Source organism: Euphorbia lathyris, chromosome 2 (genome assembly GCF_963576675.1).
Source record: "Euphorbia lathyris chromosome 2, ddEupLath1.1, whole genome shotgun sequence".
Lineage (NCBI taxonomy): Eukaryota > Viridiplantae > Streptophyta > Magnoliopsida > Malpighiales > Euphorbiaceae > Euphorbia > Euphorbia lathyris.
Window position 1 is genome coordinate 72,783,465 of NC_088911.1, and position 72,089 is coordinate 72,855,553.

The following is a 72,089-nucleotide window of genomic DNA, read 5'->3' on the forward strand; positions in this document are numbered from 1 at the left end:
GAAGAACTTTGAATTGAGTTTAGGGATTTGAAACGATTTAGGTTTCACCATCTTTACCTTGTGTGTGTGGTTTAGGGTTGATTTTATTTTATTTTTTAAAATAAATGATATTTTACACATAAAAAAAGCAATGTGTCAAAAAAATATATTTAAAACTTGCGACGTGGAGTTAACCGAGTTTTTAATTGTCCATCTAATTTGGAGATCGAAGATGTTAGAGAGTTATATACACAAATGTTTTAGAAGATGAAGGGCCAAGTAGTAGAATAGCTTGCAAAACTGTTTAAAAGATAAATTCATGTTATCCGGCCGGAGTAGATAGTGATAATTTCGCAACATTTAAGAAGTCAGAATTAGATGCAAGCTTCACAAACTATCGATTGCGAAGTGAATTTATGAAAAAACGCAGAAAAAAAACAGATACTTACATTTTTCGCCCATTTCACCCCCAAAAGCGACAATAACAATATGATGACATGAGAAGAACGAAAGAAATAACGTAGAAAAACCATTTCTTTGATGGTAACAAGAAGAAAGAAACCAAGCAACGAACATGAAGATGAAAAACCATGGTTTCGTTTTCTAGGGTTGGGAAGTTGCAGACTCAAGAGATGAAGAGAGGAAAAAGAGAAATTCATTGTGATTTGGACTAAATGGTGCAGATTTCGTGCAATTTAAAGGAAGAAAGGAAGATCAAAAGTCTTGAAATCATTAATGCAGGAGCAACTTTTCGCATAACTAAGGAGATAGGTGGAGCGGCGGTTCGCGAGTGATGGAAGTGGGAAGGTTAAAGGTATTATGGGAAAATCATACAAAATCAGTCTAAATATGTAATAGGATGAGTAAATGAGTTAAATATGTAAATGGACCTCCCATTTAACTCAGCTTTGTAATTTTCCCTGTTATGTTATCGGAGTAGATAGTAATAATTTCGCAACATTTAAAAAGTCAGAATTAGATGCAAGTTGTTTAGAAGTCAAAAGTATCTGGATGATTACAAACTTCTTCTTTTCTTAAGTCAAGGATGGATGATAGTTGGTATACAATACAACTCGATTTTCTATCATTATTTATTAAGACAAAAATAATAGCTATAATAATATATTATTATTATTATTATTATTTAACATATATTTTTAAAAACATTATGAAACTTTACGTATAAACTACAATAAAATAATACATGTAAAAAGACAAAAATAAAATAAAATAATGAGGATGAATTGTTATGTAAATAGAAAAATTGTCTTCAACTTCACTAATTTATATAGAGTTAATGTATTTAATGATTTTTTTACTAATGAATTGTTTTTAAAACAAAATTCAATTTCTAAGATTTAATTTCATTAATATCAAAATCAAAATTTGGTTATTTTTTATTTAATAATATAATCATTGTTTATGTGTGTATCTAAACTTGTAATCCAACGTATGATTTTTTTATTTTTTTTTTTATCGAACCTTCCAGTGGAATCCCTGTAAGACAGAATAGTCAGTCAGATGACTAAGCCAGTAAGTGTTGGAAGGGTTCGAAGCATATCAATTGTTTGAGAGATAGAAATGTTAACGTACCATTTGGTGTGACTATACCTGTCTATTTATAAGGTTTGGACCGAACCATTTTTCTTCTTGAAATCCTATTTGCATAAGGATTCCTTCTTCTATTGGAAGTCTAGCTTTGGGACAAGTCTTCGTAGGGAAGAAGTCTTTGCCTTAGATACATAGTGGTTTCTTTTAATGGGAAACGTTCTATGGAAGTTCTTGATGGATTCAAATGCATAAGCTTCTACATGAGGTATTCGATCTGAGAGACCTCAAGTACCATGTATCCTGAATTGTTTTATACGATATCATATGCCTCCCCTTCTTTTTCGAACCCTTGTAGGGTTTCGATAAAAGGGAAAAATGAAGATGTATTTCAGCTTCAGTTATTTTCATTTTGTCGCTTGTATTGCTTGGGTGTAACTTTCCCTATTTACACGTGTGGCAAGGGTTTTCTCGAAAATTGTTTGCGCCTTTCCCTCTAGCACGTGTTGTACATGCTTGTTTTCACTGACTTCTTTTTTTGCGTCTGTCACGGGTTATGAAACGACGAATAGTTTCAATGATTATTGGCATTTATTATGTCTATTTTGGTCGTTTCTTCTTTGCCTTTTGATGTTCTCTTTCTCTTATAAAAGTGACTTAAGCTTGCTCACCATTGTTTCTGATGCTTTGTATTCCTAGAACTTTCCCATTTTCTTATGCATTTTGAATTTCAATTTGTCAGTTTTTCTCCAATAAGTTTATTTTTCCTGCTTTCTTCTTCCTTTACTACGCCGATAACCCCTTCAGATGACGGTTTAAAACTGTCATAGGGCTCGCTGCCGTCTGATGATGCCTCAAATGACAGTTCAAATCTGTCATATGAAATAACTTCACACGACAACGATCAAGTTGCTACCTGTCATATGACCAAGGTTTAGGTGTTTCAATTTATATACATAACGTATTTAGATTAGTAATGGGATTAGGGTTAATTGGTTAATTAAAAAATTAATCCTAAACTATTCTAATTACATAAATAAGTACCATAAGTAATTATTCTATGCAATTAATAATAGTTAGATTAAACTTAATTATCCCAATTTAAAAAAGGAAAAATTAGAAATTTGGGTCAAATGAGAGGTCCATTTACATATTTAGATCAATTACCTAATCCATTACCTATCTAGACTATTTATTTGTGACTTTCCCGAAATACTCTTCATATATATATATATCGCTTAAAAATTTCTTACTCTTTCTTCTTTCTCTCTTCCTTTTGACTTCGCGTTTTTTGCAATTTGTGAAGCCTGTGAATGTAATACTACTTAAGAACATGAAATTGATTTCGCATTTTTCGCAATCTGTGAAGCATGCAAAGGTAATACTAATTCGCAGAATGACTTTTTCTTCGCAGTTTTCACAATATGCGAAGTAAAAGTCATGTTCTTAAGCAGTATTATCTTCGCAGGCTTCGCAAATTATGAAAAATGCGAAGTGGTATATAACAATCAAATCATAACAATAAGAGTGCAACAATAATTTTAACATTAAAATCATAACATTATCAAAATTTACAACAAGATTGCAACAATAATTATAACATTATCAAAATTTACAACAAGATTGCAACAATAATTCAAACCCTGAACCCTAAACCCTAAACCTCAGGACTTTGCTAAGAAGTTCATAAGCAAAAGGAAGTTCAGAAGCAGAAGGAACTAGAACATTGGAGTCCTTCCAAGCTTTAACGAAGCAAGAAAAATCAGCGGCGCCATACATAATCAATGGCCTTTGGGATGATAATGGTGATTTTTCTTTTCTTTTCAAGAAAGAATCCAAGAAAAATCGGCAGGTTCACCATCTTCGTCACATCCCAATCATCCCTCACAGTGATTGATGCTTTTGTATTCAAGATAAATGGATCACCGTGATTGATGCTTTTGTATTCAACCTTCATAAAAATTAAGTAATTTTAGGAAAATAATGAATGAAAGACACTTGAAAATGATGATTTTTACTTTGCAAAATGAGTTTTCGTCACATTTTGTGAAGTTTGTGAAGTAAACTTCACATGGAAAAGGATTATTTTGCTTCGTAAAAAGCGATTCTGCAAAACATGCGAAGAGAAACACAAACTGGAAAAGGATGATTTTGCTTTGCAGGCTTCACAGAATCGCTTTCTGCGAAGCAAAATCATCCCTTTCCAAGTGATTTTCTGTTCGCAGACTTCGCAAAATATGACGAAAACTCATTTTGCCAAGTAATTTCTGGAAAAACATGAAGATGAAACAATAGAAACCTACCTTATTTCCACCTTTTGCCATTGAAATCGACAATAAACATATGATAAATGCAGAAGAACATCAAATAACCATGTTCACAGACTTCACAAAATATGACGAAAACTCATTTTGCCAAGTAATTTCTGGAAAAACATGAAGATGAAACAATAGAAACCTACCTTATTTCCACCTTTTGCCATTGAAATCTACAATAAACATATGATAAATGCAGAAGAACATCAAATAACCATGTCTTCGATTCGCACAAGAAGCAAGAAACCAAGAGACGAACATGAAACAGGAAGATGAAGAACCATCCTTCACAAAAACAGAGAGACAAAGAGAGGAAGAAGAGACATGATGAAGAAAATGGAGGTGATTCACAAAATATAAAGGAGGGGGAAAGATGAACCGATACACAGGAAGGGGGAGATGGAAGGTTGAAACCGATAGAAAAGAAGGGGGAAGATGAAAGGTTAGGGGCATTTTGGAAAAATCACAAATAAATAGTCTAGATAGGTAATGAGTTGAGTAATTGGTCTAAATATGTAAATGAGCATCCCATTTGACCCAGTTTTGTAACTTTCCCTTAAAAAATCACACTAATTAATAAATTAACATATTAATTCAATTCATTATTCACTGAATGTAATTCCATTAATTTGTAAATTTATTAATTACATCCCGCAAACTAATTAGTCAATTAAATACTCAACTCCTAAATCCATTAATTGATTATCTTGATACAGAGTAACAATTAACCAATTAATTTACCACTAATTAATTACCTTGACATTTTACTGTTAATTAATTAATTAATTTCATCTCTCCAATTTATCGTTCTATAAGTTCAAACTCAGATGTTCTATGTGCACGATCCCATGGGCCTGTCCTTAGTTAGCAGTGGGCTCACAATCCACAGAATGTAAGTGGGTTCTAGCAAACCATTATAGCCTCCAACTAAGATAGAGTATCATCAATCTAAAGATGCAGAGGCCCCGTATTTAACTCTTATAATCTTTTACCATTTGATATCGATATTATAAACTAGAGGCACGACGACAGTCATCCTCTTTACCGTTTATGATATTTCTTGACCTTAAGTAGATTGATGAATCAGATAAGTAAACTATTTACTATGGTATGACCATACACTTATCAATCTCACTTATCAAGTGGTCTATGATATCACCTCACTATTACATGAGTGGTGATTCCATCACTTATCTATCAATGCTAATATGTTCACTTGTTCACCCAATCATACCCGTATTTGGGATCCTATTACAGACCTTTTAGGCGTATGTCAAAGTGAACCGGATTCCACATTGATATTATAATGAAATTTGGTCTGGAGACAATAAGAAACATACTTAAGAAAACTTATGACACAACCACCATGTAGTTTTCTCAGGCAGATCAATCCAGTCACATGTATGCAACATGTACATATATTCACAACTGACTTAACAAGTGCCATGGCTAGTATGAATTACTATCATACAATCATCGAATATACAAGTCAATGGTCTTAATCATTCCCATGATAGAATAGACTTGAGATATGGTTTTATGATTATCAATTAATGGATTCTCTAATCATATTATAGCAAAAGATATAAATGAACCAGATTAATGCTTTTATTAATGTGACAAAAATATTGTATCTATACAAGAATAATCAAAGTACAATACAGTATACAAGAACCAATGCCTAAGAACTAGGGCACACCAACATAATTATATGACGAATTATCTAATATTAACTGCCATTGAATTTATATTCTCACGACATCATGTTTCAATAATCTGTCAAAATATTAAGCTAAAATGAAGCTATTATATTAATGTTATGACAATTTTAGTTTATATGTCTGTCGTTGGAACTTAATTTGTATGACAGTTGGTTACCAATTCTATAAGCCATTTTCCTAGTTTTTACATCTTTAATAAACTTGTATATTAACCAAAGTGCAATCCCAACGTAATCCAAATAATGTATAAATAATTATATATAATATTAAACTTGTACATACACCAAAATGTGCACAAATCGCACATATAAAACTATACATGTACACAATTCGACTTAAAACCAATAAAATTACCAATCTACCATAATGTGCATAATTTAAGCTAACATTTAACTCCGCCTAACAAAAACTCCATTATGCCTTCAATACCATTACTTGTTATGCTCATTTTCTGCGGACTTTCATAATTCGGGCAAGTCCATACCACCAAAGTTGATCTTTTGCCCAAAAATTCAAAGACTGTATTGCCGCAAGGTAAAAGACACAAAAGTAGCATCTAAGAATTTAATGACATGTATTTAATAATGTCATATTCAACGCTTGCAATTAGGAAAACAAAAACATCAACACGATATAGTGTATTACTTGCTCTCTTAATTTGGTGACGAACATTGCAAGGTTTGACTTGTACATAAATCTATGTAATTTTGGGTTGCAATTTAGATCATCAAATGAAGCATTTTTTTTGCAAAAAAAAAAAAAAAAAAACAGAAGAAAATGTTGGTTTTTTATCAGAGCAAAGTTATTGGATAGCAAGCAGCAAAGGTAGCAAGGCATTATTATGGGCAATGATACAAGTGGATAAAGTGAATGAACAAGGATTGTCAACAAAATGAATGAATCTGTTTATTGGGAGGAGGATTCTAAATATTTCAAAGATGCCACAATTTTTGACTTTCAATTTATAATCAACACCCAACCTGATCTCATCTACCTTATTAAACACATAAGCTAAGCTACTTCAACTTTCAAAATTCTTTGATTCCTCACCTCCAAAACCACTTCAAGTTTAATTGTTCCTTCACCATCAAACTCATATGTGATATAAGAATTAAAAACTTCCATAATCAAAGCGTACCATAATTCTATTTAGCCAATGATTTAAACATGTCTTTCTTAACTAAAAGCTCGAACTGATAGTTAAAGTCCAATCATAGATCTTATATCAATCTCCGACAGAAAACAACATCAGAAAGCAGCCAATATCAGAGACCTCTGGTACACAGCACAATCCTTCTTGAATTCTACAAGTCTAGAAACAATTCACAACCACTTAATATTCTTCAACCTCTACACCACCTCCTCATACAAATGCAATTTCAATTTAACAAGTCCTACACATATTCACACAAAATTATGAATTATCACCTTATTGCTTCTTTTTTTTTTAATTCTGAGGATTTTGGATATTACATCTACCAAAATAGATCTAAGGTTTTTGAGAGAGTGTCAATTTAGATTCTATGTACAAAATAACACTAATGTAGGTTTAATGTTTGCAAAATAGTACCAATTTAGGTCTCCATAATGAAACGAGACGCATCACTATTCATATTACTTTGTTAAGTTCTGGTTTCTCTTTTCACGTACAGTTGGAGAATTTAACGGAGTAATATGAATGATATGTCATATTCTTTTGTAAATGTTAAGTTTACATTAGTGTTATTTTGCATCGTAAAGACTAAATTGATACTCCCTAAAACCATTAAACCTGATAATGTAGAATCCTTGCCTTTCCATTCATTGATAATGTGATATATATACACAAGATATATGTGTGAACATGATAATTACAAATCAATTATATTCCTAAATTACAGCAGAAATATCCATATCTAATACACCCCCGTAGTCGAAACGGGAGGTGGTCGAACGTTGAGACTAGAGCGGAAGTCGTCGAAAAGAATTTGTGGTAGACCTTTGGTGAAAATATCTGCAATTTGATGACGAGAAGGAACATGAAGTACCCTAACCTCTCCTTTAGCAACCTTTTCTCGAACAAAATGTATATCCATCTCAATATGCTTGGTACGTTGGTGTTGTACAGGATTACCAGTGAGGTAAACTGCACTCACATTGTCACAATATACCAAGGTGGATTTACTAATAGGGCAATGAAGTTCAAGAAGAAGATTTCTAATCCAGCAAGTTTCAGATACGACATTAGCAACACCACGATACTCTGCTTCAGCACTAGAACGAGATAAAGTGGGTTGCCGCTTAGCAGACCAAGACAGAAGATTGTCACCAAGGAAAACACAATATCCTGAAGTAGAACGTCGAGTGTCAGGACATCCCCCCCAATCTGCATCTGTATAGGAGACCAAGGAATCTAGTGAAGAGGTTGTGAATGTAAGTCCGAACTCCAGGGTTCCTTTAACATATCGAAGAATCCGCTTGATAGCTGCCATATGAGACGTTTTGGGATCGTGCATGAATAAACAGACTTGCTGAACAGCATAACTGATGTCTGGGCGAGTGAGAGTCAAATACTGTAATGCACCAGCTAAACTTCGATACTCAGATGGATCATGATAAGCAGAACCAGATGAAGCACTCAGTTTTTGCTTAGTGTCAACAGGTGTTGTACAGGAATTTGCTGAAGAAAGACCGGCTTTAGAAATGATCTCAGTAGCATACTTCTTTTGAGACAGAAAAAGAGAGCCGGCGCTCCGAGTGACAGATATCCCTAAAAAATAACTCAATGGGCCAAGATCTTTCATAGCAAATTCGGAACTCAATTTGTTGATAATTGACTCTCGTAGAGCAGTGGAAGAAGTAGCTAGAACGATGTCATCCACATATAAGAGTAGATATGCCATCTCTGCTCCCCGACGAAAGACAAACAGTGAATGATCAGATTTACTGTGAGAAAAACCCATGGTAGACAAGAAAGAGGCAAACCGTTGGTACCACGCCCGTGGTGCCTGTTTGAGACCATAAAGAGACTTTTGAAGAAGGCATACATGATCTGGATAGTTGGGATCCCGAAATCCCAGTGGTTGATGCATATAAACAGTCTCATGAAGATCCCCATGAAGAAAAGCATTTTTTACATCCAGCTGATGTAGTGGCCAACCTTTAGAAAGTGCAATACTTAATACAGCTCGAATTGTTGCTGGCTTAACAACTGGACTGAAAGTATCACCACAGTCTACCCCAACAAGTTGATTCGCCCCATTTCCAACAAGTCTTGCTTTGTATCTTTCAAAAGATCCATCTGCATTAAATTTGTGCCTGAGAATCCACCAACTACGAAGAACATTAGCATTAGAAGGACGGGGTACGAGGACCCACGTCTTATTTTCAATAAGAGCCTTATATTCTTCAGTCATGGCTTGTTTCCAATTAGGGTCTTGTAAAGCAAGTGAGGGATTAGAAGGAATAGGAGAAATAGTGGTGGTGTGTAAGTTGAGCTTTCTTTGGGGTTTGAAAATTCCAAGTTTAGCTCGGGTTGTCATAGGGTGAGTCGGTTGGGTTGGGTTGGCGTGTATAGGATCGGGAGAAGGCGGGGAAGTGGGCTGTTGTGGGGAGGTGAGCTGTTGTGGGGAATTTGTGTTTGGGCCGTGTTGAATTGGAGAAGGAAAGGGACTGTCGAGAGGAGAAGGGGGAAGTGCTGGGCTGTTTTGGGAAGATGGGTTGGGACTGTTGGGCCGTGGTGAAACTGGGCTTTGGTTAGGAGTGGACGCATTAGTGGGGAAGGGAATAATGGGTTGGGTTGTTTGTGTAGGTGAGTTGGAAATAGAAGAAATGGGAGGGGAGGCCGAGACATGTTGAGTGGAAAATGGAAATTTGCTTTCATTGAAAATAACGTGACGAGATATAATTATTTTCCGCGCGGAGATGTCGTAACACTTATAGCCTCGATGATTGGATGGATATCCAAGAAACACACATGGAGAGGACCTAGGTTGAAGTTTATTTCTAGAGGAAGAAGGGACAAGTGGGTAACAAAGACAACCGAAAGTGCGTAAGTGAGTATAAGAAGGAGTACGATTGTAGAGAATTTGAGTCGGTGAAAGAAGACTAAGATTTTTGTGAGGGAGAATATTTAAAAGATAGGTCGCATGAGCAAGAGCATGAGGCCAGAAAGAATGAGAGCAAGAAGCATGTGTTAGAAGAGTGCGAATTATATTATTGATTGTTCGAATCGTTCGTTCAGATTTACCGTTTTGGGAGGAAGTATGTGGACATGAAAAACGGAATTGCATACCATTATTGTTATAAAAATCATGAAAATGACTATTGTTATACTCACCACCATTATCACACTGAAAAGTTTTGATATCTTTTTCAAATTGAGTACGTACGTAATTTCGGAATGTGAGGAACACAGAAAAAACTTGAGATTTATTTGCTAAGGGAAAAGTCCACAGAAAATTAGAATAATCATCTAGGAAAAGAACATAATATCTATAGCCACTAGAACTTAGAACAGGAGATGTCCATATATCACTATGAATAATATCAAACGGCATTGATGACATATTTTTAGAAGCATAAAAAGGCAATTTAATATGTTTCCCAAGCACACAAGAATTGCAAATAGAAAAATCAACATTTTTAGGACAAGAAATAAAATTATTAGTTCGAAGATTGTCTAAAATTTGAGGACCAGGATGGCCCAATCTATTGTGCCAAACTGAAGGAGATAAAACAGAAGCATTTAAAGCATAAGAAGACTCTGAAGAGGAGGATGTGACTGGATATAAATCACCGGTGCTATTACATCTCATAATAGGGATCCCCGTGCGCAAGTCCTTCACAGAGAAACCAACAGGATCAAATTCAACGGACACATTATTATCAATAGCAAATTTCCGCACAGATATAAGGTTTTTGATTAATCTAGGGGCATGTAAAACATTGTTCAATTCTAGGGTTTTGTTGTTTGTTTTTAAGGATGCATTACCAAGACCGATAACAGGAATACAAGTGCCATTACCTACTACGATACTTGTGTTAGGACTCTTATTTAAATAAGATGTGAGTTTACCTCCATCCCCGCTCATGTGAGAAGTGGCGCCGGTGTCCATATGCCAAGGTTCTGCAGGTGGTGTGATTGTCAAGGTGTGCATAGCCGCCTCAATGTTTGTTGGAGTGTAATACTGGGCCAGATGGGCCTGCGGATGGGCTCCCAATATGCCTGGCTGGACTGCAGAAGAATTGTTATTAAAAACAGGCCCGCGAGTTGCACCATGAGTTGCACCATGTGAAGAATTGGGCCAAGAAGGATAAGGACATGGGGGATAGGCCCATTGGGGCGCCTGTCCAGTCCATGGCCCGTACCCCCATGGCTGTTGTAAAGAAACAGCCCCTGACTAGCGAGGACCGCTATTTTGCTGCCATCGTCCGCCTCTGCCCCGTCCGCCTCTGCCACGGCGATAATAACCCCGGCCACCGCGAGCAGCGCCAGAATTTTGAGGGAAAGAAGGCCGAACGTGATTTGAATATGGAGGAGCTTGATTTGACGGGGACTGTTGGGCGATAGTAACGGCGGCAATTTCAGATCCGACGGTGGCGGCTGTGCGTTTTTTACGGGCAGATTCTTCCAATAATAACATGGACCTTGCCTTTGTGAAATTGGGCAGAATGTCATTGTGGCGAATTTGTGTTCCGATTGTCTCGTAGGCGTCAGTGAGCCCCGAAATTAATTGAAGAACGAGACGATCGTTGGATACGGCAGCCCCGACGTTGCTTAATTGGTCCGAGAGGGACTTCAAATGTTGGCAGTAGGCAGAGATATCATCAAAATTTTCAAGTCTAGCATTGGACAGTTCTTGTTGTAAATAAAGGGCTCTTGAATTTTTATTATCGGAGAATTGTTGTTCTAGGAGTTTCCAAGCGTCGGCGGCTGTTAAATTTGGTCCGATGATACTGTTGAGAAGGTCTGAAGATATGGTTCCATAAATCCATTGCAACACGATGGCATCAACACGAGACCATAAACCTGGATTCTTTGCTTTCATAACCGAAGAAGAGGTTTCCGATTTATCGTCGGTTTCAGGAAGGATATGATCAAGAACTTGAAAAGCACGGGCATGTGTTTTAAAAAGTTCAGCCCAAGTGGTATAGAGGCCTTTGCCGGATTCGAGAGGATCACGAATAAAGGAGGTAATGTTGATAATGGAGAGGGCCGGATGAGTTGGTGCGGCGGCGGCACCATTGTTTTGTTCATTGTTTGGCATGGTGGCAGTAGAGTTTTTAGGGATGAAGAACGGCAGAATGAGGAAGAGAGAAAGAAGAGATTTGGGTGGGATTAGGGAGAGAAATTTTAGGAGAGAGTTTTTAGGAAAGAAATTAGGCTCATGATACCATGATAATGTAGAATCCTTGCCTTTCCATTCATTGATAATGTGATATATATACACAAGATATATGTGTGAACATGATAATTACAAATCAATTATATTCCTAAATTACAGCAGAAATATCCATATCTAATAAAACCTACTTTAGTATCTTATTTTATTTTTTCAAATTTAACTGGTCCTATTTTACTAATTCAATCTAGTGGACCTTTTTTTTATCATATAAAAATGGACTTATGTAACCATAGTATCTACCAGAGAAACCAACTATAAATGTTTGATTTTTTTTTTTTTTTTTTTAAATGAAACAATGTTTGATCTATCTAGAATTAATTAATCAAATTTACTTAAAGAAAAGGAAAGAAAAACTTATAAGAGTTTGGAAACTTCTTAATCAAGATAATTTTGTCAAAAGATTATCATCATGATGATCTAATCAGGAGATAAGCAAATCAAGGAGTGCCGCCATGTCCATATGATATGACCATGTAACCAACCCTCTTTCATTTATTTATTTATTTTAGCTTTTAATGAAATAAATAAATATATAGTTTTATATAGAAAGTCATTGCAACCAATTTTACTGTAATTTAATTTTGAGATACATTCAAGTACGGTTAGGCTATGCTTACTTTGTTTTTGACAAAGTAAATCATACGGTGTCTTCTATGGTTACTTTGTTTTTGATAAAGTACCATTACTTGATATGTTGTGAAAACATACAAAGTAAGGCTTACTTTGTCAAAAACAAAGTAAGCATAACCTTTACCTAAACATATTGAAAGCTATTTTCATTAAAAAAAATTCAATTTAATCTTTTCTTTTTTTTACGAAACTCAATAAGGGGCGTTTATTTTGGGGTTTCAGGAAAGGTTAAGGGAATGGAGAGATTTCATTCCTTTTGTTTTATCAATTCAATCATTCCCTTTATTCTCTTTTAGTTTTGAGTTTACTCCTAACTACTCTAATCTCATTCCCCCTAACCTCTCAAGGTTTTCCATTTCCTTTCCCCTCTTTCTCACTAATTTAAACATCTACTCTCCTTATAAAATTTTATTTTAGTCTCTATTTTATTTTTAATTTTATTTTGGTCCATATATTTATCTATTCTTACTTTTTTAATCCTTAGATTAATTTCACTTTTAATCCTTATACTTATATATTATTTATTTATTTATTCTCAAAAAATATTTTTTTGACTAATTTTTACTTTTTTGTTTGATCCTTATATTTATTTTTTTTATTTTTTTCCCTAGACTAATCTCACTTTTGATCCTTATACTTATTTGTTTTTTTATTTTTATCCTGAAAAATAATTTTGACAAATATTTTTCTTTTATTTTTTTTTTGGTATGAAATATATAAAAAAAAAATAATAAAAAAATAAAAGAAAAATATTTTTCTTTTATCATATTATTCGGTTTTGATATTTATTTTTAATTATTTTAAAATAATTATTTTCTTTTTAAAATAAAATATTTATACATTTTCTTTAATTTATTTTATTTATTTTTCTTTAGTTTCATCGTCTTTTGATTTTAATAGTTGAATAAATTGATTTTCATTCTTATATTTACATGTGATTAATTTATTAATATAGACATATTATTGTATAGAAATTATTTTTTAAAGATACAAGTCTAGTTTATTAGACTCATTTGAACCAAACAACCACAGAGGGAATTATCGGTATATCATTCCCTTTGTGGAGCTGAAACAAACAGTGAAGGGAATTCATGGTCATTCCATTCCTTTCTTCTTGTTTTCCTTTCTTGATTCCATTCCGTTACTCCTATGCGAACCAAACGCCCCCTAAAAGTACATGGTGTAATTTAAAAAAAAAGTCAACTAATTCAATAAAATACAATTGAAACTCAACCGACAATAGCTCAATATAATGATCGATGGTTAAAATGAGAATAAAAAGGGTCGCAACGAGAGCTTTACCCAAATTCGGTTTGCTCGATCACTGTGCCAAGTGAAAATTTAGCCTCAATATATAAAATTATATAAATTTAATTTTATGGTTTCTAAGCGAGATCAATTTATGTTATCAAAATTTGAAAAATTGGTTTTGGTTAGTATTTGAAGGGATTAACAGTAATCAATCCATTTGAGATATACGGTTCAGGCGTACCTTATTGAATAGCAGAATCTGTAGATCTCTCAGAGTAGAGGAAGTGGTAGTGGAAGCAGATCTAAGCACCACGATCTTGTACCACCGGTAATAGGCAACCACACAACGTTAGCTAGAGAAGACTGAATAATCCACAGACTAAAGTGAAGAAGGATGAGAGAGAGAAGACCCAGGAGAGGAGGAGGAGCCAACCTTTCAACCTTATGTTGTGATTAGGTTAAGTCTATTTATAGGAAGGTAAAACCCCAATCCTCCATCTCTTAATATGGGCTTGGCCCGTTCCATTTCGGACGGATCAGATTAATTAGATCCATACCCAATTAATCCTAACAGTATTTAACTGCCACATCAGGTATTCAAAACATTAATTATGTGTAAGATACTTAGTATGTTATAACACACTTGAACCTGTTAAAATGTTAATAACATTAAGTCTGTCATCACTACGCTAAATAGCCTCTCAGACGACAGTTAAAAACCATCGTCCCGTGAGATATAAATCTGTCACGGGGCTCACTGCCATCTGATGCACCTTCAGATGATGGTTATGTTCTGTCATGTGAAGGCACGACACATGATATTAGCCTATTTGCATACTGTCATATCACTCTTGTTACGATGCAACTTATTTATTACTACCATCACCTTTGATGTCATCACATGACATACTAATAATTAAAAATGTCAAGTAGATATATGGGAAATTGGCATATTGGTATTTGCAATGATAATTTTTATAATAATTTCTGTCGTTGTAGCTTGTTTCAGATGACATAGGTCTTAATCAATCATGTCAATGGATTTATTTTCAGATGACAGATTCGTTTATTTTAATGTCTTTTTATTGTTGTTTAGATGACATTTTTTTAAACGTAAATGTCACTCTTTGCCTTCTTCTTCGAATGTATTTCTAGTAATGAAACATAGTCAAATGAACAAGAAATTCTGTATATCAATGATTTTAAATTTATTGGAGACTAATACTTATAATTTGTTTACATTTGAATTAGATAAATTTATGAATGTAATTAATATCAGGTAAAACAAAAAGCAATACATATCCAATCTTTCAATCTTTCAATTTGGCGTAGTGTTGGAAGCAAAATCCAACTTGATCTGCATATCTTATAAGTCATTATTAGGCCTGCAATCCCCCAAGTCTTGATATCTGCAAAACCAAATGCATTTAATTAATTACGTATGTATTACAGAGACTATTGAGACCTAATAACTCATTTACCCTTTCCCATTCTCAGACCTTTCACTTACCCACCCATAGTATAAATATGAAGCTTTTACCACATTCTCAAAAGTCCATAACCCAACAATATACTTACCCTAGTTATACCGATGATGGCTAATCATAGGGCATCCATTTTCGTATTGGGAAGCAGATTTCCACACTCCGACAGGAGTCACCCAGGTGACTTCTCAATATTACAAGTATGTTTTCTTACTCACGTCTGAAGTTGTGCATTGTTCTTCCGTCTCTATTTCTGCTAACTCACATACGTTTGCTGCTATATGTGCAGGTCCTGAGAATGGCGACCGTCGGTAATGGTCTGTCATGATGAAGGGCCCTTCAAACACCCCTTATGAAGGAGGTGTATTCAGAGTCGATATCAACTTCTCTGTCGATTTCCCCTCCACACTTCCAGTTGTAAGAACACGAACTTATTAATACATAATAATCAATTCATATATATGCATATACACTCATGACATTATTATTATTCTCAGTTCATATTCAGGACTAGGATTTATCATCCTAATATCAGTCCTTTGGTGCGTGTATCTATGCCCCAGCTACTTGATCGCCCTTTCTATCGTGTTGCCACGGTAAGATGGTGCTATAAATCTATCCATTTGCCTATGTTTGGGGTCTAATTTATCTATGCATGTTTGGGGTCTAATTTATCTATTCATTTTCTAGATGTTGTGGCATATTTATGGAATGCTGATAGAGCCCTTCATTGAGGGGCCATTTCCTGGCTAAGAGCGAATTGTTGAGCAATACATCAGCAACATGGCAGGTTATGTAGCAACTTCCATAAGATGGACTCAATAGCATGCAAAGGGGGCATGATGATATGCGAATAGCATGCAAGGGGGGCAAGATGATGTACGAATAGCGTGCAAGGGGGGCGTGATGTGCGAATAGCAACAAAGGAGGTGTGGATGCTGAACAAACATTGAGCTGGATGATGTGGACTACTAGAGGCATAGAGCCAAAATTGAAGAACAGAACGATTACCGTTTATAAATCTACTTGGTAATCAATCTGATCTTCAATTTTGGCTCCATTGCCTCTCCAGTACTCCACACCATCCAGCTCTATTGTTTGTTTAGCATCCAGATCTCCTTGGTTGCTATTTGCACATCACGCCCCCCTTGCACGCTATTCGCACATCATCATGCCCCGCTTGCACGTTATCCTTTTTTTGTAATACAAAGTAGACAACTTATTCAAGTAGACATATGTATATTCAAGTGACACAGAACATGATATACATCAAGTAGACAATTTATTCGTGTATACAAATCTATTCCTAAATTAATATAAAACTTGGGCTGATAGCATCATAAATCCATCACTATACTTCACTGATTAAGGTATATACAAGTAGCACTAAGCATGTTCAACGAATATATGTATATTCAAGTGACACAGAATATGCTATATGTATATACAAGGGACACATAACATATGTACATTCATAGCATAAGAGTATGGCCAATCACAATATATATAAGGGACACAGAACATATATAAACTTATATGAGTCCTTGCATCATTATTTCACTCAATGAACATGCTATATGTATATTCAAGTGACACAGAACATGCGGTGTGTGGTGTTTCGGTGTTGGAGTTGGCTGAGGTGTTTGTCATGGCGGCAGCAGTGAATAAAGGGCAGCATCGGCGGTCGAAGTAGGGCAGAGTTGATCGGCGGCGGCGGTGGTCGATGGAGGAGGGAGGTTAGGGTTGCGGTTTGGAGAGAGAGAATGATAGAGAGGTAGGTTAGGGTTTGGTCTCTGATACCATGTAACAATATGAATTGCCCAGTGATTATTATTGATGTGTAAATCAAATATATACAGAGTATAGTTTACATAGTAGTTAATGACTGAACCTATATTCTAGGCTAGAAAATAGAGAACTAAGTTGAGTGATAACTATACAGATAAATACTATACTTTAATAAATAATATACTCTAATAGATATGACAGAAAAGAACTTCGATAAGGTAATAGATTTAAAACCAACTAAACTACAAGCAAAGAAAATGCAAATATGTTCCAAAAAAAAAAAAAAAATGCAAATATAACGTCAAAACTAAACTTAAAATAAAGATGAGAGGAGGATTTTCTTCTTGGTGCTCGAAGTAAAACTAACTAGAAGGCTAGAACCAAACGAAAAAGAAGAAAAAGGAAAGGGAGAGGGTGCTGCTGTTTTGAAGAAGGGGAGGTGGTGTATGTGAACTAGTTTGATTGAAAAATATTACGAACTATTTGACATTTGGCGAGTCTGAATATCAGAAAACTAATTAATTAATTGGTAAGAATTTCTAGAAGGTGTTGTGTTGTTGCAACCATCCTGGGTACTATAAAAATAGGGTAGCAGTTTTACAGTTAGCAAAAGAAAAGAAAAGAAAATGGAAAACAAGATAGTGAATCTTGGAACTTCTCTTATTGTACCTTGTGTTCAAGAATTAGCCAAAAACAAGGATGATGATATTCCACACAGATATATTCAAGACTATCTTGAAGATCAAAATGATGATATCCAAAATGATGATGATGAAATTCCAATCATTGATATGCATAGATTAGTTTCAGAGGCTTCTGAAGTAGAGAAGCTTGACCATGCTTGCAAAGAGTGGGGTTTCTTCCAGTTGGTGAACCATGGAGTTATAGTGGATAAGATAAAGGAAGAAGTGAAAGAATTGTTCAAACTCCCAATGGAAGAAAAGAAAAGATATTGGCAATATCCAGGAGAAGTAGAAGGTTTTGGTCAAGCCTTTGTTGTTTCAGAAGAACAGAAGCTTGATTGGGGTGACCTTTTCTTCTTGGTTACTCACCCTTGTCATGCTAGAAAGCATCATCTATTTCCTAACCTTCCTCTTCCTCTTAGAGAGATCTTGGATAACTACTCTATAGACCTTAAAAACTTAGCCATGAAGATTTTATCAAGCATGGCCAAAGCAGTTGAGATAGATACAGGAATATTTGAAGATGGACATCAGTCAATGAGGATGAATTATTACCCTCCATGTCCACAACCTCAAAAAGTAATTGGACTTACACCACATTCAGATGCTGCAGCTCTCACTATTCTCTTACAACTCGATCAAGTTGAAGGTCTTCAAATTAAAAGAAATGGGAAATGGATCTCCATTAACCCTCTCCCTAATGCTTTTGTAGTCAACATTGGAGACATTTTGGAGGTATATTCATATTCATATTTTAATTTATCATAAAATCACAAATTTCTTTCTAATTTTGGGGAAAATGACTGCAGATTATGACGAATGGGATATACCGCAGCATTGAGCACAGGGCAACAGTGAATTCAGAAAAGGAAAGAATGTCAATTGCAACATTTTATGCACCAAAATATGAAGCTGAAATAGGGCCAGCACCAAGCTTGATCAACCATCAGAATCCATCTTTGTTTCGAAGAATTGGAGTTGAACAATATTTCAAAACCCTTTTTGCTCGTCAGCTTCGTAGTAAATCTTTTCTTGACACTTTTAGAATATGACCCACCCCCTTTTTCAACCCTTATTCAAATAAGGATGTATCATCATCATCATCATCCATATCACTTTTTTATAAACTCCATTTTCATGTATTTCTATTGACTATTCTATTATATATTGAGTGTATCACTTCACATTCCTCTAATTGTTTTGGTTGAAATATTCTATGAAACACAAGATGATGATGATAATGATAATGATAATGATAAGGATCAAATTTTAGCCAAATGCTTTTTTTTTTTTTGAAAAAAATGGAGATTTAATACTATCATGTGAAATGATATATGATGTAAATTTAATCTTAGTATTTTTAATTAAGATCAATTTTAGTATTATGTTACCGAAATGTAAAAAAGCCGGTTTGACACGGACATTCCAAATAAGTTCATCGATAAACTGAAACAGTTTCGTACATTTTTTTTTGTTGTTTTCTAACTATATTAGTAATACCAATAAACAATTTAGACACACTGATAAAAATTATGATTAACTTGTATATGGCAGACTTAGTTGTTAGCATTTTAATAGGTTTTTTTTTTATAACTATGTTAGTGATACGTTAAATATCTTAGACGTAATTGATGTTTGAAAAGTCCAATGTGACAGTTAAATAATAGTCAAACAGGTCTTTTAAAATTTCGGCAATGGAGAATTAAAATTGATCTTGCTTGGAAACATTAGGATTAAATTTGGATCATTTCGTACGTGATCTGCGCTTTACCTAAAATGTTAGGGTCAAATTTGATCCTTATCCCTAATAATAATCATAGAGTTGCAATCGAGCTGAACCGAGCTTTGGTCTACTCATGTTCGGCTCATTTAACTCAGTTCAACAACTTACAACTTTGTTCTCCCATGACTATTATATAGCGAAACGTTAATTTTCAGTTGAAGGTTAATTCAAAGTTGGGGTTTTTTCAATTACTGTGAGATCATTGAATTTATTGCTTTCTTCTTATTCTTGCATCATTTGTGTATTCACGGTGGATTAGGGAATTTCCCCATTGTTATTTAGTCTTTGAGCAATGAAGAGCAATTGTTTAAGGTTTTAAATAGCATACATCTATCAATCTAACTGGTGAAATTAAATCCGCAATTTTTTATTTGAACCAGTACAGGTAGGAATTAATGAAATAGTTCTGATACTTGTTTGTTAAGTGAATTTGTAATTTGGTCCCTTGAATCGATATCGCTGAGAGTCGGTTGGCCAACATTAGGTTCTTCTCTTTCGTAAAGTTGTCAACAGGTTGAATTCTATCTACTAAGGTGGAACTATTTGTTGATTAGGAAATAGTTATAGTCTTACTTAACTACTAAGGAAGAATAAGGTTTGTGACACTATAACTGATCTGATTTTTGATTTGGTGAATTACCTTACTTGTGAATGACCAATAATTAATTGAATTCATTGCTTGAGAAATCTTTAGCTAGAATTCTTCATTTATCCTTAACTTTTGTTACTTTTATTTTTGCTATATTGTTTATTTAGTTTAGTGTTAAATAGACTCCCAATTTATTTTACTTGTCTATCTGGTTATTAATCTAGTTGAATCAGTGTTAATCCATTGGATTCAATCTTTACTTTCTTTTACAATCTGTTTTTTTTAGCAAAGTGAAATTATATTTATTTTTAGTGGATTCGACACCCATTAAGAATGTTCTTTCCGATTTAAATGATGACCCACATCTCTTAAAACCTAACCTTCTTATTTGGGTATGTTGCCCTCTTTTTGAGAGTGCAAGTATATACGTGCCGATATGGAGCCACATCGAGGGTTAATGTTTGGAGACTTAATTCCTTCTATGCATCGATCACGATATATTTTACATTGTTGACTTGGTGGAGGGAACTAATTTGGCGAGAAAATAAACCTTTAGTTTGGTATGTACGCCTTCGTCAAGCTATACATGCCACAAGGTTTGTTAATTTCATCAAAATGTAGATTAATAAGGATATGAGTGCACTTACAAGCATTATTATGAGGTGATGATGATATTACACTATGCTCAGGCCTGTTGAATTTTCTATATATCATCATCTGTCTGTCGTTTTCAAGAATTATGTGAAGATGGAAGGTACACCCTTTATGCTTTTTGGATTTTATCATGAAAGAATTCTTAGAGTTAGAATAAGATAACGAGGATGATTCCTCCACCCATTGTTATAATGGTCATTAGAATTGAATTATACATGTGTTGGTTCCCACCTCCTCGTATTTACATATCCACTGAATTCCTTCCCAGGGTGATCACCCTCATTATGCTCATGGAAAGGGCTGGGAAAACCTCTTCAAATTCCATCACTTGATAGCACCCCAGTCCAGTGGGCCTTTTCTACTTTCCATTCAACCCTCTTCCTAGCCCGCTCATGAACGAGATCATACGACTCATCCATTGACTTAGTAAAAAGATTTCCGACAATAGTAAAGTGCTTACTTAGTATGCTTGGGGAGGTTGTGATGAAGGTAGCTCCGAAGAAATCGATGGGAGCAATCCCAAACTGCATGAAGGGCCTCACTTTTCGATTTATGAAAAGAGCTAATCTCAGTATGGATCATGATAGTCTTTGATGACGGGATATAATATGCAAGGAACTCCCACTCCAACTCTTCCCACATGGTGATGGAAGCCGACTCTAGTGAAATGATCCATTCTAAAGTTTGATTTTTCAAAGAAAAAGGAAACAACTTTAATCTCGTCGCATCTTGGGGGATACCATTTTGTCTAGACATATCAACACACATCAGAAATTATTCCAAATGTTTATTGGGGTTTTGTGGAGTTTCCCCTCTGAATTGAACGCTCTACTATACCAGTTAGATCATGCTAGTTTTGATCTCGCATGTGTTGTCTTATATCGTTGCTGAGAAGATATTGAAATGGTTTTGAGGCAGAAATAGAGCTAGAATCTCCATCATAGACCAGTTGTCATTCTGGTCGCCCCTCCACCACTGCGGTTGTTATTTTTATTCATACCGCCTATAACTCCTTAATCATCATCATTGTCATTTGGTGGCGAGGGAGAGGACCATTGTTGTTCAAGATCAGGTTTCCTTGAGCATCAAAGTATTATGCCATCTCGTCCTCCAAACGAGGGTTTCTTCCTCTTCTCAACCTGCGAAGAGTAAATTAAATTTCAGGATTAAATGGAAGATTCGATTTACTTCTTGCTTTGGTATGGATAAACTAGGAGGCTAAGACTTACCATTACAAATATGAACAATTATATAGTATTAACAAATGTAGAATATTCACAAAAAGAAAATATTGACAGAAAAATGCTGAAAGAAATAATCCAACACTTTAAACAATATTGCTAGGAATTAATAACTCCCCAGTAATGATGCAAAAAACTTGATATGCGGTATCCCGAGCTGATCGCAATCAGAGATTCCCCACACGATTAGGGGCAGGTGTCCCCTCAAGTAATAAATTATGGTTAAGACCCTGTTGTAGGTATCAAGCCTCGCCCGATGAACCCAATGGGATGATACCGTTGATGACAACGATGTGATTGGAGCCGAAAGCAACCAAACTGGGAATCAAGCTACATGGCAGGACCGGAGCTCGGAGTTGAAAGAGTCGCCAACCACGAATGAGAAATGATCACCGGATTCCTTGTGGGAGACCGGTTGGGTTTGGGAAATTAGGTACGAGCCGAGAAGGCTAGCTCATTTTCGGAGAAAGGCTACTAGGCACCTCGAAATTGCATGGTTTGAACCACCATCCACCTACTTAACGATTTAAGCGCGTTTAAAACGTGAAGTTAAAAAACGATTGAAATTAATTATGAAAAACGTGGTTAACAATACAAGTCCATTTATTTATGAAAAGCATTTGACAAAGATGAGAAGACGAAAACCCTTTATTTACATGTTCGTACCTAAATCGTTGTTAGAACGATTTAGGCGTTTTGAAAACGTGAAACTAAGAATCATTCGGATTTGATTAAAAAAGATGATCAAGTTTACAAATTGATTATTTGTGAAAATTGATTAGGAAAGAATATGAAACCAAAACATTTTCATTTACATTAAACATTAGAACACTTTTAATTGAAAAACCAAGTTGAAACTCTCCCTTTTTTATTTAAATCCCCCATCTCCTAAAGTAGTTTGTCTCTACATAATAGGAAAATAAATACAACTCAACGTTACAAGCATGAATAAAGATTCATATGCTACTTATTTTTTTTGGTAGGAAAGGGAAAGAAGAAAAAACAAACAGAAAACTAGCCCGAGATTAGCCTGGGGAAGCAGACCCCCACCCGGTCATCTGATAAGAACGAAACTAGAAAGTCCGGAGTAGAAGAGAAGGTTGAAACTCCCAATAACCTTGCATGGCCTTCTGCAGTAAGACAGTCAGCCACCCTATTCTGCTCTCTGAACACATGACCAAAGGTGATTGTCTCGAAAGAGGGACCCAATCTTTTGATTCCTTTCACCAGGTTTTGGTTGCCCACACACAGAGCCTTATTCTCGGATATCATATTGACAGCTTCAAGGTTGTCAGTTTCAACGAGCAACTTTTTAACACCAAGGTCTTTGGCCAGTCTAAGCCCAGAGAAAATACCCCAGAGCTCAGCAGTAAAGGAAGAACCCACTCCCAGGTTCTTAGCAAAGCTAGACACCCAATTACCACATGCATCTCTCAAAACCCCACCAGTTGCAATCCTACTATCCACTAGACACGAACCATCAGTATTAAGTTTCACAAAACCTTCCCCCGGTCTAGTCCAACCCAAAAGATGCTCAATAGAACTTTGGCCATTATTAACCAGATTATCCCCTCTGAAGCTGTTAATAACAGTGTTCATTTTTTTGGAGAAATATTCAATTAGATTCAGAATAACAATAGCTTTATCTTCAAAGATCTCAGTATTCCTCCACTGCCATATCTGGTGACAGACAACGACAAAAAGAATGGCTCCATGCTCCAGCTCAGGCAGTAACAAACCATTAATTAATACCTTTAATAAACCAATCATGGTCTGATTTGTCAAAGAACTTAGGTCATAACTGAATCGGGATCACTTTCCTCCACACATTCATACTCTTAGCACAGTCCCTAAGAGAATGGTAGATGGTTTCTGCCTGAACTTTGCATCTACTACAGGTATCCACCTCCACTAAATGACGTCTCTTCCTTTCCACATTAGTAAGCAACCTATTTTTAACTCCAAGCCACAGGAAACTCCTAATACGATAAGGAACTTTTAAAGCCCAAATATTTTTCCACGAAGTTGAAGGAGGATTCCCCAAGTTAAGACTGAAAGCCTCATACACAGACTTGCAAGAATAGGTACCATTGTTCGTAAGGGACCAGCAGTGATTATCCCTATCTTCCTCTATGCCACTGACTTTAACTCCACGAATCTTCATGAGAGTTTCCAGACTAAGATACTTTTCAAATCTAGACCACACCCAATCTCCCTCCGAATCCACGACATCAGCAATGTTCCAATAGCGGATATCAAGAGGCAGCGGAGACGTACACACCTCAGATAATGGCTTCTTCCCTAGCCAGGTATCATTCCAGAAACTAATTGATCTACCATTACCCATCGACCAACCAACCCCAGTACAGAACTCAGAAAATACAGCATTAACCCATTTCCAAAGGAAAGAACAATTAAGGACTCTCTCTTTCAGGCCCCCAAAAATCCTATCCTTTCTGTATTTCCTGCACAAAAGCCGGACCCACAGAGCCTCCGGATTTTGCCACATCCTCCAAAGAAGTTTCATTAACAGCACTTTATTGTTGTCCTTAGCTTGTCTAATCCCTAATCCTCCCCTATTCTTAGGTTGGCAAACCTCTTTCCAAGGAACGGGATGGATTTTTTCCCCCTCTTTTGAGTCCCCCGCCAGGAACCGACGATTGATCTTATCAAGGCCATTAAGAATAGGCTCAGGCAACCTACAAGCTTGCATTATGTGATTAGGAACAACAGAGTTCACCGACTGAATCAAAGTAAGACGACCTGCGAGAGAAATGGATTTAGCTTTCCAACTCGCACACTTATTATTAGTCTTATCAAAGATTTCTTTAAAAGAGGCTTTTGACACTCTATCACTATGGAGAGGAACCCCCAAATAGTTACCAAAAGCCTTGGTTAGAGGGATACCCGAAATCTCACTCAGTCTTTTACAAACCTTTGGTCCATATTTTTAGAACACAACATCCTAGATTTTTGAATGCTAAGCTTCTGACCTGAAGCAGAACAAAAGTTGTTGAGGATCTCCATAATCACCCCAATTTGCTCCTCACTACCTTCCACAAAGATCATGACGTCATCAGCAAAGAATAAATGAGTGATTGGGGGACATAATTTATTGATGGAAACCGGATGAAGCCTACCATTACTAACCGCATCTTGGATGAGATGAGATAACCGCTCCATCGCGATCACAAATAAGAAATGGCTCATTGGATCCCCTTAACGGATACCCCTGGACGGAGTAAACTCCTCAGATAAGTCCCCGTTAATTAAAACTTGGAAAGCAGGAGAAGAAATACAAATCTCAATTAAATTCCTCCACTTTTCCGGGATCCCAGCATTCTCCAAACTATCAAGAAGAAAACTCCAGTTAAGCCGATCATAAGCTTTCTCCAGATCCAGCTTCAAGGCCACAATACCACGTTTACCCTTTCTAACCTTCATATAATGAACCATCTCCTGAGCGATAACAATATTGTCCATCATCTGTCTCCCTGGGACAAAACTTCCTTGATTATGGGAAATAATCTCAGGGAGGATACATCTAAGCCTATTAGCCACAATTTTGGTAATTACTTTATAAAGAACATTACACAGACTAATAGGCCTCATCTGCAAGAAAGATGACGACTTCTCCACTTTAGGAATCAGGACCAAAATGGATTTATTCACAAGCCTAATATTCTCAGACCCATTAAAAACCCCTTTGACGAAATTGTAAATTCCATCTTTGACAGTTTCCCAATGTTTTTGGTAAAAGCCTGTCGGAAGATCATCAACCCCAAGAGCTTTGGTAGCTCCAATACTAAACACAGCCTGATTAATCTCTTTCTGAACAATAGGATGAAAAGCATCAATAATCTTCTCCTCACAATGTCTTCCTAGTCAAAGTTCTATCCAAGTCCACAGGGTCTTCTTTAAAAAGCTCTTTGTAAAAATTAAGGGCCAAGATACGGATTCCATCATCCTCATAAACCCAATTCCCATTAGGGTCCTTTATAGCATTAATCCTATTCTTCTGTCTTCTGATAACAGTAGAAAGATGGAAATACCTCGTATTCCGATCCCCATCCTTAATCCAAGCTTTCCTCGATTTCTGGAACCAAAGCAACTCTTTTTGCCTAAGAACCGCTTCCAACTCATTCTAGAGGGATTTAAGAAGACAATTCAAACTATGGTCAAATCTGGTCTCCAAGATACGTTGGATACCTTCCATCCTATTAAGAAGTTTATTTTTCCTTCTGATAATATGACCAAAAATGTTTTTATTCCATCCCACCACTTTACTTCTAAAATCTTCAGCAACCATTAATACATTATTCTGGGGTTTCCAATTATCATGAACAAATTGCTTGAACTCGGGATGTGATTCCCAAGCCACCAAGTATCTAAAAGGTCTTATCCCTCTAGTTCTAGGAGCTCTCACCAATCTGACTAAAATAAGACAATGATCAGAGTGACGGAAGGGGAGATTCAACACTGCTGCTTCAGAAAACCTATTTTGAGCAATAATATTAGCATAAACTTTGTCCAAACGAACAAAGGTACTATTATGTTTCCAAGTAAACTTATGACCTGCAGCACCAAGATCATTCAGACCACACAAATCCATATTCTGTTTATGGTTAAGACACCGATTAATATAATGATTCCCCCCCCCCCTCTTTGATCACTCATAAAAGCAATATCATTGAAATCTCCAGCAATAAACCAGGCATCCACCATACACGAACTTAAAGAAAACAAAATCTCCTAAAGCCGTTTGCGATTAGCAAGGATAGGATCAACATACACAATAGTAATAAAGAAAGGTTTATTACCAGGATAAGTAACTTTACTGTGAATGAATTGCTTATCCACCCTCACAATATCGAAAAGAACCAGATCCGACTTCCAAAAAAGCAAAATCCCACCAGCCCGGCCAATCGCCTCTGATCTAACACACTTCCAACTTTTAAATAAATTAACCACCTCATCAGCTTTAGCGCCACCGACTTTAGTTTCCAATAAAGCAAAACAAGAAGGGTTGAACTGCTTAATTAAATCCTTAACATGGATACGGGTCGCCTTGCTATCCGCTCCTCTAACATTCCAAACAAACAGATCCATCAAAGGAGGAGAGCAAACCCAGACCCGCCCAACTAGACAAGATATTTATTCGGGGCTCCTAAGAGCCTAGAAGAGGTGCCAGCATTCATATGCTACTTATAAATATATATATATATATATATATATATATATATATATATATAAGGAATATATAATAAATGTAAATATATATAAGAGAAAAGAGAAAATAGTATAAGATGTAAGCTACATGAACCAAAGGTTAATATATATGTAAATAGTATATATGTATATAAATAAGTAACGAAAATATATGGCATAATTAATATATGTATAACCTAAATGTAACTATGAAATATATTTAATATGATTAACATATATACAGTGGCGAATACAGAGTTGTTTGGAGGGGGACGATTTTACACGTGGTGTGTAAATTTTTTTTTTTTTTTGCTAAATCGGTGTCTAATAAAAAATTCGGATTTAGAGAGAGCCTAATAGGTGACAAAAATTAGAAATTTAGATTTAAGAAAGGTCTAACAAACAAAAAAAAAAAAAACTAGAAATTTGGACTTAGAGATGGCCTAACAGGCAAAAAAAAAATTGCAATTGACTTAATGGGACCTAGGCCAATTTTGGGTACTAATATAGCACCCGAGTTAAATTTCTTGGAAACAGAAGGACCGGAATCACCACAACCTTAAATTTTGTGGAGACATGAGACTAGACTACTCGTGGCCATTGTGGTTCCGGTGGCTGGAGAGGCCTGGACCCCCTCATGTCTTGGCCACTGTTGACGAATTGTGTGATGTGTTAACGGAACTCTTCCAAAATATTTATTGACCCTTGGAAGTAGCAACTCGAATAGTTTTGGAACTTAAACCAAATTTTTAGCCGCTCACAACATGTCAGTAATTTTATGGTGCAGTTATTTTTGAAGTTGGCATGGCGAAAGTAAAAACAAGTTAAAAGAGTATAAAATTAAAAGTTAGTCGAATTTTCACATACACCTTAATGAGCAAGTGAATTTGCTCATTGTTATATATAGGCTTATTAGAATCTTAAGCTGGAGATTCAAAGCATCCTGAGACTAAGTCTCTGTCTAACGGTGAGTGAATGACCAAATTCTACATGATCATTAAGGTGCATATGATTAAGAATGAATTGGATAATAGTTATGTAAATTTTAAAGAGATAAAACGAAAGGTTGATTTGTTAGAGACCATTGAAATTGAAAATGAAAATGAAAATAAAAATAAAGTGAGCCTCCAAATATGACTCCAAAAAAGGTACCAAAATTCCACCGAGCGTTGAATTCAGATCTTCAATTAAAATCCTATCCCATCCAATTCCAATTTCAAATCCAGTTATTTTAGGATGGAATCATCCCAACCGAAAAAAAATCCCAGTCTGGGAAACTCTTTGTTGGTTCCGTGTGTTCAAGAATTAGCCAAGGACTCTTTGCTTACTGTCCCTCCAAGATATCTTCGCTCTGATTTGGAACTAAATACACATCATCATGATGATGAAGATGAAGTCCCTGTTATTGATTTTCAGCGTTTACTTGATCCTGAATCTATGGATTCCGAATTGTCCAGACTCCATTTTGCTTCCAAAGATTGGGGTTTTTTCCAGGTTTTGGTTTCTTTTTTTATATTTATGTATTTCACAAATCAATTAGGGCTATTCTCTGTTCTTGTACTACTGCCTCATTCTATCTATCATCAATTTATATTACTTTGGGGATGTTGCTTAAAACTGATTTGATTTGCTAATAAAGCGCTGATGTATATTTATGTTCATAAGTAGATAGATAGATATACTTTCATACAATTGTTGTTAAGTGTTCAAATATTCACGTTGGGCTTAGCTATGAGTAGAGTAGAGATTTACTTGTTATGTGTATATGACAGTTGATAAACCATGGAGTAAGCTCTTCATTGCTGGATAAAATGAAGATCCAAGTTCAAGAGTTCTTCAATCTCCCAATGGAGGATAAGAAAAGGTTCTGGCAATATCCTGGCGAAATAGAGGGATTCGGACAAGCCTTCGTTGTGTCTGATGACCAAAAGCTTGACTGGGGCGACCTCTTTTTCATGCTTACTCAACCTCTTCATTTGAGGAAACCTCACTTGTTCCCAAACCTCCCTCTTCCTTTCAGAGACACCTTGGAGAATTACTCATCACAAGTCAAAAACTTGGCAGTGTCTATCCTTGATCAGATGGCAAAAGCTTTGAAAATTAAACCTGAGGAAATGAGAGAATTTTGGAATGAAACTAGGCAAACTATGAGGATGAATTACTATCCACCATGTCCTCAACCCGAAAAGGTCATAGGACTAACCCCACACTCAGATGGCACCGGCCTCACCATTCTTCTGCAAGTTAATGATGTTGAAGGTCTTCAGATTACCAAAGACGGCAAATGGGTTCCTATCAAGCCTCTCCCAAATGCATTTGTTGTCAACATTGGTGACATTTTGGAGGTAATGAATGTTTCTTTCTTTCTTTGGACATGATTCAACAAGTCAAGGATTTGATTGGTTTGGTTTGGTTTTACTTGCTTGCAGATCATAACCAATGGGACATACCGAAGCATCCTGCATCGCGCAACAGTGAATTCGGAAAAGGAAAGACTGTCAATTGCATCATTCCATTCACCAAGATATGATGGTGAAATAGGACCTGCCCCAAGCTTGATTACTGAGGAAACACCACCATTGTATACAACAATAACGGTTCAAGACTTCTTTAAGGGTTTATTTTCTCGCCAGCTTCGTGAAAAATCCTACATTGATACTTTGAAAATACAACATGCAGATTAAATCATTGCTTATATATTTTGAGTGTAATAAGGATGGACTACTTTGTGTAGATTAACCTTCTACTTTTCCACTATTCTTATTCTCTACTAATTCTTATTCGTATGTAAACTCTAGAGAAGATAATTGGAAGAGAAGTATTATTGATCAAAAGAATTGAAATTGATAGTGATGGGATTACTATAAAAGCTATTTATAGAAGAAACTTAACTAACTAACAAGATTATACCTGCTAATCTGTTAATTAGTTAATATTCTGCTATTAACAGATTTATATCTGTTAACTCTAACATTCCCCACTCAAACTTGTTGTATTCATATGAACTACACCAAGTTTGACTAAGAAACGACCAATCTGTGTACCACTCAGCATTTTAGTAAAAAGATCTGCCAACTGCTTCTTTGAAGGAACATGAGGTGTGGCTATGAATCCCTCTTCAACATAGTCCCTGATGAAGTGAATGTCTATGTCAAAGTGCATAGTCTTCTCATGATCGACATGGTTAGCTGCAATTGCAATTGCTGAGGAGTTATCATAGTGCAATTGGATTGGTTTTGGAACATGTACTTAAAAAGTTTTGAGCAGAAATGAGATCCATCGAAGTTCACAAGTTGTCATTCCTAAACTCATGTATTCTGCCCCTGCTGAAGATCGGCTAACCGTTGATTGCTTCTTGCTTATCCATGAAATCATGGATTTGCCCAAAAAACACAAAATCATGTAACTGAGCGCCTTGTTTGTTTACAAACTCCCAATTAGCATCACAGTATGCAGACAAAGTGAGCCTTGGCTGGACTAGATAAAAAATTCCTCTTGTTAAAGTCCCTCTAAGATACTTAAGGATGTGTAATGCAGCATCCAAGTGATGTTGTTGTGGCTCTGTCATATGTTGACTGAGTTGTGTTGGAAAGCAAATATCAGGACAGGTAAATCTCAAATACAAAAATCTGCCAATGAGCCTTGTGAAAGTATATGCAGCATCTAGAACTGCTATTGTCATTGTGGGTTTGAAACCAAAAGGTAAAGGAGAATTTGCTGGAGTGGCATTTGTCATATGTGCATCTGCCAACATATCCTTGACTAAAGATCCCACTACTAGAAAACAGTTGATCAGCAGCTGAAGTTATTCCGTTACTGATCACGGCGAAACTGCAGTGGATAGAGTTTTGGTGTTGATACCGTCAGAACTGCAGTAGAAACAAATTTCGCTGGTGATCAGCAGTGGAAATATCCTCTATTGATTACAACCGAAAATTCTTTATTAGCAGCGGAATTCCGCTGGAGATAAAAAAAATTAATAATTTAAAAAAACCAAAATTTTAATCCCACTGAAATAAAATAGGAAGCAGGCAACACTTTCATTCTTCCCCTTTTTTCTTATTTATCTTTTCTTCTTTATCTAATTAATTAATTAGGAAGCTGGTCAACTGTTATCTTATAGTGTCCCAAGATATAGGTTCAAAGAGATAATCTAATTGCATGAACCTTGTGTGGTTATTTTGGGGGTTAAACCCAGTCCATTCCTAAATGTAAACAGTGACATAAAAATAGGAAAAAGGTTAAGCTGTATGCTTTTAATGATCTATTGTGCAATACTCAATCAATAAATCATCTATGTAAGAGTGAAGTGGTGTCGCTTCAAAGGAGACTGGTTGGCCTAGTTCTCTAAAACTCTCACAGAATGTTCATGACTAGGGGTGCAACCGAGCCGAACCGAGCCGAACCTTAGGTAGGCTCGGTATTGACTCGTTAATATCTCGAGCCGAGCCCTCTCGAATCGAGCTTTGACCGAGCCGAGCTTTGACGGAATCTGGCCGAGCTTTGACCGAGCCGAGCTTTTATCGAGCTTCTAACGAGCTTTAACCAAATTCATCATACATGCATAGAATAAGTAGCATAAAAAATAGAAAAGCCTTATAACATACTCCATATGAGTTTAAAATATTTATGAAGAAAAACAATCATGTTATTGTCGAGATTCCAAAACAGTATATGGTACTTGTGATCGGAAAACACAAGCTTGGAGAAAATTTTCTAACAATGACATATATATTAAACTTTGTAATATATTTTATTCCATATCAAAACCTAATTGTCTCGCTAAAGACTCAAATGTCTAAGTTTTTTTTTTGTGTTATTATTTTGTATGGGTTAAATCTTATTTGAGTTGTGAATTGTGATGAAAACTAATAATAACCAATGAAATATATATATGTAATGAAATATATATAGTAATTAAAAATAATCGAGCCTACTCGCGAGCTTTCGAGCCGAACCTGAGGAAGCTCGGACTCAGCTCGTTAGTGCTCGAGCCGATCCCGAACTCGAGTCGAGCCTTATCGAACCGAGCTTTAATCGAGCTTTCACCGAGCCGAGCTCGAATAGTTTGCGAACTACCAAGGCTCGTTTGCACCCCTATTCATGACCATAACGAATATAACCATGAGAACCATTACTGTGTTATGTTGGTATCTGTGTGGAGTATATCATCGTTTACACAAACGACAAAATAGTTCAACGACATATCATATGCAGATATCAGCCAGTAAAGTAAATATACTTTCACAAGAGAAGGTTTAAGGGATATTGTCCACCTATCATATGCAGATATCAACTTTAGAAAAATATCACCACGTCGTAATCATCTCGTTTCCAATTTTATTCATGTGGGAGATTGTTGGACAAAATTGAATAAGATTATGAAATTAATTTAAATACCAACAAACTAGGGGTGGACACGGTTTGGTTCATCGGTCCATGAGGTTAAAAGATTAACTGAATCGAAACTATCGATTTTTTAACCATTGAAACTGAAACCGGTCCATGCATATCGGTTAATCGTATGAACAGTTAATCATTAATTTCGGTTAGATTTTTTGGTTAACGGTTTTTAACCAATTCTCAATGGTTAACCAAAAATCAACATTAACCATAATTTTTACCCAAACCTAAATTTTTAATTAGTATTAAAATACACATAATTTCAAGGTAGAAATTAGAATAGAATAAGTTAAGTACTTAGTGTAGTATAATAAGTTAGTATACTGGTTTGGTAATTTGTATATAATGTTAAGTATATACTGTGTATATAATTTGTACGTGATTACAAAGTATAATTTTTTTAGGTATATAATTTGTAATTACAAAGTGTTTGTCTTAGATTTTAAGTATATAATTTGTATTTATTTTTATGTATTTTGTATGTAATTATAAGTATATATATATTTTTTAAATACATATATTTTAACCGGTTCGGTTAACCGTAAAACGCGATTTTTTAACACTAAACCGAAATTGAACCTAGACTATTTTTCAACCCTAAACAAAAACCATTGGTTTGGTCAACCACTTTTTCCGATTCGGTTATTGGTTTTTGGTTCGGTTACCGGTTTGTCCGGTTTTTTTGCCCACCTTTATAACAAACACCTCCTTTCATGAATAGTCGTGTTTGTCCACAAATAGTCGTATTCATTCGTGTATAAAAGTGTCCTTTCAAGTTTTATTTATATAGAATAGAACTGTCAAAATTCAAGGAGGTCTTGAAAAATAAAAATACTCTCTGAGATTTTTTCTGCTCTTGTTTTTATCCTCTAGCGATAACGAATATACACGTTGTAAGAGTTCGCTTGCGTACCAATAGCGACGAAATCTATCTTAAGGAAACTGCTAATACATACCTCAAATTTGTCTAACATTATTCTTTTGATTTCTATTTAATATTCATATACTTTCTATGTTTATTTTGTTTTTTATGTGGTTTAAATTATTCTTTTTAGACTTTGGATGTAAATCTAAAATAAAAATAATTAAATGTAAAATAATTATTTAATATTCATGTATATATCTCGGTCAATAACAAACATTAATTTTCATACTATCGCTATACGTAGAAACAAGCTTAATGTTTATATCCTAAAACTTTATCATTCATGTTGATGTCTTTTCTTAAATACTATAAATTAGTTATAGGATTGTTTCCATTAATATTAAAACCTTCTTTTAATATAAATAAGGGTAAATTTAAAAAATAATTACCAAAGATCATAGATAATATAAAATATCATGTAAAAAGTAGACTAACAAAATTCTAAAAAAAAATATATATATATATATATATTTGGTATACACACACCACGATAAATGTGAAAGTGTATATTTTTAAAGTAGACTAACATTATTAATTTTTATTTGTGTCTTACTATCTCTTTTACTTTTTATGTATACAATAATATTAGATTTTTATTACTTTGTTATGTCGTTGTAAAATTTCTATGTATAGTAATAATTCTCTTATTATTTGATTTTTATCTATAATAATTATTTAATTCAAATGTAAATATATATATATATATATATATATATATATATATATATATATATATATATATAACTTTAGGTAATAAAATGTTAAAAAACATTAAATTATAGAAATATATATAATAACCGAGTAAGCATAGAAGGCACCCAAATGTATATAACACTATGGTGAAAAAACAAAGTAATAGTTATAACTTGCACCTACATACATATATTTAATTACCATATTATTATGTAAAAAAATTATTTATTATTATTAAAAAAGATTACAACTAATTTAAAAAAATGTATTAATAAAAAATAAAATTGAAAACAATAAAATAAAATAATATAATATAATATAATATATACGAGTGGTTATATTAACATGTGTATTGGTATTGGGAAAGGATGAATAGAAAATAAAAAAGCTATTTGGAATCTAAACTAAACACAAGCTAATGCATATATGTGTGGCTGATTCTCTAATGGTAGAAATCCAAATCCTAGTTGAATTCTTAATTAGTAGTACAAGTCGGTTGAAAGGATATCCTTTCCTTTAGCAAGATCTGAATAGAATTAGTCCATCAAAAGGATTTGATTTCGATAACAATTAATCACTATAAATTCATCATACATACACCCTAAACAAAACAACTGAGTTATATAATGGATAATAAGTGGAGGCTTTGTATTTTTATTATTATTATGATAGCAGCGTTTTCCAGAATTGGAATTGTTAAAGGCAGTCATGGTTACATATCAGGTATTGGTGACCCTGGAATGAGATTAGATGGTCTTAGAGTCGCAATTGAAGCTTGGAATCAATGCAATGAAGTTGGCCAAGAAATTCCTCACATGGGAAGTCCTAGGATGGCTGATTGCTTTCATATTGACAGATCGACATCTCCGGGTATCTATCTTACTTATTACTTGCTTTTATACATAACATAGCATAACATGCTTATTCTTTATGAATGCAGTTAAGGTGATTCACAAAGTAACTGAGAAAGACAACAGGCTTGGTTTTCTCAACAATTCAATGGGACTAATAAAGGCCAGAAACGTAGATTTGTACGCCGCAACAAAAGAGATTTATTTAGGGAAAAAATGCCAAGTACGCAGAAAGCATAAGGCCTGGCAATTTTGGATGATCATGCTCAAAAGTGGTAATATGGACACTATGGCTGCTAAATGCCCTAGAGATGGACATAAATCCATACCCTTCCCACCCGAATCAAGATTTCCATGCTTTGGTCAAGGCTGCATGAACATGCCTTTAATTTATCATAACCATACAACTCTCCAACTCCAAACCACCTCTTTAAAGGGAAGTTTTTATGGTACTTGGGATTTAAATAAACAACTTGCTTCTAATGCCTCTTCTTATTTCAATGTAACTTGGCAAAAAAAGATTGGTAAAGGGACTTGGACTTTTCATTATTTGTTAAAGTCATCACCAAATTATCCATGGTTGATGTTATACTTGAGATCAGATGCTACCAGAGGTTTCTCCGGTGGATATCATTACCTCACACGAGGAATGTCAAGAATTGTAAGCTTCTCTTCTTATTTAATTTCTTCTTACCTACCATTATTATAAAATAAAATCTTATGACTATAACCGATCGAATAGGTACCAACTTCGCCAAATTTCAAAGTGAAATTTAGACTAGAAATAAAGCAAGGGGGAGGTAAAAACAGCCAATTTTACCTAATGGACATAGGAAGTTGCTGGAAAAACAATGGAAAACCATGCAATGGAGATACAACTACAGATGTGACTCGTTATAGTGAGATGATATTAAATCCAGAAACTGAAGCATGGTGCATAAATGATATGAAATCATGCCCACCTTATCATACATTTTCAAACGGAACTAGAGTTCATAGGACGGATAAGGACCGGTTCCCATATGGTGCGTATCATGTGTGGTGTGCTCCAGGAAATGCTCAAGTCCTTGAGGAACCAATCAACTTATGTGATCCCTATAGCAACCCTCAACCACAAGAGATTCTGCAAATTCTTCCTCATCCTGTTTGGGGTGAGTATGGTTATCCCACACAAAAAGGTCAAGGCTGGGTTGGGAATCCTACTACTTGGGAACTTGATGTTGGAAGATTATCTCAAAACCTTTATTTTTACCAGGTATTTTTTTTTTTTTTTATTCTAGTTTGTTACTGAGTCTCCAATTGTTGCAATCTAATTATTAATTGTTAATATACGTTATATTGCAGGATCCAGGCACAAAACCTGCGGAAAGACATTGGTCATCAATCAACTTGGGAACTGAAGTTTATATGGATAGTGATGCAGTAGCAGAATGGACAGTTAGTGGTTTTGATATTCTTATTAGGAAATAACTAGAGGTTGATGAATCAATTAGCCTTCTTAGAGTTTTGATAAGTGTAACTAGTTCCTTTTTAAGTTTTATCTATGTCAATAAGCAATAAAAGTAGAAGAAGATTTATATTTTACCTTGCACAACAAAGAACAAAAGTACCTATCCACATAATATTCCATAAGCAAAAACCAATCTCTTAAAAAATAAAAGCAGATCCAAAGAAACAGGAAAAAAGCTATGTAACAGCTTCCAGGATGACTTCAGTATAGAGGATATAGAAAAAAAAGCATTAAATGTGAACCCCTGACCTTTTAAATAATACACTACTTTCAGTCCTTGTTTTCAAATATTTTTTAATCACATACTGTCCGTCACAGACCAACTATATGACGTATAATCTTATAAACTAAAAGCTCATGCTACATGATCGGACAGAAATAGATAATCTCAAAATTTCTGTAATCCCTGGAAGCTTCAATTTGAATGAATTCTAAAAGAATTCAATTCAATTCAATCCTATGTTCACCAAAAAAAGAAAATGAATCGTGATTAATAATTCAATTCAACATAAACATGGAACTATCCACCTGATATACTATACAACCAACAATAACCAACCCCTCCAAACATATTGATGCATTAAGCAAGGATGATGTTGGATGGCATATTTCTTAATATCAAACATTCAATCAAAAATATAAATTGATGTTATTCATCCTACCAAACCCCAATTTTACTATTGACAATATCATGAAATATTTCACTACAGTTGGATTCCAAGTAACCCTAAAAACACCTTTTATAAAACTATGCAAAGGAAAGAATCTCAGTCAATGTTAACATTTCACAAACAAACCACCTTTCATTCACTAACACAATCCTTTCTTCTTCTTCTTCCTTTCCTCAACTGGTATTATATAGTAATAGAGTGGGAAAGGACAGAGTTGCTACCTCCACACCTGAGCCACCAAATGAATCAATTGTGGACTCATTTGTGTGCAGTATCCAGGTAGCTCAAGCGCTACAAGTGGCAAGATTTGTCTAGAATTCAGTACCACCCCTGAAAATTATTGCCACGCACTCCCTGGTATGCTAGTCACAGCTTGAGCCTCAGCAAGAGAAACAGCCATGGCTAGCATCATCTGCTCCTCAAAACTCTCAGGAACAATAGTTCCAGAGTTATTTTCAAATCTATCCCAGACTCATCTGGAGGGGGTGGTGGTGGTGGCAATAGAGTAGAAATTCCACTACCATCTTCTGTAATATCAGAGCTTGCATAACTAGTCCCTGCTTCAGCAGCATCTGATCCTCGATCTGCAGCCCATTCTCCATCATCTTGTGTATTTCCCATTCTACAATCTGGTGACACAGTACTGGAGCTGTTGTAGAAGCTACAACTTCCTGGAAGCATATTACATGCTGCCATGTTTTCATTACTTGAAACCGAGGATTCCCCACCCATCTGCTGACGCTCAGCAAGGGCAGCGATTGCACATGCAAGACCCCCAGAAGGGGATGATGATGAACCAGACACTGGAGCCATTGCTTGCAATGGATAATGAGTTTGTACAGCATAACTTTCAGATGAAGCAACATCGACATAAACTGGGCTTTTCTGCCTGCCATTTTCCTGCAGCATATTTTTTATGCAACACATAGATACTTAGAAAACAGTAAATAACCAACACCACAAAAGTATACGTCAAATCTCTAACGAAAACAGTGCAATTTTATCACAGCAACGAATTTAAGAAAAAAAAAGGATAATATCTAGGAAGCACCGACACTTCTAGGAGGTTAAAGTACGAGCATCAGACACTCCGGGGACACGCACCCGACACTCCAAAATAAGTGCCTCCTCTTTTTTTATATGGGGACACCGGTTCTAAGTTAAGTAAAATATAGGGATTTTTAATATTTTACAAAAATAGGGGGTTGATATATATAAAAAAAAAAATCTAAAGAAAAGAATATAGCAATCGCCCCTTTTTTGCTATTTTAAATAGTTTAAAGTAGTAAATGTTTTTTTTATGAACTAATGACTTATTACGGATGTTATTTATAGTTTACAATTGTCAGATATTAACATGAAGTGGACCGTTAACTATCAGCTTGAGCTTTTAGTTCAATTGGTTCCATGACAACAATGACTTATAAATGTTATTTATGATCTGTATATATATATATATATAAGGTGTATCCATGTCTCATATTTTTTAGCAACCGCACCACCCGTACCCATGTCGATGCTTCCTAGGATAATATGCATTGGAGCTGGTTAAAAAAAACAAGATATACAGAGCTGCTTGGAGGCTGTGAACAGTAACTAAAGCAGCAGGCAGCTTCCATAAGAAACAAAGAGATGGAAAACAAACAAACGATATGATATAATGTAGAGAGATGGGTCTTTCATCATGATCCATGAGTAGGGGCAAGATAAAATATTCAAGCAAACAAAGCACAAATTGGAGGCCAAGAAGAACAAAAAGTAGCTGAACTAAAGGAAACAACTAGGATTAGCTTCATTTGATTATAAAACTGCTAGCAAATGGGAAAGTTCCAAATTCAAGTCCCAAAATGATGACCTCTTTAGAGCTATCAGACCAGTAAGTAGCATGCATACCATATTGGATTACCATGAGTTTACAACTTTCAGACACTTCAATGCCCTCAATCCATCTCCATATCATGAAGATGAAGAATTCAAGACCACACTATATATCCCTATTTCAAATTTAAATAATATATTGTACAACCACTTGCACATCCAGAAATTTTAAAATGAGCGTTTTCTACCTTATAGGCCTTTTCACCATGAGATGTAACATTAAAATTTTATGCTTTCAGCAATGGGAAAAAAGCAAATCATTTTGAGTGTGATACCACTTTGACAATCTTGGGACCTAGCATACCATCTCTTGGTGAGTAGGAAAGAAAAAATTAATTTGAAAACGGTTGGTTTTTTCCATGTCATCATCAAAATCTGACATCGAATATAGCAAAATTTCACTAGATTGAAATAAAACTAATCTTGCATGACCTCATTGCAACTATTTTAGCATTATAACCACAATAGAAGTGACCCAATGGTTCAACAACTACTTGTTTGATATTTATTTATTTAAAAAAAAAAAAAATACATGTCCTATTATCGTAAGGAGAGAAACAATCAAAACATTCTGAGGGTTATACAGATTTTCCATTGATCTCTTTTGTCAGCGCTAGAAAAGCATATAATTTGTGTAATTTACTAATCATGTTTTTCAATAATTTGCAACTGTCTAGTTGTTATTGCTATTTTCTTTTCTTGTGCTACAATGGTTTTGTTATGCTGTCATATCCTCTCTTCTTTAACTTTGTAATTTTGACTATTATTCTCAATGCTTTTCTACAATATTTGTATTATTTGAATCCATTATACAACATGCATGCTTTCATGCATTAGTAATTCATTATCATCCCCCATGCGCAATAATTTATGTTTATGGTTTTTCTTTTCTCAATCCTTGGCTTGGTAATTAACAATATGGTGGCTAATAACTAGTATTCAATATAGTACTTCAAAAAGAGTGGAAAGAAAATAAAGATGATAAAGTGATCAATCTTGAATTCCAGCATTATAAGTACATTAGTAGTCTTACTATCTTAACCTTGGCTAGTCTTTTTTAAACTCACGTCCATCAAACACATGCATATGCCTTGCACCTTTAATAACTATAGTTGCAGCAAGAAAACCAAGGTTCCCATACCTCAAGAGATGCTACAGACAATTTGTCACAATTTCAAACCTACAGCATTATGTAATATGTAAAATGGAAACCTAGTCCAAAAACCACAAAATGATCTAGAGCACATTATTGGAATAGTGCACTACGACCAAAATACAAAATCTTATGGACCTGTACCATCTCCAAATTACATGGAATTCACAAAGAGAACTTGATATGAAATAGAAGTATAGTAAGGAAAAGGGTATGAAAGGGAGAGAAAAGAAAAGGCATAGACGAGTTGGCAAAAGTCAAAAGGAGAGCAGTCAAAGGAGAAAAAAGGAGTCGAAAGAGAAAAAGAAACATCACCAACTTTTAAAATGAAGCTAATATTCTCTTCATTGGAAGAACACAAACTCTAAATACCATAGTTGTTAAAGGCGCCAAGGGGTCCTGGAGCCTAGGCTCAAGGCAAGGCGTGCGCCTTAGAAACACGAGGTGCATAAAACAAAAAAATATATATACTCTTTACTAATTAAGCATAAACCAAAAAAACACACTTGTGACCACACAAACAAAATAAAACTCATAAAAACATAACATATACTTAACGTCTTAACCTAAAATACCTAACTATAACTAATGCTACTAAATTAATAACCATTAATTGTCAATCAAAAAGAACACACACAACAAAAACTAATAATCATCATCATCAAGATCATCACTCTGTTTCTTCTGCACTCTGTGTCTGTCCAAGTTTGTTTTTGCCTGAAGTGGAGGGGGACTTCTTTCTTTACGTGACTTCTTCTCCTAATCTTTCTCTACTTTTTATATATTTAATTATGACTGACACTCTTGATATTCTTATTTAAATTAAGGTTTAAGATTAACCTTATTTAAGTTAGATTAGTTGTTGAGATTAATCAAACAGTTATTTTAGAGAAAACTGTAACAATAAAAAATAAAAATAACTAAAACCTGCCAGGCGCACCAGTCTCCAGGCACGAGGCGCACAAGGCTAGAGCCTTTTGTACAGAGCCTCATTTTCTGGGTTCAAGGCTCAAGACCCTGAGCGTTGACTGAGGGACGCCCGAGGGGTGCCTTTAACAACTATGCTCAATACACAAATAATTATAAATAAAATCCCAAAACTGAGACCCAAGTTTCTAGTTTCTAACCAAACTAAAGTGTAAGCATAACAAAACTTCTAAAACTATTATAGTCCAGATTGAGTTGTCACGGATTATAATAGAACTATTCTTGGACCTTAACTATCAGCTTAAGCTTTTAGTTCAAACAGTTCCATGACATGGTATCACAACCTCTTGGACCAAACGATTGAGAGTTCGAATCCTGGCGGCAACCTCATTTATCGATGAAATTTAAACACATGGTGGGATGGGCATGTGTTGTGCACGCTTCAAGCCCAATGGGCATTCGCGTTTTGGGCTGTGTCAGAGATTATAATAGAACTATTCTTGGACCTTAACTATCAGCTTAAGCTTTTAGTTCAAACGGTACCATGACAAGTTCTATTACTATCCTGATTCAAAACTTTTAAACCTACACATATCTAAGCACAATTTTACTTTCTTTCTTTCTTTTTCTTGGTAAGTAGGATTTTGGAAGGCCCTGAATGTAACTGACCCATGACTCCATCTATTTTCTTTGCAGGAGCTACCAATTGAGTTAAGCTTGATTAGTTCCAGGACCAACTTTCTTTAAGAAAACTAAGCAACAACAACAACAAAGCCTTAGTCCCGAAATGATTCGGGGTCGGCTAACATGAACCATCATATAAAACCGTGAAATCAAGTCGTGTCAGCGACACAAATTCGCTCCCTCCACTCCGTCCTATCCACTACCATATTTTCCTCAATTCCCAGTAAACTCATATCACTCTCAATCACCCTTGCTTAGGTCTTCCCCTACCCCTCACCACTACATCTCTTTGCCACTCTTCGGTTCTCCTAACCGGCGCATCAAGCGCTCTACGTCTCACATGGCCAAACCACCTTAGTCGGTTTTCTCTCATTTTATTCTCAATAGATGTGACCCCTACTTTTGTCCTAATTATTTCATTACTCACCCGATCCTTTCTCGTATGACCACACATCCATCTCAACATACGCATCTCCGCCACCGACATCTTATGGATGTGGCAGTGTTTCACTGCCCAACACTCCGTACCATATAACAATGCTGGTCTAATTGCCGTACGGTAGAATTTTCCCTTCAATTTATTAGGCATGCCGGGGTCACAAAGGAAACCCGTAGCACTCTTCCACTTCGACCAACCAACTTTAATCCTATGAGCAACATCTCCATCTACTTCTCCATCCGTTTGGATAATAGATCCTAAATACCGGAAGCAATCCGAGGCCTGAACAACTCTCCCATCTAGGGCGATTGTCCCTGCCTCCTATGGCCGCTAAACTTACACTCCAAATATTCTGTCTTACTTCGGCTCAACTTAAAGCCTCTAGATTCTAGAGTTTGTCTCCATAGTTCCAACTTCCTCTCCACTCCTTCTTTCGTCTCATCAACCAACACAATATCATCTGCAAACAGCATGCACCATGGTATACCATCTTGAAGTGAACTTGTTAGTTCATCCATAACGATGGCAAAAAGAAATGGGCTTAGTGCGGAACCTTGATGCACTCCAATCGTAATAGGAAACTCTTCAGTCTTCCCAACACTAGTACGTACACTCGTACATGCTCCCTCATACATGTCCTTTATGATGTCAATATATTTCCGCGAAATGCCTTTCCTTATCAAGGCCCACCAAAGTACTTCCCTTGGTACCTTATCATATGCTTTCTCCAAGTCAATGAAAACCATATGCAAGTCTTTCTTCTTATTTCGATAATGCTCCATTAATTGTCTCATTAGATGGATGGCTTCCATAGTTGATCTTCCCGGCGTAAAGCCAAACTGGTTTTCCGAGATCTTCACCGTCCTCCTTAGCCTTTGTTCGATCACTCGCTCCCAAAGTTTCATAGTGTGACTCATTAATTTGATTCCCTGATAGTTGGCACAATCTTGGACATCGCCTTTGTTCTTATACAAAGGGATTAAGATACTTTTCCTCCATTCTGATGGCATCTTATTGTTTCTCCAAATTTTGTTGAAGAACGTCGTCAACCATTCGATTCCTCTTTCTCCCAAACATCTCCAAATCTCAATAGGGATGCCATCAGGTCCTACTGCTTTCTTCAACTTCATCTTACTTAATGCCATTTTGACTTCACCCTTTTGAATTCTCCGCAGGCATTCATGATTTATCATATCGTGATGGATACTTATATCTCCAACATCTTGTCTGCGATCTCCATTAAATAAGTCATCAAAATAGGATCTCCATCGTTCCTTGATATCTTTATCTCCAACTAGGACTTTCTGGTCCACATCCTTCACACATTTAACTTTTCTGAGATCTCGCGTCTTCTTATCTCTCATCCGAGCAATTCTATATATGTCTCTTTCCCCTTCTTTCGTATCCAATCTTGTATACAGATCCCGATTCACCTTTGCTCTAGCATCTCGTATGACCTTCTTTACTTCCCTTTTAGCCTCTTTGTATTTTTCGTAGTTCTCGTCACTCCTACATTTCCCCAATATTTTATAGGATTCTCGCTTACTCTTTACTGCTTGTCGTACTTCTTCTGTCCACCAAGATGTGTCCTTACCCGGTGGCATGCTACCTTTAGATTCCCCTAGAACTTCCTTCGCTACTTCCCTTATACTATGCTCCATCTTAGTCCATATCGAATCTATATCTAAATCTATATTACAAGTCCAAACATCTTTTTTGGTCATCTCATCCACAAATTTTTGTTGATTCTCCCCTTGCAATTTCCACCACTTAATCTTATTCTCTACTTGTGGTGTTTGTTTTCTTATACATTTCCTACTTCGAAAATCAAGCACCACTACTCTATGTTGGGTTGTCGTACTCTCACCAGGGATCACCTTACAATCAATATAACTCTTTCTCCAAGCACTCCTTACTAAGAAGAAGTCAATTTGGCTCGCATTACCGCCACTCCGATAAGTCACTAAGCAACAATAATTAGAATTTTTCTGAAAGCAGCCTAAGGAACTTCCTCAAATTCATAACATGCATATGATTTATGCAAGTGGGCTCTCTCCAGAAAGTCACTTAATCTGATATTTTCAGTCAACTACTTGATGCTTTCAGTGTACCGTAATTAATTTCTCCAGTAACAAAGCCAGTTTCTGTTAAATTAGTATGATGAAAGCGAAATGTGCCACAAGTTTCAATCCTTTTAAGACATTAGATTAGCAGCAAGCTCTTATTCAAGCTTCACTGCAAAGTCAGCCTCCTCTATTCTTCATGCCCTCACTAATGTATCCAAAATGCAAGTAAGAAGCTGCTAACTGAACATCTTCAACTCCAAGCCTCAGCATTCGCTTTTCATGATCACCCACCAAACACATGCATAAACTCCTAACATGGTTTCATTCCAAACATCTACACAATCATCCTAAAATACTGCCCCCTTCACCATTTCACTATCACTTTATGTATAAAGCCACAATGGAACACATTGCCCACGCTCATTCATGGTCCCTTCCCTCTACCAGAACACCTTCACTACCAAATTTCCCATACTTCTCATATCCTACCATCATGTGAAAAACATCAATACTTACAATTACTTTGGGAGAAAACTACTCCATTTCACATATTGAAAGGTAAAGAATTTATATACAAGAATAAGGATAGGAAGTGGACACATATAATAATCCCTATAATTAGTCCTTTGATTGCTCCCTAAAATTCTTCTTTTACAGCTACCTATGTTCACATATGTTCATAATATAACACTCTCCCTTAAGTTGGAGCATAGACAACAATCAGGCTTAGCCTCTTACAGATCAGATATAGGTATCCCAATGAAGCTGTAGTAAAAGACATAAACTAGTTGTTAGGTGAGATGAGACCAAAAGAAGTGATTTGAGATTAGATGAAGAGACTGTTGTTGAAGGATAAGCCACTGATAAGGCTCAATAAGGCTGATAATCCGGCACAAGATCTCACAAAGCAGACCTCAGCTTTGAAGAATCAGATTAGGTGCATAACTAGGTTAACTCACTATTTCCAAGCAAACATGATTCATTTTCAATTTATAGTTTGATTTCAATGTCAGGATGGGGCAGAGGCATTTATGAGCTAATGATAAGAAGTTACTTAATAGCAATTATGCAAGGATAGTGTCTAGCAATGCTGATGAGTAACATTAGTGCCTAGTAATATACAATGCACCAATCAAAAGTGAAAAAGAAACTGGGGGAGCTATGGCAGCAATCAATTGGGCTAGGCTGCTTGCTCACAAGCAAGAAAGGATAAGAAAAATAAAAAATAAAAGAGACGAAGATGATGTAAAGGCTGTCTATAAGCACTTTCTCTAAGAAGATGAGAATATGGTGATAAGAAAAGACTTATCTATTTGACAAAAAGTGGATTAAGGCTTGTAAGGTTGTTGGTCAGGCAAGTCAAACTTGAGAAACTCAGGTCCATGTGAGCATATTATTTTAACACAAGAAGGCTTCATTAAGCAAAAAAAAATAATGCAAATAAAAATAAAAAGAAGAAGAAGCTTAAATAAGTAAATAATAACATAAAAGACTGGAAAAAAAAAAACCAATCAGGGACCTTAATGACTTTTCACGGATATTATAGGGCTAAATTTACAAGTTTTGCCCATTACACAATGGCTGATAATGGAGCTTTCATATTCCAAATTGATCAGGAAGTAATCTCCAACACATTAAAATACCAACAAATACAACAAGGCACAGTATCAGTCATCAGCTAAAGTTTTTGGATCTAAAAAGACAAGTCAAGAATAGAAAGCATCTCTGAAAACTAGAATAAGAGCTCAAAGAAATAATTGTAACATCTTAATTGATAAACCTTCTTTCTTGTTTGACAAGTTATTCATTTTTAGTATCAGTCGTTCAAACATGCAAATAAGGGACTTCTGAATTATGTTATATTCTAGAGATGCCAAAGCTCAAATTTGTAGCCAATCCGATGTGTGCATGGGATTCAGTCAAATAAGAGAAGTTACCTGGATAGAGAGCCAAATAGCTTCCATGACCATAATGTCTTCGAGATCTAGGTCAAACTCATCATCCCTGTGGTTTTATTACCATGCCATAAAAAAATTAGGGACACACCAAAATCAAACTGATTCAACTAATTAGCATAGCCTAAAACCTTAGAATTCTAGCAATCAACAAAAGATTGAATCATTAACAAGCAAAACCATGTAATTGGATATCAAATAAACAAGGAAATAGTATATATTCAGATAAAGATGAATGATTTTTGAAGCAAATGCTTAGCTTCCATGTACTTGTAATCCTTACATTTCTAATACAGTATCCATCAGGTTTTCATCATCCAAAAGAGATCATTTCCGAAATTATGTACAACCAAAACGGGAGTCCAGCTGGGATAATTTGGATACAGGCCATTCCAAATTTACATGCTCTAGCTACTATCAAGAACCAATAGTCACCTTAGGGAACAATATCAAGGTGTTACATGATACGCCAAAATAATACAGTGGAACAAACAATATCTTCCAGACCAAGAAAAAAAAAAGATGAAAGGAATTCCATCACTCAACAGTTAAGCATGCAGCACTCAAGAAACAAATAAAAAGAAAAACCGAAGATGATAATGTTGTTACTGAAACTAACTTTTCTTTGCATAGTTAAGCATACAGCACTTACCAAACATTTGATCCAACAGACAAGCCACACCTAACTGACCATAACAGACATTTTTTGTTTGATAGTAAAAATACAGACTTCACAATTATTAAAACCTGATGAACAAAGAAACAAAGAAACTCAAAACAAGTGTTACCTGTTCACTCTATAATGTGGAGGGGGAGGATGTCTAGTTGAACATTGAGGAGAAACAACGTCCTCATTTTCTACAGGGAACCTGAAAGATTGAACTGGGAACGATGCAGATGAAAAATGTGAAAATTTGTGTCCACTTTGGTGTACAAAATAAGGGCATATAGACGGAAACCAAAATTTCAAAGAGTGGATACCAGCTGCAGAGCCCCTCTCAGTCTCCACATGTGCAACACTGGTACTTGAAGAACTTCGTTCTAGTCTTTTCTGCATTCTTTCTTCTTCATCCTGAATTTCCTGCTGCCGCATCCTAATTTTTGCTTCTATAACACGTTGTTCTTCCTGCAGATTTGAAGAGATGTGTATAAGGTCAAATCTTCAACCTTAACAAATGATCCATTCACGAATGCAAAAATTAGAGCTGGTTAGGCTAAATCTTACAACTTGCTCCACGCCTTTTTCCTCCTTTGTTTTCACCCCTCGATACTCCACAGCATAATTTGAGGTTTTACAAAAAGGACATCTGATAAGTTAAAGTATCACAAGCATATGAAATATTGATCCCAAAAGAAAAGAGAATTTGTTGATATATGTAATGTAACTACAAATCAAAAACTTGCAATGAAGGATACTGAGTAGGACGGGTTGAATTGGGATTTTTCATCTGCAGAAAACACTCTAGAAGAAAGAAACATCAAATTGCATGAAGAACATTAACAGAAACAAAATATTCAATTTCAAAAGATAGTTGCCAATTACCTGTGCAAATGCCCTTCATGCAACATCGTGATCGATTGAGACTTGGGTAATACTGAGACAAAAACAAAACAGAACTTCTGGATTGGTCACAAGAACCACAAAAATTCAAGTACTGTCAAAAAATTCTCAGGCAAGCTGATTTTTCTTCTCACTGTCATTAAGAAACCAATGGAAGAGATTATGAAAACTATGTCCTATGCCTCAAATAGAAAATAAGAAAAGCTTGACCAAATAGTATTATATTACTAAACACAGAGCAGAGGGGAATAATCAGTGGAAAATTAAAATCAAGAGCGTGTTAATTTTACAAAAAATAACCAATTCCATATAATTCCTGTCTTCAGTTTTACAAGCATCAAAACACAATAGGAATGGGGAAAGAATGGAAAAGGCAAAAAAAAAAAAAATATATAATAATAATAATAATAATAACAAGACCTAGAGAGACATTGATACAGTAATACAAACCAAGAAGCAAATTGGGCATTCTTCGTGATCATTGGAGTAGTCATCATCCCCGGGATAACATGGTGCGAGCTTGGATTCAAGAATGAGCTTCCTTAGCTTCTTATGATCCACATCTTTATGAACATAAAGGCCTTGTGGCCTCGTGTACCTCTCATCTACCACTTGCCTCCTCCTTCCGAGCTTGTTACCCATCCAAATTGCAACGTAAAATCTCTTTATCTCTTTTACGTTTCCGATTGTTAAAGAGAAAGACAAAAGCTAGTCCGATACAAGAAAGAATGAGATGTGGAACCCTAAATATAGAGTCATGAGACAATCAAAGACTATCCATCCGTGTGTGCATTCTTAGGCATGGGCAGAAATACATAGTGTGAAGGTCCTGCAATAAAATGACAAGTGAAAAACGATAAGAATTGGAGAAATTGAAGAGCAATGAGCAGTAAAGTCGAGAATTGTGCATCCGAAAACCCCTAGAAGGAGTTAAGGAGAAAAGAGAGAATGAAAGACCAAGTGAAGCAAAAGAAAACTTACCGTAAGGAAAGAGAGAGAGAGAGAGAGAGAAGAGTGTGAGAAACAGGAAAAGGAACAAATCAGAACAAGTATCTTTGTTTCCTTGTTTCTCCTACGTTGTAGTAACAAGAAATGAAGATATGATTTGTCTGTTTTTTGGTTTCTTGGTTCGGTTTGCCGATTGAGTTGAGGGAGCCTCAGCCTGCCTCTTTTTTTTTTTTTTTAGTTTAGTTTTTTATTTTATTTTCTTTTATTTTATTAGAAAGAGAGAGAAGAATGGTGCGAAGATGAAGAAGAAGCAGAAGCAGCAAGAAAGGCACGGGACGGTAGAGTACGGGAGGAGAAAAGAATTCTCAACTCAACTCATTAACAATGCATTCTTTTACACCCTATTTTAATGGATCTATGGGCTTATCATGTTATGTCCCTTGTTTATGGGCTTTTATAAAAAAAAAAAAAAAAAATTAATCATACATTCGTGCAATGTGCCAATAGATAAACATACCAGAAATGGATTTGAGGATATCTTGATATCCAGCATGATCAGAATTTGTGTACCTAATGATCATCAAGTGATATGATCTTCTATATGTGAGCTGATGCTTACAAAAATATAAAGGGCGGCCCGGTCGCATTACGCGTCCCCGCTGAGCGAGGGTCCGGGGAGGGGTCCCACCACAAGGGTGTATTGGGGGCAAGCCTTCCCTTGCCAATTTAATTGAACAAGTGTATCCTATCGCAACAAGTAGTAATGTGCTAAGCACGAGATCGAACCACAAAAACTATTTGTTATAATTAGTAAATCTACCTAGGTTGATCTAATTATTTAGAGGGTTGAATAAGAAATGGTGTTTGTTTAATTAACTAATTGAATTGGAAGCAATAAAGTCAATAAAATACAGCGAACAATTAACATGGTAGAATGTGGATTAACGGATGGCACAATCTAGGATGAGGAATCCTTTGATTAAATCCTATGTATGGATTTAGAGAGTTCAGACTTATGTTTTACCAATAATTAACGGTAATTGCCCTAATAAGAAAGATAAATGTGATCAAGATTTATCTAACTTATTCACATGTATTCAGCTAACAGCTTGATTAGATATATAACTTAGGGCATGTAAAGCAGTAGGTTCCTTGGCAATTAAGACTAAAGTCGTAGCCCAGCCACAAAGCCGCACTCCTAGTGGTCTCTAGCGAGGTGGGATCATACAAGTTCAACATAGATAATTCCATGGTCAGGTTCTTATTTATCTATTGAAGGAAAATATGCAAACGTTTGACAGCAGAACTATAAATTTTTTAACCTATTTACTTTAACTAAGATCCGTTAATCGTTATTTCATATAAAGAGGGATAGAAGGAAATGCATTTTGATGAACTATCTACTGTTGCAAGTGAAGTGCCCTCAACTCTTATTCCGAGTTCACGAGCACAAAACAAAACACAAATCAAACGAAGTTAGAACTCAACCGTATAATAGCAATCAAGATAGATTGCCTCTAATTAATCAACACAAGATCAAAGAGTAAAAGGAAAGAGATGAAATCAATTGATTCGGAAGCAAGCGGTGAAAGTCGATCCACTACAGTAGGGGTCGAAAATTCTCTCTCTCCGGGATAGTAAGGGTGGCCAAAATTTACAACTAGAGGGGGTTAATATAGCATCTTCCATCTAAACCCTAGTCAGATAGAATTAGGTTACTGAATAAGAGTTTAATTCGGAATAATACTCTTATTGTTTAAATTAAATTAATTCCTTTATGTGTCACAACATATAAAATCGCCCCCCCCCCCCCCCTCCCTCCCTTATTACTAGGCCTTAGTGGACTCAGTTGGGCTTCCGTCAATTAATTAACATCTGTTTCTCTTTTGGGTTCCAAGTCTTATGTGTGACCTGTTAGGTTCTTATTGCTTCTAGCCATATACAACTATTAAATTAATTTCTCAAAATTGCATTCAATCTTTGTATAACGAAATGAGTACGCGAACTGTGATTGGCAGATCCGAAACATTCCCCTAGAGCTATAAGAAGACAGGTTGATTCCGTCGTTGACCTTTCCGTATTAGTTACAGTATAATTCGATCCTTCATCAACTACATCCTTGAACAGAATCTTATGACTATAGATAATGTCAAGTCACATATAGTGAGACGTTCGTTTTACTTGTACAGGCCGAGTTAACTCCAATTAGATAGGTTAAGTGAAATCTACATTTCAAGTCTTAAGCTATCACTTTGCAAGGATTTAGAGTTAAGTCTTCCACAAGCGATCCTTGGACGTATCTCCCATTTATCAGGAGTGACAAATGCTCAATCCAATGTTAACTACCCTGCAATTACTTCCTGTGATACCCAACGTCTGTCGTACACACCCCAGAGTCATCCCTGTTATGTATCGTGTTACAACAGGATCAAAGCATCACATTCCATAATCCAGAATCACTAATTAACATTCCTTTGAGTCTTAGGATTACTTATACCTATTAATACCAATGAGATGAACAGGTGACAAGGATAAATCTACCCATCCTGTTATCTCAAGTCGGGCCCCCAATCCTAATGAACCCTTTCATTGGATCCATGTAACTGTCCAGATATCTGCATATCTGAAGCTTGTGAGATCAGCTCTCTGTCTCGACAGAAAACATTGTTACATGCAAGTTTTAACAATGTTATGTCAATCCCTATTCAAAACATATCACTTGACTTAGGGTGGTTTTAAGTTTATTGGTTTATTATAATATTTTGTCTCACTTCATGCTTGTATGAACACTTTATAATCACTTTAAATAATGTTTTATCTCACTGTCCAGATATCTGCATATCTGAAGCTTGTGAGATCAGCTCTCTGTCTCGACAGAAAACATTGTTACATGTAAGTCTTAACAGTGTTATGTCAATCCCTATTCAAAACATATCACTTGACTTGAGGTGATTTTAAATTTATTGGTTTATTATAATGTTTTGTCTCACTTCATACTTGTATGAACACTTTATAATCACTTTAAATAAACTCAGGGATTTCCTTTTATTAGACTTATTTAGTTCTTTAAAAGAGGTTGCCTTTATACAGTTATGAAACCATATCTTATTAAAACAAATGACATAAAGAACAATTCATTTACATTAGGTTTATATCCTGGAACAATTGTCTATAGGACACTAAACCCCAACATCTATAATCCTATCTTTGTCAGGTTATAGGCATTAGGCACAAACATATATACAAAACAGGCTAGTTGATCATCATCGAGTCTCATTCTAGCAATAATCCTATTCCTGGCAATTTCAAGGCATTAAGCATCTATAATCTGATCAATTAAAGATAAACACCTAAGCCCTAGGTCCATAATCATATAATCAATCTCATCCCCATCTCAGATTGGATGGGGATTAGTTCATAGACAAACTTAATCAGATAATATGGAGTAAAGGAATAATGGAAAACATCTTCAATAAATTATAAAAGTAAAAGATAAGAGGGAGAGATAGAAATCTAAAACCCGCTTTGTCGATCCCGATTTACAAAACAAAATTGAAACTAATCTAAAAAGCTGAAAAGAAACTGAAATAAAAATGATAATAATCAACATTGTGACGGTCCTCACTCAACACAAGAGATATCTCCCTATTTATAGAGTTAGGGAGAAACCCTAATGCAACAAAGGTAAAAAGGACAATTACATAATGTTTTAGTGGGCTCCAAAGCCCAAATCCGCGGATTTCAGCAAGGGGGAAGGCGTTGGTGCATCTTTCCCCGCCTCGTCTCGTCGAGACAAGGAGTGTCTCAACGAGACGAGGGCTTGTCTCGATGAGACAGGTAATGTCTCGACGAGTCAGGTCCCAGTTAGGGCGATTTAGCTCCGGCTTTTTCTGTTTAGGTCCATGGGCTTTCGAAAGATGCTCTAATGGTCCCTGATGAATCCTAAAAGTGCTCTGATGGTCCCTGAATAGTCCCGAAATGCTCCAATGGGCTTTGGTCTGGTTCGAAAATGCTCGAATAGTCCCTGGAAATCCCTGGAAACACTGATAATGCCATAAATAATGGAAAATACTGAATTTAACTAAAAACTATCAAATTAACATCAAAATTAACTAAATACTAAACTAAAACAATCTAAATTAATCCTAAAAACTCTATAAAATAGGGAGCTATCATGAGCATGTAGTCTTTTGTTTTCTATAAATAGTGCAATACCCTTTTAGCTTATTTCCAATGGTCCAGTTGAGGATTGCTCAAATATCTTCCTATTATCCCAACTATGAACGCAATATTTGGACGTGTACATACTTGAGCATGAATAAGGCTCCCTATAACTGTTGGTCCCTGGTAATTAGTTCCAAGGGGGGGTTAGGAACTAATATAACTTTTTCTCGTTTAGTAATGCTGACTGAAAGTTATTTTGAGAGTTTATTAACTCAGCTTTTGGTCAGCTTGGTGAGATATGTTTCAAGACAGCTTTAGTCAGATGTTGACTAAAGTTGTTTTCTTGTGAGTTGAGAATTGACACTCTTGGAGGTCAGCTTCTAACTCAGCACCACTTATTTACTCAAGGTCAGCTTTGGCAATTTATATGCTGAGTAAATAAAGCAAACAACACATGCAATATGAGAGAGAGTTTAGAAGTTACTCAGTATCACTTATCCTGGTTCGGCCTCTCTGCCTACGTCCAGTCCCCAGAGTCCTCCGGGCTTTTTGAATCCAATACTGAGCTCTTTAACGATAGAGCACAAACCAATTACAAGGCAGTTGAATATGCAAGAGTACCTTCCTCTATTCGTCTACTCAACTCCTACTAAGTGCTACAACCCAGCACCTAGATTTCTCTACCACTGAATGCTTACAATCAAGCACTCAGCTTAACACTCTCAATATTCCTATTGATCACAGACTTGTTCTTTTTCAACTAAAGAACACTTTAGATGATTACAAAACAATCAAACTAGCATTTACACAGAGAATAGAAAAGTTGGTGTAAGATCTTTTTGTATTTGAGTGCTTTCAAGATTTTCTCTCTTTGTATTTTTCTTTTGATGCTTCAGTGTGTATCCAAGGTTCTTCATTGTCCTTTTATAGAAGGAAAACTGCAGATTTGGATCGTTTGAATTGTTGTTACCGTTAACACCAAAACGGCTCTTTTGGGGGACAAATTCTGGTCAGCTTCAGTCTGTTCCGCCATTCCCTTCCTCTGTTTTCTTCAGGCGTCAGGTTTTGTCTTATTGCACCAGACTTGTCTTTTTGCGCCAGTTGTCTTTTACCAATAATCCAATGTCCCATGTTTCTTGGAATTAGTCTTTTGTGTGTCTTCGAGGTTCCAATTATTGGTGCAGAGGATTGGCAATCTTTGTCTTGTAGTGAACGGATCATTCATGCTGTCCTGACTGTCACTCAGCTTTATTCGTTATCTTCGGATGTTCAACTTCTAAGCTGAGTTCCTTCTTGGTCAGCTCCGTTCTGTTTAAACGCTTCTGAAGAAGTCTTCAAATTTAGTTAGCTTCGTTTTGCTTCTGAGTTCTACTCCACTCAGCTTCCATTCTGTCATGCTGAGTTCCGTTCTACTCAGCTTTGCTTGTGCTGACTTTTGTCCTGTCTTTACTTTATATATATTTTTGCACTCAATATTGAACAAACACATTAGTACAATTAAATCAAAGCATTTAAATTTAATTGCCTCTTAATCATGGATGATTTTGTCAAATCAAAATCTTGTGGAAAAGGTGTTTCAACAAACTCCCCCATTTTGATGTTGGCAAAATACACAATTATGGAACTCAGTTATAAGTTACCCCATGATTGACATTTTTGAAATAACTCCCCCGTAAGGGTTGCACATATTGTCTTAACTTAATTCTAAACCTTCCAATGTTTAATTGAATTACTTTTAAGATACTTGTGTATGCTGACTTAGTTTAATGTTGGATTTTTCAAGATCTGATCTTTTTTAATTTTAAGTCAGCTTTCAAGTATGTTGTTACTCAGTTTATTATCTAAGTGTTTTAGTGTTAATGTATACTGAGTATTCTTTACTTCTTAATTTGTTTGTTCAATTTTTCCGATTATATTGAGAAAATAATACTTGGCATAGATTGAACACAAAAAAAGCAAACACATATGTGGGGGTTTCTATGCTAAGTTCTAAACAATTACTAGACTATATCTAGTTCTTCTTTTTCTTCTTCTGAGCTTGGTGGTCATCTTGAGCTATTCCTTTCCCTTTGTCTTTACTTCCTGAAGCATTACCTGCAGGCTGAGTTCCTCCTTGACTAGTCTCCCCCGTTTTGCCATCATCGGGCTTATACAGGAAGGTTTCATTACGAGCTGCAGTGGAGAGATAATGGGAGTAGCGCTGAAGCCTCTTTGTGCTTTCACCTAAACCATCAATAACAGGAACACTGTCATCCTGGACATACCGAGGAACCCGGAGGGAGCTGCTGATCATGCTAAGTAGGCATTCATGAGATTTTCTCAGCCAGGTGAGCGAGCTTATGATCTGACCAAAAGATTGATGGTACAGCTTTAGCAAGACAGAATCATAAAACATGCGCTGGGCATTGTTGATGCGCATTGCCTTCATTATAGCTTGTGAAAAGCTCAAGAGTTCACTGTTGGAGACTGGATCAACATCCATCTGTGCTCTGTTGATGTTGAGTAGGCTGACTGCTTCACTCAGTTGGTCAATAGTACACTGAGAAGAGGAGGATACTAAGTCACAGGTACTGGTCAGCTCAGCATGAAGCTTGGTAAAGCATTGTTGAAGTTCGGCAGAGGTGGCAAACTCAGTATTGCCGGGTGCACTCGATTTGGTCAGTTCTTCAGTTAACTTGGTAAAATATCTTTGAAGTTCAGTAGAAGTGGCATACCCTGGATTGACTTTCGGCAGCTGTTGAATTTTGCCTTCAAGCGAATTCATATGGTTCGCCATTGTGAGCACCAATTCGGTCAATTTTGCTATTTGATCTTGATTGGGTTGCCGAGTCTGAACTGTAGTTATGATGCTGACCAGATCCTTCAATCCTCTGAGTTCATTTAGAAGCTGAGTGATACCTGACAAATTCGGAGGACGCAGCTTGAGTAGATGGATTAGCATTATCTTGAGGAAGGTTCAAATCTTGAAGCAAGGACTGAGCAGAAGCAATGATACGGCGTCCTGACTCAGTGGCATTCAAGTATGTGAATGTAGCAGCATGAGACTTAGAGGTTGGTATTGAGCTTGATGGTGGTGGAGGAGTTGGCTCTCTGCCAGATTGAGTACCTTGATTGGTACCTGGACTTTGATCGATTCCATGAGCTGAGTCGTCAACATGCTGAGTTGGAGGTGGAGTTTGATTAGGCATGTTGACCTGCTCATCTTGAATGGGTGAAGTTGAGGCAGGATTTGATCCATCGTGATCAGCCTGGATTGGATCGTCAGGGGTTTTGGCTTGTTCCTCATCCTGAGTAACAGAGGCTTGCTTTTGTACGGTATCTGCTGGAGGTGACTCAGTCTCAGCATCATTCGAGAAGTACTGGATTTTGGAGAGGTCAGTATCAATCTCATCAACAGGAAAGTCGTCCATAGGATCAATTTGCTTTTGTGCCTTCTTTTTGAGTCTCTGTCGTGTCGGAGCTTTTGGGGATGAAGGGTCAGCTGGGATACCTTCACTGGATTCAGTAGCAACTGTCTCCTCTTCTACACATGGATTCTCAAGTTGCTCAGCATGATCCATAACAGTAACATTTTCTTCTTCCTCAACTGTTTCCTCAGTATTACCCTGATGTTGCTCAACATTAGTGGGTTCTTCCTCAGCATGAGTTTCAGCTTCCCTTTCTTTCTCAGCTTCTTTCTCAGCTTCCTTCTCTTTTTCATGTCTTTGCTCAGTTTCCTTTTCTAGGTCAGTTTCATGACCTTTGGAGGATACAACCCAATCTAGGGGATTAGCTTCAACTGTCTTTAAGGTGTTGACTTTCTTCCTTTTCATCAAGGGTGTTTCCTCTTCTTCATCTTCAGGCCCTTCTGGCCTTTTTCTCTTCTCTGCTGACTCAGCTTTTTCCTTAACTTTGTCAGCTTTAACCTTTTCTTGAGACAACAGCCTCACTTTATTTGGGACAGCATGAATGTCTTTGGAGCAAATTTCAAGAGCATTCCTTTTCTTCTTCTTCTTCTCGGGCTGAGCTGTCTTAGGGGATTCAGCATGAGCCTCCACTTCTCTTTCAGGCTCATTTTCAGGCACAACTTCTTGTTGTTCAGCTTCCTCGTCTTCCTCAGTATCTACAACATCTTCATACCCTTTCAAGGGTTGATTGTACAACAATCCCTCCAGCAAAACTGCTGTGATTTCACTTCTCAAGCTACTAGTTTCATTGACTGTCTCAATCTGTTTGTCCTCAATGATCTTAGTGATCAGAGAACCCAAACGGAGTTTTTTACCACCTCGTTGAAGAGCTCCAACTAAGAAGACGGGAAGATTGAGTGGAGTGTAGGTCAGCATGTGCCAGATGAAGCACTGCTCAAAGTTAGAGGCGGATGAGGCTGAGTTGAGTTTGGGGAAGATAAAATTAGTCAGCATGTAGTGGGCCATCTTTTGTTCTTGCCCCATACAAGTGCTGGGTATTTCACCCTTATGATCCTTGGGTTTACAGAACCCCTTGATCTTCTCAAGCTTCTCTTTTGGTACCTTCTCCTTAGTCGTCCTAAACTCAATTCCTTCGTCTGGTAAATCTAGTAAAGTGGCTAGATAGGCAGGGGTTACGGTGATTTTCTGACCTTTAACTGAGGTCTCCAAATAATCAGAATCATCTTCATCAATATGTAGATTCGAATAGAATTCCCGTACTAACCTAGGATAGGTTGTTCCTGAGAGAGAGAATAGACCAGTCCACTTGTTCTTCTCGATCCAGTCACAGAATGGTTTCTCAGAGGTGACGAAACCTGGAGAGAACCATCTGCATTTCAGAACCTCCAGATTGTTGACCTTTTTGTGTACTTTGTTCATCTTCCTTTCTATTTGCATTGAAGGACCCGCGGGGTCAGCCTGAGTGGGTTTGCTTGAGGTTTGAGTTGTGAGTTTAGGGGTTTCATTCTTCCCGGAAGCCATTGTTACAAATGAAGGTTTTGAGGTTTTAGGGAGAGAGAGAGAAGTTCGATTACAGGAGATTGCAAGCGTAAAGAGTGAAGAGTGGGGATTCTTCCACTTTTTATATAGATTTACGACGGTCCCTATTCATTAACTAGCTGTTTTACCTAGGGACGTTCAACCGACAAAGATTCTGTCATTTATGACATCTTCAGCGCATGGGATTTGCCATTAATATGCGTCTTTCCAAGGTGCCAGAGGTTACACGTGTAGGTATTTATTTTACACGAGTGGGTTTCTTTTTGGTTTTGCTAGAGTTCGAAGCATTCGTGATGTTGAGTGCCTAGTTTTTGTAAACATGATTTTTCTATCTCTAAATAACTCAACATACGTTTGATCACTCAGTATGTGCATCTACTCGGCATAAGATGATTACTCAATATGTTTATCTACTCAGCATAATCACTCAATGTATATGTCAACTCAGCCTAGGGTGATCATTTCAAGCTTTGGTGAGTACAAGTTTCTTATTGTTAATTTACTCAGCATGACATTTGCACAATCATTCGACAATCACTCAGCATTTAATTTTTCATATAGATTTATCTAGAGTGGATTTGACATACTGATGGCTTCCCTTAGTATGTTGAATTGTTCTCGTGCCAAGGGCTTAGTGAAGATATCTGCAAGCTGATCATTTGTTGGCACATAGGTCAGCTTAATCTCATCTTTTAGTACATGGTCTCTGATGAAGTGATGTCTTATGCTAACATGCTTCATCCTGCTGTGTTGGACTGGATTCTTGGATAGATCAATGGCACTTTTGTTGTCACATTTGATCTTTATTGTCTTTGTTTTGACTCCATAATCCTCAAGCTGTTGCTTTATCTATAGGACTTGTGCAACACAGCTTCCAGCAGCCACGTACTCAGCTTCGGTTGTAGACAGGGCTACGGATGATTGCTTCTTGCTGAACCAAGATACTAGACAGCTTCCAAGGAAATGACATCCTCCCGAAGTACTCTTCCGTTCTAGCTTATCTCGTCCATAGTCAGCATCAGTATATCCAATGAGTGTGAAGTCATTTGAAGTTGGATACCATAGACCTACATCAACTGAGCTTTGCAAGTATCTAAAAATTCTTTTTACAGCAGTTAGATGAGATTCCCTGGGGTCAGCTTGATATCTAGCACAATAGCATACTGAGTACTGAATATCAGGTCTACTAGCTGTGAGATAGAGTAAAGAACCTATCATACCTCGATAAAGTTTACTATCAACTAACTTACTCTTCTCATCCTTGCATAGGACAGTATCAGTACCCATGGGAGTTGATATTGGTTTGCAATCTACCATGCTGAATTTCTTTAACATTTCCTTGGTGTACTTAGACTGACTTATAAAGATGTCATTCTTACCTTGCTTGATTTGAAGTCCAAGGAAGAAGTTGAGTTCACCCATCATCGACATTTCAAACTCAGTTTGCATCTGTTGGCTAAATTCTTTGCACAAAGATTCGTCAGTAGCACCAAATACAATATCATCTACATATATTTGTGCAAGTAGGGTATGTTTACCCTTTTTCTTAATGAACAAGGTTGTGTCAGCTTTTCCCCTGACATAGTTCCTGGTCAGCAGGAAATTGGTCAACCTCTCATACCAAGCTCTTGGAGCTTGCTTTAGACCGTACAAGGCCTTTTTGAGTTTATAAACGTGGTTTGGAAATTTTGAATCTTCAAACCCAGGAGGTTGATTAACATATACCTCTTCGTTTATAAGGCCATTAAGAAATGCACTTTTTACATCCATTTGGTATAGCTTAAAATTCATGAAACTAGCATAGGCACACAATATACGTATAGCTTCTAGCCTAGCAACAGGTGCAAATGTTTCTCCATAGTCTATACCTTCTTGCTGACTATAGCCTTGGGCTACGAGTCGAGCTTTGTTTCTAATCACATTTCCATGCTCGTCTAGTTTATTTCTAAAGACCCACTTGGTTCCTATGGGCTTTTGATTCCTAGGTCTAGGTACTAGATTCCATACCTCATTTCTGGTGAATTGGTCAAGTTCTTCTTGCATGGCATTTATCCAATATTCATCTTGCTCAGCATCAGCAAAATTCTTTGGCTCAAGCATTGAGACGAAGGCAACATTGCTAAGGTATTTTCTAAGCTGATCTTTGGTCATCAACTTGTTGTTGGCAGCATCAAGAATGGCCTGTTCTGTATGTCCTCTTGGGATCTTTATTTCCTATGGCAATGTTGAGTTGTTTGGAAGAGGTGTTTCTACGATCTCTACAGGAATAGATTGGTCAGCAAATGATATTTCAATTTCTTGCTTACCTGAGGTCAGCCCTTGTATAGATGACACATAGGCTTCTGGTTGATCAGCGGAAGCTGAGCTTGGTTCATCTTCTTCGAGCTGAGCTGACTTACCTGTAGGGTCAGTTTCATCGAACTCAACATGTACAGACTCTTCTACAACCTGAGTTCTTTTATTAAATACTCTATATGCTTTACTGTTTGTTGAGTACCCTAAAAAGATCGCTTCGTCAGCTTTAGCATCAAATTTTGCAAGGTTGTCTTTTGTATTGAGTATAAAGCATTTACACCCGAAGGCACGAAAGTGTCCAATATTGGGCTTTCGTCCTTTCCAAAGCTCATATGGAGTTTTCTTAAGTATAGGTCTAACTAGAGCCCTATTCAGTATGTAGCATGCTGTGTGAACAGCTTCACCCTAGAAGTACTTTGGAAGCCTATTTTCACTCAACATTGTTGTTAGACAAGGTGCCGAACGGCCTCGCCCGGGCGGATCGGGGGGTGGACACCTCATGGCGACGTAAGCGGTGATTGGCGCCGAAAGCAACCAATCGTGAAATCAAGCTGCTCGGTAGGACCGGAGCTCGGAGATATGGAAGAGTCGTCACCCATGAATGGGAAAATGAACACCGATCCCTTGCGGGAGACCGGTGAGGGTTCGGGAAACTTAGGTACGAGCCGAGAAGGCTAGCTCCTTTCCGGAGAAAGGCTACTAGGCACCCCGACATCGCCCGGTTATGAACCACCGGCCTCCTACTCACCGTGTTAGGCGATAACGGACTAATCGCATATTTCTTTAAGTTTAAAATTCATTTGAAACCTTTTCTTTCTCGCTTTGAAAACCGTTTTGAGCATGTCATTAAAAGCCACTTTAGTAAAGAATCACCCATTTACATGAATTAAAAATACATAGGAGAGAGAGGGGGAGAAGGAAGAATTGATTTATTCACAAGGTGATTTATGCTTTATACACTAACTCTAAGCTAATCTCATTCCCCCAAAAACGAGTTTATTTACATGGTTCGTACCTTAATCGCCGTTGGAACGATTTAGGTACGTTTTAAAACCCCATTAATTTACATGACATCGACTCGAATCGCCGTTGGAACGACTCGAATGTTTGAAAATGTGGAATAAAAACTTTAACTCCAAAAACGTGATTAGGCATACAAGTCCAATTATTTTTGTACAAATCCATTTGAGTAAGAAAACGATTCAAAACTCTATTATTTACAACAACACGATTTTAATTACAAGGTTCGCTTAATCCGTCGTTGGAACGAATTAAGGTTTCAACACGTGATATTTTGGAAATGGTTTAAAAATGACAAGAAAATGTTATTTACATTTTAGGAATATCTAGAAAAGCTTTAATTCAAACAAACAAATTAAACTCTCTTTTTTGTGGTTTATTTTCCCCCTTTTCCCTCAATTATCCTTTATGTAAATAAAATGACAACAAGTAATGAATTAAATCTCAAATTTACACACATCAAATATATTTGAAAGAATATATATATATAAGTAGGAAAATAGAGTAAATATACATAGATATACATATGTACACTTTTATCTAAAAATAAGGATATAGTTTAAAAGATAAGCAAAAGATACTAAATATATGCATAATAGTGATAATACAAAATACTAAGTATAATACATTTTTATCCTACAAAAAACATATGAAAATAATGGGCAAAATCCATAAATAGAAAATAATATTTATCTCAAAATAGTTTTACATAATAAATATATAGAAAAACAACTTCCACTCTAAATAATAGCTAATATGGCTTAAATGAGCCAAAAACTATATATATACACGAATATAATGCTTTACAAAACCGAATCAAAACGGATTAAATTCCCAATGTGAAATATGAGCTATACAATATGTAATTAATAATTATAGGACTCGAAAATAATTTTTACAAATACATAACATAATTAAATACGTATGTATACGAGTAGAAATGTAAAAAAAGAAGAGAAAAGAGGGTTAAAAAATGGAATTTTCGGATTCCAGCAGATTACCGACGGAAAATCCGTCGTCAATCTGCTGTTAGTGACAGAAAAGGCAGAATTACAGAAACAGTCCAGAAGTTTCCAGATTTATTCAAAAGCTTTAGATTAGATCTATTCTATCGTTTTGGGTCCCCGAACTACCAAAATTGGATCATAGTCTATAACGGAGATCCCTAAAACGACGTTTTATTTTTAAAACATTATTTAAAAATATTTGCAAAAAACTTATAATTACAACGTTTTTAATTCCCGAACTACCTTTGAATCGGATCACGGTTCGTATTGGGATATTAAAACGAGGTTTTTTATTTCAAAACAAAACCGAACGTTTATTTAACACGTGACGAAAATTAAATAAATACGGAATAATAAATAAAACGTGATAAATAAAAGACTAAATAAATAAAAAACTATAACATAAAAATAAATAAAGAAAAATAATAAAATAAAACGAGTCTAGTCCTCGGATAATACCTTAAGATCGGTATCTGACAGTCGAAGTCGTTTGATTCCACGAGTTGTGATTTTCCGGCGTTTTTGATAAAATATTCAACTTTGGAAAATTTGGATTTTTTTGGGAAAAAAATATTTTCTCCAAAAAATTACCTTTCTCTCTCTAAAAATGTCTAGAGTGAGAAAGCTCCAAAAATTTCCCTCCTCTCCAATGCATGGGGATCCGTGCCTTATATAGGCACGGATCCCGGAGACTTTGGGCGACGCCCAATCAAAATTGGGCGTCGCCCAAAGCAGGTTGGGCGGACGCCCAACTTATGTTGGGCGTTCGCCCAACGGACGTCGGGCGCTCGCCCCACCTACGTTGAGCGTTTGCCCCACGTCGTTGGGCGCTCGCCCAACGGCTGTCGGGCGCGCGCGCCCAGCGGACGTCAAGCGTGCGCCCCGCGCTGCCGGACACGCGTGCAACTGTCGTCGGACGCGCGTCGGCTGCCGCTAGGCGTTCGCACCACGTCGCTGAGCACTCGCGAGCCGTCCACTCGACAATCGCGACTCCCACTAACTTCTTCCTTTTTTATTATATATTTTTGTTTTAAAACTTCCGGAATCAACCGCTTCGACCGTCTTGTTACAGGTTTTCGTCACAGGTCCTCCGACTCGGTGTCTACAATTATCCTAGCTATTTCAACAATGGTTCTATTTTTCCTTTCATCAACCCCATTTTGTTGAGGTGTTCTAGGAGCGGAGAAGTTGTGGTCAATACCACTGGTTTTACAGAATTCATCAAGCTGTTGGTTTTTGAATTCTCCACCATTGTCGCTTCTTGTGAGCTACTCTTAGGTCTTTGTCATTTTCAAGCTTTTTAATCAGTGTGGTAAACATCTCAAAAGTTTCATCCTTGCTACTCAGCAAGATGATCCAAGTGTACCGAGAGAAATCATCTACAATAACCAAAGAAAATTTCTTACCTCCCAAGCTGAGTGGTTGGATAGGTCCGAAAAGATCCAAGTGTAGTAATTCTAATGGTCTTTTGGTTGAGACAATATTTTTGCTATGAAATGACTTTTTAGTTTGTTTGCCTTGCTGACAAGCTTTACACAGTTGATCTTTTTCAAACTTTAATTTGGGTAATCCCTCAACTAATTGCTTTCTAGCTAATTTGGCAAGAAGGTCCATGCTGACATGCCCAAGTCTTCTATGCCATAGCCAGGAGTTGTCCTCTTTAGACACTAAGCATATGTTTTTAGAAAACTGTTTTTCTAAGTTTAACATGTATACATTTTCTACATGAGGGGCAGTTAAAATTAATTCATTTGTATTTCCCTCGAGTATTTGACACTTAGTATCATCAAATACAACCTTTCTGCCGCTCTTGCAAAGCTAAGCTACACTCAGCAGATTGTATTTGAGACCTTTAACTAAGGAGACAGACTCAATGGTTGGGTTACCTCCGATAGTACCTGAGCCGACTATCTTACCCTTCTTGTTGTCTCCAAAGCTTACGCTTCCACCTCGTTTAAGTTCTAGTGTGATGAACTGAGTTTCATCACCTATCATATGCCTTGAGCATGCGCTGTCTATATACCATAGTTTTGACTTCTCCACGCATGTCAAGTTGACCTGCAGTTTAAACTATTCATTTTTAGGTACCCAATTCCTTTTGGGTCCTTTCTTGTTAGTATAAACAGGTGCAAAATCATATTTTAACTTATGACGGCATACTTTTATGGTGTGGCCTGGCTTACCACAGAAATCACAAAATGGTACCCCTTGAGGGTTGAACTGAGCATGGTCAGCATTGTTGTGTTGAGCATGCCAACATACTTTTGTGGTATGCCCTTTTCTTCCGCAGAAGTCACATTGGACAATCCGCTTGTTATGCCAACACACATCCCTTGTGTGCCCCCTTTTTCCACAGCATTCACATAGAGTGAATTGCTTACGCTGACTAGTACTTGCGTACTCAGCATGGAGTTTATTCTTACTTGAGCCTTTTATTTGGCTTTATAACGTTGTGACATCCTTTCTAAGTTTCTTTAACTCAGTTTGAACCTCCGTGACAAACTCATGTATGATTTGTATGTTGGTATGTAAGTCAGAGTTGTCCTGGAGGAGATATCGGAGGTCACTCAGCTTGACCTCTTCAATCTCGTCACACCGCCTGCTGAGTGATTTTATCTTTTTGTTACACTTCTTAGTTAGTGTATATAAGTCACTCAGGGCATTTACCATTTCGTTTCTAAGCAAAAGTAGGGATGTTACCTCATTGTTATTTTCCTCCTGCTCGGAATCTCCAAAGAGGTCAGCTTGCTCAGATTGAGATTGGTCAGCTCCATCATCTGCCATGAAACATATGTTGGCTGTTTCATTTTTCTCAGCTTCAGATGATGTTGACACATCACTGTCACTCCATGTGGCTACCATAGCCTTTTTGCTCCCCTTCTTCTCTTTCTTGAGGTTGGGACAGCTTGACTTGATGTGCCCAGTTTGATGACACTCAAAACATGTGACAGATTTTGAGCTGTCCTTCTTGTACTTGTCACTTGACTCGGCCTTATACTTGTCATTTCTTCTAAATGACCTTTTGCCGTTTCTATCATTTCTCCTGAACAGCTTCTTCATCTTTCTGGTGAACATGGCCATTTCCTCATCATCAGTTGACTCAGCTTCAGTCGAGTCAGCTTTCATGACAAGTGACTTTTGTTTCTTATCTTCTGATTTTTCTTTCTCTTTGGCTTCAAAGTTTTTCATAGAGATTTCATGGGCCAGCAGGGATCCGATCAGCTCATCATATTTATAGGTAGTCAAGTCTTGGGCTTCTTCTACAACTGTTTTTTTTGCTTGCCAGCTCTTGGGCAGACTTCTCAGAATTTTCTTCACCTGTTCTTCTTCAGTGAAGTTCTTTCCAAGCCTTTTTAGCTCATTTATAATGTTTGTGAATCTTGCGTTCATTTCTGAGATGTCTTCATTCTCACTCATCTCAAACAGCTCGTAGAGTCTCATATGTTGATTGACTTTAGACTCCTTAACTTTGCTTGTGCCTTCATAGGTTACTTCAAGCTTCTTCCAAATCTCCTGTGCTGACTCACAACCTGAAATCTTATTGTATTCTGCAGCATCTAATGCACAGTGAAGCATATTTATAGCCGAAGCATTATTTTGTAATTTTCTGAGGTCATCCTCTATCCACTCAGCCTCACTTTTAACAATTTTCTCATTGTTAACAGTTTTGTATGGCACATGTGGACCTTGAACAATTGCAAGCCATGCACTCATGTTTGTGGCTTGTATAAAGTTCTTCATCCTATTCTTCCAGAATGTATAGTTTGACCCAAAGAATAGGGGAGGTCTGGTGATTGATAATCCCTCTGGGAGTATCTGTGTTGTTTGGTTTCCTGGAAGAAACCGAGTGCTATTCTCACCCATTTTAAGGGATCAGCTCAAGATTGTTAAATCTTTGAGTTGAGAGCTTAGGCTCTCATACCACTTGTTGGTCCCTGGTAATTAGTTCCAAGGGGGGGGTTAGGAACTAATATAACTTTTTCTCGTTTAGTAATGCTGATTGAAAGTTATTTTGAGAGTTTATTAACTCAGCTTTTAGTCAGCTTGGTGAGATATGTTTCAAGACAGCTTTAGTCAGATGTTGACTAAAGTTGTTTTCTTGTGAGTTGAGAATTGACACTCTTGGAGGTCAGCTTCTAACTCAGCACCACTTATTTACTCAAGGTCAGCTTTGGCAATTTATATGCTGAGTAAATAAAGCAAACAACACATGCAATATGAGAGAGAGTTTAGAAGTTACTCAGTATCACTTATCCTGGTTCGGCCTCTCTGCCTACGTCCAGTCCCCAGAGTCCTCCGGGATTTTTGAATCCAATACTGAGCTCTTTAACGGTAGAGCACAAACCAATTACAAGGCAGTTGAATATGCAAGAGTACCTTCCTCTATTCGTCTACTCAACTCCTACTAAGTGCTACAACCCAACACCTAGATTTCTCTACCACTGAATGCTTACAATCAAGCACTCAGCTTAACACTCTCAATATTCCTATTGATCACAGACGTGTTCTTTTTCAACTAAAGAACACTTTAGATGATTACAAAACAATCAAACTAGCATTTACACAGAGAATAGAAAAGTTGGTGTAAGATCTTTTTGTATTTGAGTGCTTTCAAGATTTTCTCTCTTTGTATTTTTCTTTTGATGCTTCAGTGTGTATCCAAGGTTCTTCATTGTCCTTTTATAGAAGGAAAACTGCAGTTTTGGATCGTTTGAATTGTTGTTACCGTTAACACCAAAATGGCTCTTTTGGGGGACAAATTCTGGTCAGCTTCAGTCTGTTCCGCCATTCCCTTCCTCTGTTTTCTTCAGGCGTCAGGTTTTGTCTTATTGCACCAGACTTGTCTTTTTGCGCCAGTTGTCTTTTACCAATAATCCAATGTCCCATGTTTCTTGGAATTAGTCTTTTGTGTGTCTTCGAGGTTCCAATTATTGGTGCAGAGGATTGGCAGTCTTTGTCTTGTAGTGAACGGATCCTTCATGCTGTCCTGACTGTCACTCAGCTTTATTCGTTATCTTTGGATGTTCAACTTCTAAGCTGAGTTCCTTCTTGGTCAGCTCCGTTCTGTTTAAACGCTTCTGAAGAAGTCTTCAAATTTAGTTAGCTTCGTTTTGCTTCTAAGTTCTACTCCACTCAGCTTCCATTCTGTCATGCTGAGTTCTGTTCTACTAAGCTTTGCTTGTGCTGACTTTTGTCCTGTCTTTACTTTATATATATTTTTGCACTCAATATTGAACAAACACATTAGTACAATTAAATCAAAGAATTTAAATTTAATTGCCTCTTAATCATGGATGATTTTGTCAAATCAAAATCTTGTGGAAAAGGTGTTTCAACAATAACAACCGAATAAGGAAGCTTTTCCATTCCTTAAGTTCAAAATCATTTTAGGACATTGTTTGAGACTAAATTTGTCTCCTTTAGCCAGATGAGTATCACTTGGTTTGCATCCTTGCATGATAAACCTTTTAAGTACTTTCTCTATATTAACCCTTTTGTGATAATCCAAGAATACCTTGAGTGTGATCCCGATGTATTTGGACCCCCAATACAAAAGAGGCATCACTAAGATCTTTCATCTCAAAATGTTTTGATAGAAATTTCTTAGTTACATGCAATAGAGTCAATTTATTAAGCTATATGTCATCGATATATATATACTCAGAAAAATGCATTTACTCCTACTAAACTTTGTTGAAACACAGTTTCTACACTGAATTTTGATTCTGACAAAAATATTATAAGGAAATTAAAATTCCATAAATAGTTTAAGTATAGAAATTAAATGTTGATTTAATTTGACTAATGGTTTCTTAAGTGTGTTTGATTAATAAGAGAAAGAAAAGAAATCAAGGAAAGGCCTTGAGATTGGCTAAAATCTGAAAGCTTGATTTGGCCCAATAGCTCGAAGAATCCAGATGCTTGTCTCAAGCCCAGAAGGCTGATTCTACCAGAAGACAAGAATCAAAGAAGATCAACATTGACTATTCACACTGACATTGGACCTCTATATCGGGAAAGAAGTACATGCAACATGCTGCTTGTCCCTCTGGACAATTTGGACCCTTTACCATAATTGTCCAAATCGTCAGACTGCCTTTGGCAGAAATCAGAATCATTCTCTCTTAAGAAGACAAAGGGAAAAAGCTACTTCAATAGAAAGCTTTTATACTGGAATCAGAAGGTGAAAGTGACAGAAGGAGCATTTCCCTCCAATAGTCTTTTCGAATTTCGAAAAACCCATCTCCCAGGCTTCACTATAAAAGCCCTAACAAAAGCTTCATTTGCACTTGATCATCAACGCTGAAATCAATAGAATCATCTTTCAAGTGCCAAAAGCAAAAAGCAAAAAGCTTATACACATTCCTTGTTTCCATTTGTGTAATAGCTAATAGTACTTTACTCTATGTTATAAGTTAGAACAAATTCATCAATAGTTGTAAGATCAGAAGCTCTTCTGTTCACTTCGGTTATAAGTGAATAAGTTTATAGGTAGATAGATTGTTGAGTGTAGTGTGTAAAGGACGGTACTTTGCAGTGCCTTTAAGTCTATTATAAAGGTTTATACTCTACCATTTGAAAGAGTTTATTAGTGGATTAAAACCCAGAAGAAGGTATTCTGGGGACTAGATGTATGTAGGAGGATGAACCAGTATAAATCACTGAGTAACTTCTCTCTAACCCTTTACTTTACTTTTTCTGATATTTTCTTACTTTTGTGTTAAAATATCTAAGTAACGCTTCCGACTATTGTGCACAATAGATCGCATAACCTTAAGTCATAACAGAAGCTTCTCTAGTTGAACTGCACATTGTTTAGAAAGGTTAGAAGCAGAATCAAGCTTCATTTATCAGCATAACGCAGTAAACGAAGAATGCCTCTGATTCCGAACTTGCCCTTGTTTTGTGTTATTCAATTAAATTGTGAGAAAAATTTACCCTTTGGAACTAAACTCTAACTCAAAAGGGACCAACAAGTGGTATCAGAGCCAAGCTCTATTCATTAAGATAAAACTATCTTGAGCCAGATCCCTAAATGGCATCTAATAGCACAAGTTTCCTTTTGGGAAATGAGACAACTCAAATCCTCCCAGAAGGATTGTCAATCACCAGACCTCCTTTGTTCTTTAGATTGAACTATACATTCTGGAAAAACAGAATGACGAACTTTATCCAAGAACAAAATGTAAGTGTCTAGCTAGCAATTGTAAAAGGCACCTATGTACCATATGTGACATTTGAAGGAGTAAAAACTCTTAAAACTAAAGAAAAATGGTCAGAGGATGACTTAAAGAAGCTTCAAAATAATGCCTCGGCTATCAATATGCTTCATTATGCTCTGGATGCTTCAGAGTATAAGATTTTAGGTTGCGAATCAGCACAAGAGATATGGAACAAATTGGAAGTCACCTATGAGGGAACCAGCAAGGTCAAAGAATCAAAGGTGAACCAGAATATGAGGCTCTATGAACTATTTAAAAAGAAAGAGAGTGAAGGTATCCCTGAGATGAATGTCAAATTCACTAACATAGTAAATGAGCTCAAGAGACTAGGAAAAGTCTTCTCGGAAGAGAAGCAAGTAAAGAAGATTCTCAAAAGCCTATCATGATCGAGACGCAATGCCTCATAAGCTTCATGGGTGACAATATTGACGGAACTTCCTGTATCAATGAATACCCGACAAACTGTGTATTCCTCTAGCAAAATTTCAATGACCAAGGCATCATTATGTGCTTGTCATGTGAAATTGCTGAAAGAAAACTCAGATCTCGAAACAATAATTCTTTCCTGATCTTTATGAATTCTTCATCATTTTGCTGAATGATCTTCCTTAGGCCCTCCGGTGATGAAATTAATGACTCCACAAGGAGCTCTTTCTTCATATTGCTTGCCCTTTTAATCCTTAGATTTGATTGTATTTTTCAAAAATTTGCCAATTTTCCTACTTCAGCCATTTTATTCAGTTTCACAGCTAATTGTTTGCAATCTTCCATATCATGGCCTTCACTTTTTTGAAACTCACAATACATGTCGTTATGTCTTCGGCAGAAGTCTTTAGCTTCGAAGGATACCAAAAATGTTGCATGTTTGTTTTTACCCAGTAAAGGATTTCCATTCGAGGAGCGTTTAAAGGAGTATAATTTCAATCTATGTGTTCTTTGGATTGGTTATGATCTTCTATCCTCCTGTCACCCTTGGACTCCTTCAGTTGATGAACCGAACTAAATCTTTCCTTAAGCAAAGGTTTAACTTTTGACTATCCCACTTGACAAAGTCTGTAGCTCTTCGGATCAGGTTTGGGAAGTTCTTCAGTCTGCGGGTAGTTAATTCCTTGAATAAATCTTTTCTTTGGCAATTGCTTGCCATAACTTCCACCGCCCCATCTACATTCAAATGCTTAATCTGAATAGCTACTCTTTGGAAACGTTTAACCCATTCTTTCAAGGATCCATTGGGCTCTTGCACCAAGTAGTTAAGATCTTGCATCGTCTTACTTTCAGGAATATAAGTAATAAAATGATATGCAAACTCCTTAGACATTTGCTTAAAAGATCTAATGGAGCATATCAGGAGTTAATCATACCAGTAAGCATCAGAATCCCTTAGTGTTGTTGAAAACAAATGACACATAAGTGCATCAGTTGTTGTAGTGGTTTGAAGAGCTCTAAGAAAATTCTTCACATGAAGAGTTGGATATGTCGTACCATTGTAGTCTTTAAGTAGAGGATATTTGAATCCCCTTGGCATTGGCTGACTCATTATCTCTCCACTCAAATGAGTGTCAACATCAGTAGTTTTTGGTATCTTGGATTCCAGTCCTTCGTCTTTCATCACGTGCCGAAGCTCACTCTTGATAAGGCTATAAACTTCTTCCTTAAGACAATACTCATTTTCCTTTGGCCTCGGCTGCCTTCGGTCACGATATTCAGGGGATCTAGAAACTTCCAATTTCTTTTTATGAGCTTCACAACGATGAATCAGGGATTCGATGGAATCATGACGAATGCCCATATGCCGCTTCGGGGACTTGGACCCTTTTGGCTTTGGAACATGCTTGATGGGCGAAGGCGAATGGTGACGCCTTTGATGTGAAGGACTTTTAGGCCTTTCTTTTTATCTTCCTCTAAGTACCTTTAGCTGAGATTCCTCGAAAAATCCCCGCTTCCTAGGACATGTTTGAGCAACATGATGTCTAGTAGAACAAGCGACTGACACTCTTCTTTCACCATATCTGCCAGCATCCATTGCCTCCTTTAACTCTAAACGCATAACTTCTGTAATTAAGGTAAACCCAACCCCAATAGTCTACCCATTTAATGTATAGTCTGCTGATACATAACTTAGTCTGCTTAGTCTACCCATTTAATGTATAGGCTGCTTGTAGGGTAAAGGTGTCTCCTAGGCTGTATATATATGTGTGTGCATGAAATGAGAAAAGTGTAGAAATACCAAAACACAAATTACATGGTATCAGAGCCTAAGGTTCTGTGGAAATTTGCTTGTTTGTTTTCTGGGTAGTATTTCCCAGGGTTTGTGAAAATTTTGTTCTGGGTAGTTTTCCCAGGGTTAGTATCAGTGAAGAGCTTCGGTCTCTTGGTTATATTTTTTGGTACATCAGTTTATCTCACCACCCATCCCATTCCTCCTCTCCTCCTCCGATCGGCGCTCCTGCGAATTCCGGCCACCATCTGACCAGCGCGTGGGCCTCACGCGCCTCCGCCCTCATTCACAG

The 72,089-nt window shown here is 36.5% G+C and overlaps 3 protein-coding genes and 1 pseudogene across 3 annotated transcripts; 3 read left to right on the forward strand and 1 right to left on the reverse strand.

Annotated features, from left to right (window-relative positions):
* Positions 1 to 17,728: 17,728 nt before the first annotated feature.
* Positions 17,729 to 19,240, forward strand: LOC136220564 (protein SRG1-like). The gene is made up of 2 exons (XM_066008380.1): positions 17,729 to 18,520; positions 18,595 to 19,240. The coding sequence occupies exons 1-2, from the start codon at positions 17,729 to 17,731 to the stop codon at positions 18,835 to 18,837; spliced, it is 1,035 nt and encodes a 344-aa protein (XP_065864452.1). The 3' UTR covers positions 18,838 to 19,240.
* A 9,117-nt stretch (positions 19,241 to 28,357) lies between these two features.
* LOC136218590 (protein SRG1-like) lies at positions 28,358 to 30,017 on the forward strand. Its single transcript, XM_066005565.1, has 3 exons — positions 28,358 to 28,754; positions 29,033 to 29,605; positions 29,690 to 30,017. Exons 1-3 carry the CDS (start codon positions 28,497 to 28,499, stop codon positions 29,942 to 29,944), a joined length of 1,086 nt encoding a protein of 361 aa, XP_065861637.1. The 5' UTR covers positions 28,358 to 28,496; the 3' UTR covers positions 29,945 to 30,017.
* Positions 30,018 to 34,869: 4,852 nt separating this feature from the next.
* LOC136220677 (uncharacterized) lies at positions 34,870 to 36,649 on the forward strand. The gene is made up of 4 exons (XM_066008472.1): positions 34,870 to 35,151; positions 35,222 to 35,793; positions 35,875 to 36,387; positions 36,477 to 36,649. Exons 1-4 carry the CDS (start codon positions 34,908 to 34,910, stop codon positions 36,600 to 36,602), a joined length of 1,455 nt encoding a protein of 484 aa, XP_065864544.1. The 5' UTR covers positions 34,870 to 34,907; the 3' UTR covers positions 36,603 to 36,649.
* A 467-nt stretch (positions 36,650 to 37,116) lies between these two features.
* Positions 37,117 to 49,291, reverse strand: LOC136218591 (E3 ubiquitin-protein ligase DA2L-like; annotated as a pseudogene).
* Between the last annotated feature and the right edge of the window lie 22,798 nt (positions 49,292 to 72,089).

Coding starts and splice junctions, on each gene's coding strand:
- LOC136220564 (XM_066008380.1), top strand. CDS start 17,729: ATGGAAAACAAGATAGTGAATCTTGGAACTTCTCTTATTGTACCTTGT. Junction 18,521..18,594: donor ACATTGGAGACATTTTGGAG/GTATATTCATAT, acceptor AAATGACTGCAG/ATTATGACGAATGGGATATA.
- LOC136218590 (XM_066005565.1), top strand. CDS start 28,497: ATGGAATCATCCCAACCGAAAAAAAATCCCAGTCTGGGAAACTCTTTG. Junction 28,755..29,032: donor AAGATTGGGGTTTTTTCCAG/GTTTTGGTTTCT, acceptor TGTATATGACAG/TTGATAAACCATGGAGTAAG. Junction 29,606..29,689: donor ACATTGGTGACATTTTGGAG/GTAATGAATGTT, acceptor ACTTGCTTGCAG/ATCATAACCAATGGGACATA.
- LOC136220677 (XM_066008472.1), top strand. CDS start 34,908: ATGGATAATAAGTGGAGGCTTTGTATTTTTATTATTATTATGATAGCA. Junction 35,152..35,221: donor TGACAGATCGACATCTCCGG/GTATCTATCTTA, acceptor TTATGAATGCAG/TTAAGGTGATTCACAAAGTA. Junction 36,388..36,476: donor AAAACCTTTATTTTTACCAG/GTATTTTTTTTT, acceptor GTTATATTGCAG/GATCCAGGCACAAAACCTGC.